The 70013-nt window shown below is 53.7% G+C and overlaps 2 protein-coding genes across 2 annotated transcripts in view; both read right to left on the bottom strand.

Annotated features, from left to right (window-relative positions):
• SLX4 (SLX4 structure-specific endonuclease subunit) overlaps positions 1-18562 on the bottom strand; it is a gene marked incomplete at its 5' end in the record, with an annotated part of 24264 nt that extends 5702 nt beyond the window's left edge. The window contains 9 exons of the mRNA XM_084270814.1: positions 1602-1748; positions 6831-6919; positions 8222-8501; positions 11267-11580; positions 12916-13130; positions 14092-14307; positions 15766-15940; positions 16761-17018; positions 18193-18562. Of these exons, the coding sequence (XP_084126940.1) occupies positions 1602-1748; positions 6831-6919; positions 8222-8501; positions 11267-11580; positions 12916-13130; positions 14092-14307; positions 15766-15940; positions 16761-17018; positions 18193-18562 (2064 nt within the window). The remainder of the gene's footprint in view (positions 1-1601; positions 1749-6830; positions 6920-8221; positions 8502-11266; positions 11581-12915; positions 13131-14091; positions 14308-15765; positions 15941-16760; positions 17019-18192) is intronic.
• A 23350-nt stretch (positions 18563-41912) lies between these two features.
• Positions 41913-67431, bottom strand: TRAP1 (TNF receptor associated protein 1). The gene is made up of 18 exons (XM_084270986.1): positions 67338-67431; positions 62614-62781; positions 61383-61465; positions 60428-60568; positions 52549-52620; positions 51661-51821; positions 50385-50494; positions 50142-50215; positions 47759-47914; positions 47540-47660; positions 47344-47413; positions 45631-45778; positions 45005-45190; positions 44564-44702; positions 44086-44171; positions 43416-43561; positions 42981-43053; positions 41913-42738 (listed from the first exon to the last, which is right to left on the bottom strand). The coding sequence occupies exons 1-18, from the start codon at positions 67411-67413 to the stop codon at positions 42637-42639; spliced, it is 2112 nt and encodes a 703-aa protein (XP_084127112.1). The 5' UTR covers positions 67414-67431; the 3' UTR covers positions 41913-42636.
• Positions 67432-70013: the final 2582 nt, after the last annotated feature.

Raw genomic sequence — 70013 nt, 5'->3', positions numbered from 1 at the left:
ACATTCCCAGTCCTACCAGCTTCCTCCTTCCGTTCCAGACAGCTCAGAGGGCAGCCAAGAGGACCAGTTATCCAGAGCTTCCCACAGAACAGGCCACCTCCTTCCTGAGCCTACAGCTATTACCTTCAACAAAGTGGAACTACTCAGTCACACAGATGAGAGATGCCCTTAGTGGTCTCCAGTTAGTTTTGGAATCAAATTGGTTCCCAGAGCACAGCTTCCAGAGTTATCTACACCTTCCTACAAGGGAGCTTCCTCTGCTCTGTTCTGAATTTACCTACCCTTGGGGCGCTGCCAAGCTCCAACTCTCCTGGTGTCTCAGAGGAAAAAGAGACACCACACAAAATACTGCTCCACTGACCTGCACCACTGTCTGTGTGAGTCCAGCCTGAGCCCAGGTTTTGGTGAAAACACCCCTCCAGGTCAGTAAGGCCTCACTTCATTTCAGCCACATTACACACTGTGCTATCTGAAACTCCCTCCTAAGTCAGGAGATGCCACCTAACAGAAAACACGAGCTCCAAAGTCATCTCTGATTAACTACTGTCTCCTTGTTACCCCAAAACTTGAACAAAGACAAGTGCTCCCCCACCTGTACAGAAAACAAACGTGAACAGCTGCTCTGCAGGTGGGAACTGAGAGGGAAAACAACTCTCTGCAGGAATCCCAAACACAGTGTGGGGCCCATGCCACAACTCTGCCCACCCAAAGGATTCCTGCCCATGAGAACAGTGAATGGCAATGCAGAGTTGCAGGGAAATAATAAGACAACACAGGTGACCCAACAGTTTTTAAAGTCCTTTGATCTGAGGGTTGTGAAGAGCCCTTAAAAAAGAAAATCCCATTAAGACTGCTGAGTGGCAGCAATGAACTTGCTTCCCCTTCCCAAACTTTCACAGACCCTTTAGAAATGGCCTGAGTCCCCTTATGTGGAAACTGCTGCCAACAGGCATGAGGATGAAACTAGTTTCCCTAAAGGCAGCTCTGAAGAAAGCTCCCTTTGTCAGGGAGCTGGCTGCATGCAACCATGGCAGCTCCAGGAAGGAGGAAAGTGTAAATTTTAGGCTCACTGCCTTTCACTGTCCTGACAAAAGGCTGCACAGGAGCAGGCTGGGAACTAGTCAACCCAAAACACTTCTGGGAAGGTAAGAAGGACTTCACTAGCCTTGTAAAAAGCACAGCTCAGTGCAGCCAGCTCCAAAGTGACCAAACCTCTGTGTAGGCTATTTTAAAGTACTTCCCAGAGTCTTTCTACTTGCATGCTCCAGCTCAGTCCCAGCCTGGGTGACAGGTGGGACACACCAGGATGGACAAGGCAGTCTGCTCTTGCACAGGGGCAAAAGTTCAAGGACAGAGAGCACTTGGGAAGCTTCCTCCATTGCTCAGGGGCAGGATGCAAGGAGAGATCCTTGCCTCCCCACACACACACATTGCTTTGCCAGAGTCCTGCTTTCCTAAGCCAAAACCCCACTGCAGGTCCAAAGGCACTTGCTATCAGGCCCAGCAGTGCTCCATGCAGACTGTGTCACCTTCCTGACTGTAGCTGTGGGCAGTCCAGGCTTTCCTGAAGCAGCAGAGTGAAGTGTGTCAGCAGCACTTACCACCTGCACAGCCTGTGGACACCGCGCGTACAGCACGAACATGTGGGCGTAAAGCACCTCCCCAGAGTCCACCTGGAACTGGACATCACTTAAGTGGGGGTTGTTGACCATGGCACTGAAATCTTCAGCCAGCAACCTGAGAGAGGACTAGAGCACAGAAGGAACACAAAGGCAGAAGTTACATTACAGTTGCCAAACAAAACAGTGTGGCCAGTAGGTCTGGGGAGGGGATTGTGCCCCTGGACTGGGCACTGGTGAGGCTGCACCTCCAGTGCTGGGTCCAGTTCTGGGCTCCTCACCATCAGAAGGACATTGAGGTCCTGGAGCGTGTCCAGTGAAGGGCAACCAGGCTGGGGAAGGGGCTGGAGGGCAAATCCTCTGAGGAGCAGCTGAGGGAGCTGGGGGTGTTCAGCCTGGAGAAGAGGAGGCTGAGGGGAGACCTTCTCCCCACCTCCCCTGCCCTGCCAGGAGGGTGCAGAGAGGTGGGCGATGGTCTCTTCAGCCAGGGGACAGGAGATGGGACAAGGGGCAATGGGCTCAAGCTGTGCCAGGGCAGGGTCAGAGCAGATGGGAGGGAAAAGTTCTTCCCTGGCAGAGTTGTCAGGGCCTGGCCCAGGCTGCCCAGGGAGGGGCTGAGTCCCCTTCCCTGGGTGTGTTTAACAGAGGGGAGATGAGGTGCTCAGGGATCTGGTTTAGCTTAGGATGGGAATGGTTGGACTTGATGATCTTAAAGGTCTTTTCCAGCCTTGTGATGCTGTGATTCTGAAAGAAGGGAGTCCTGCAGTGTACCAGGGAGCCAGCACTGCTGTCCTGTGGGCCCCAGTCTGGATGCACTGCCTCTGCCTTCTGAAGATCATTATCCCCTTATGGTCTTCCAGAGGACAAATACACAGACAAGTGTAACACATATTTCTGGCTCTGTTTTCCTCCCCTTGCTCCCAGTCTGGCCAGTCTGAGGAAAGGGCAGTCGTGCTGTGTGGTACAGCACACTGTCACCCTCAGACCTTCACCACACCGTTTCCTTCTGTGGTCTAGCCACTGCCTACAGCTGGCCCCAGCATCTGCCACCCTCCACCAGATTTTTAGGAAACTGTAACTTCCACTTTGACAGACATGAACTCCACTCACTATAATTAGAGTAAGAAGGGAGGGGTGACTCAGCGATGTGTAATGAGTCTTTCTCCTCTTGTTTGGTGTCTGGCAAGGACAGCTGAGAAGAGCACCTCTGCAGTGAGGGACCCATGTAGAACAGAACTAATGCAGGTGTCCAGTGCAAAGGCACTTCTGTGCCACTGAACCCCCTTCTGAAAGCTCCACTCAGTTATAAAAAAGAAACATGTTTCCATTATCCTTCTGTCACAGAATCATTAAGGTTGGAAAAGGCCTCCAAGATCATCTAGTCCAACTGTCCCCCTACCACCTGTATCACCCACTATCCCCTGTCCCTCAGTGCCTCATCCAACCTTCCCTTGCACACCCCGAGGGACGGTGACCCCACCACCTCCCTGGGCAGCCCGTTCCGATGCCCAAACACTCTTTCAGAGAAGAAATGTCTCCTCATTTCTAACCTGAACCTCCCCTGGTGCAACTTGCAGCCGTTCTCTCTCATCCTGTCACTGGGTATCTGTGAGAAGAGGCTGACCCCAGCTCACCACAACCTCCTTTCAGGGAGCTGGAGAGAGCAGTAAGGTCTCTCCTGAGCCTCCTCTTCTCCAGACTGAACAGTCCCAGTTCTGTCAGCCACTCCTCATCAGACTTGTGTTCCAGCCCCTTCCCCAGCCTGGTTGCCCTTCTCTGGACACACTCCAGGGCCTTGATGTCCTTCTTGTAGTGAGGGGCCCAAACCTGAACCCAGTATTCAAGGTGCAGCCTCACCAGAGCTGAGCACAGGGGTGATCACCTCCCTGGTCCTGCTGGCTATGTTCTAGAAACCCTTGTTGGAATTTTGGGGCAGGCTTGTTGACTGAGCTGCCTGTGACTGGGTACTGGTGATGGTAAGGGCAGGCCTGGGCTACGCTGCCAAAGACAGCAATGGTCAGTGCCCTGTTCCTGCTGGGGAGCTGCTCCCAGTCAGAACCCACCCCAGGCCATCTTCTACAGACTCAGATCTCTCTAGGTAAGTGGTGTGACTCTGGAGGTGGCCAGTGCTTCAGAGGGGTGCAAAGAACACCCAGCTCATGGCAGAGAGGTTGTCTGTCTGTGTAGAAACCAGTTTGCAATGAACACACTGACGACTGACCCTGTGCTTTCCAAACCTCCTGCAGAGCTGAGGGGCTGCCAGGCTTTATTCCAGTGCACATCTGCATGAGATGCAGGTCCACCTGGAACAACACAGCTCTTTATTTTATTAGCAGGTTTCTACATCAGCAGTGGACTGTGGAAACCCAACCTTGCTACTGGCTCCAGCATGTGTTTGCTGGCAGCCAACACTAATTAGTCCCAAACCAGCAGCAGGCACTGGAACACCTCTTCCAGGCCTTCATAGGTGGGCTAGAGAAGACTCTGCGTGTTGTGGCAGTGGTGTGGACTGATCTCCCAGGGAAAGACAGGAAGCTCAGTCTGGAAACTAATCTGATGTTTCTCACTTTCTTATTCTTGGCAGGTAGGATACCTACAAGCCAGTCCTGCAGGAAGCCAGCAAACACAGAGTCCTGATGCTACGTTCCAGGCAGCAAGCCCAGAACAGCTTTCCTGCTGCTGCTAAAACTATGAACTGGGAATGGAGAAATGAAATAAGGCAGAAACCTCCTGGCTGCACCACTCTGTGTGCAAAGCAAGAGGACTCCTGTCAGAGAACACACCAGAACACATCCTCCTACTGAGGAGGCCAGCTAGACTGGATGCCACATATGTGACAAGGGTCTGGAGTGTGTGAGGGGGAATCAGAGAATCCCAGGGGTTGGAAGGGACCCCCAGAGCCCATGGGGTCCAACCCCCTGCCAAAGCAGCTCCCCAGCTCATATTGCACAGGGCGGCGTCCAGACGGGCCTGGAATCTCTCCAGAGATGGAGACTCCACACCCCCTGGGCAGCCTGTCCCAGGGCTCCCTCACCCTCCCTGGGGAAAAGTTCTTCCCCATGTTGCTGTGGAACTCCCTGTGCTCCAACTTGCAGCCATTGCCCCTTGTCCTGTCCCCACAGACACTGAAAAGGGGCTGCCCATTTCCCCCTGCATCCCATCCTTCAGATATTGATAAACATTAATCAGGTCCCCCCTTAGTCTTCTTCTCTCCAGTGTGTTACCAGGGCAAAGCAAGTGTTTGCTCCACATGGTTACACTCTCTCTGTGCTCCCAGAAAGCACAAATCTCTCCCACTCTCAATCCAACTCTTCAGCAACACTTTGTTTACTCAGGAAAACTGTCATGGAATCGAATTAAATCTGAAAAAATTATCATTCTGGTTTTGCTGGCAGCAACTCAGTTCCAACAACAGTGTCAGAACAGTCTCTGTATTGCTAAAGGCCTCTGGTTTAATAGACTCAGAAGCTTATAAAACAAGACTTTTTTCCTGCTAAGGTTTTATTTTAACACCCCTAAAGAATATCTAGAGTTTCTGTAACAAGTTCTTATTCCCACCTCCCTTTTAGGAATCTCTGAATTCTATTACCACAATATGAAAGTGATTTCTCAAGGCATCAACATTTATCTGGCACCACAAGCCACCAGCTTTCATGACATAAGTAGCTATTATGACACCAAAGATAAAGTTGGTAAACTTTATCACCAGATAAAGTTGGTGACCCTGGTAAGAAGATGCATTAGGGGGTTTCTATACATACTTCAGCTGAAGGAAACTGAAGGAAACTGCTGTGTGGGGAAAGGACCAGTGTATCCAGGGTAAGATGTGATCTACAGCACTCCACTGGCTTGAGAGAAAAGCCATCTGTGACTTACTGGCCTGTAGTCTTCACCTAGTCACCACTGGGCAGGCTGATTTTCAAGCCAGATCCTTTAACACACCTTCCCACAACTGAGGATTCTCTATACTAAACCTTTTAAAAGTTCACATTAGCAGCAAAAAAGTGCTCATCTTCCATGGACCTCAACACACTCCATCTCTCAAGGCTTTTATGCCAGAGGAGAGAATTCAGTGTGAGTCAGCCAGTCCTTGCAAGAATTCCCTCTCCCACTGCAAGACACAGCACGGATCAAAAGGGGACAGAAGAGGAACAGCCCCATCTCCACCCAACCCTCCTGAAGCAGCTGAGCACATGAAGCTGGCAAAGGCACCAGGCAGCTCTGCACCTCCTGGACTGCAGCCAGTTTCCTCTTGGGTAGCCTGGGCATTAAAGCAGAGTACTGCCCAACGTGGTGCAGCTGCACCCCTAGTTCCTGCCCCAAATCCCTAGTGCTACAGCATCACCCTTTAACCTGGGTTTCTTCATACAAACTGTGTGCCTGGGCAGCCAGGAAGGCCAATGGCATCCTGGCTTGTGTCAGAAACAGCGTGGCCAGTAGGTCTGGGGAGGGGATTGTGCCCCTGGACTGGGCACTGGTGAGGCTGCACCTCCAGTGCTGGGTCCAGTTCTGGGCTCCTCACCATCAGAAGGACATGGAGGTCCTGGAGCGAGTCCAGAGAAGGGCAACCAGGCTGGGGAAGGGGCTGGAGGGCAAATCCTCTGAGGAGCAGCTGAGGGAGCTGGGGGTGTTCAGCCTGGAGAAGAGGAGGCTGAGGGGAGACCTTCTCCCCACCTCCCCTGCCCTGCCAGGAGGGTGCAGAGAGGTGGGCGATGGTCTCTTCAGCCAGGGGACAGGAGATGGGACAAGGGGCAATGGGCTCAAGCTGCCCCAGGGCAGGGTCAGAGCAGATGGGAGGGAAAAGTTCTTCCCTGGCAGAGTCGTCAGGGCCTGGCCCAGGCTGCCCATGGAGGGGCTGAGTCACCTTCCCTGGGTGTGTTTAGCAGAGGGGAGATGAGGTGCTCAGGGATCTGGTTTAGCTTGGGATGGGAATGGTTGGACTTGATGATCTTAAAGGTCTTTTCCAGCCCTGTGATGCTGTGAAAAACCCAGGGGCCTGCTTGTGGGAACCAGTGAAATACCACAACGTGTGCCAGTCTCACCTGTGTCCATGGTGATTCCTGAGTGACTGTGAACCTTAAGCACCTCTCTGTTTCTAAGGAAAGGAACAGGGAATATTCCATACTTCTCTGAATTGCACAAATGTAACAGTTCTTTCTTGAGACAGTGACAAATTTTTAAAAAGTGGGGAAAAAAACCTGTTACACTTACTCTTTTACAGCTGCTTGTCAGAAGGCTCTTCTCTTTGGATGGGGGGACAAAGCCACTATGAGGAATATCACTGGGAGTCAGTTCTTCTCCTTAAAGAAGAAAATGCACATCACAACTCAGGTGTAACTTCAGTGTGAGACAGAGTGACCTAAGAGTGGGCACAGCAGGTGTCTCAGGGAGCTGCTGTGCCCAGCCTGAGGGGAAGGCTCAGCAGTCTCTCAAGCCTTTCCTGGAGCCTGGCTCTGGGTACCCAAGCACCACGCAGCCACCAGCAGCAGAAACCTGCTGCAGGTCTGTGTGTGTCACAGCCATCCCAGAAGAGGAGCTGTGGAACTCTGTGTGCTGCTGTCCTTCCACAGCCTGGCTCTCCTCCAGTGGGGAAGAGCCCTGCCACCCAGACAGGCAGGACGTATCCTGGATCCACAGTTCAGCCCAGACAAAATGCTCTGGGCCCCAGTGCTCAGGGGCAGCCAGCAAGGCCAGTTTCCTGCAGCCTGAGCTCTGTGGCAGTCTGCAGAGTGCACAGAATAGGATGTGGAGCAGCAGAAAGGATTCATGTCTTTGGAAATGGGTTCACTGCATTAGCACCTCTTCACCTGCTCTCATTCACACACAATGTATTTACATGAGAAAATTATTTCCTCCACCCAGGAAGCTTCATCTCCACTGAAATCCCAGGAGGAGATTTACAGGACCAGGAATAACGTGGTGAAGTGAGGAATGTCATACCCAAGTGGAAATGAAGGTGACCTGAGCAAGCATGCTCTTTTTCAGAGGTGGAGCTGGGCAGTGTGTTCTGTTCAACAGCCAGGCCATTCTAAGGGCTGTCACTGCCCCTGACTGTGCAGTCTGCACCACATGCAGCAGTTACATCAGAGGGCTGCCCACACAGGAAGTCTAGATGGTGTATTTTTTCAACCCTGCACAGGAACAGATAAACTTCAGGTTTACATAGCTAGTTTACCAACATGAAATCATCCCTCTTGCACATCTCTCTCCTCCAATTGTCTAGAGACCTGGAAGTTTTGTCTGCATGTAACAGAAAGTCTGTCCAAACAGCAGGGCTGAGGACTTGGTACCAGCTGTTAAACATGTCCAGGCTCCCTCCTGGCAGAAAATACTTTGATATCTATAAGGGAATTTTAAAATAAAATGTAGTATCTGCTGTCCAGCAGCTCTCAAACTCTGGGGTTACGAATCAATTCAGAAACATCAGTTTGACTGCACCTAAAGCTAACTGCAGAAGAATGTCCCCCCACAGTGTCACCCCTTGGATCACCATCAACATCGTGTGGGTGCTGTTATGACTCCCCTAACTCAGCCCAGCTCCAGCCTGGCTCTGTGCAGCTGGAAGGACTGGCCACAGTACTCACAAAGCTGCCAGAACTTACCTGGCTGCTCCGCTGCCTCAACGTGATCAGCATCCAGGTTCCACTGAGTGAGGGTAAGTCCTTCCCTAGCCAGCTCCACTAGGTCCTGCAGGGTCTGAACGTCCTTCTGGCTGTGAGATAAATGTCCATCTCCTTCAGTGCCTGACTTGGATTCATCACAAGTTTCACCTCCAACCTCTGGGCAACTGGGGTCAGGGGAGCTGAGCTCAGGCTGAATTTGCTGGGAGACTTTTGGCTGATCACATCCCACCGCTGGCAGAAGGTTCTCTGGCTCATGATTCTGATCAAAAGAGGGAGGGATAAAGACACCAACAAATCAGGTCTTGTTTTATGTGTCTGCAGAGCTCAGAGCACAGTCTCTGCTCTGCCCTGCTCAGGCCCCACCTGGAGTGTTGTGTCCAGTTCTGGGCTCCCTTGGATCAAACAGACAGTATCTGAAAGATGGGATGCAGGGGGAAATGGGCAGCCCCTTCTCAGTGTCTGTGGGGACAGGACAAGGGGCAATGGCTGCAAGTTGGAGCACAGGGAGTTCCACAGCAACATGTGGAAGAACTTTTCCCCAGGGAGGGTGAGGGAGCCCTGGGACAGGCTGCCCAGGGGGTGTGGAGTCTCCATCTCTGGAGAGATTCCAGCCCCGTCTGGACGCCGCCCTGTGCAATATGAGCTGGGGAGCTGCTTTGGCAGGGGGTTGGACCCCATGGGCTCTGGGGGTCCCTTCCAACCCCTGGGAGTCTGGGATTCTTCACACTTTGGAAACATCTAGTAAAGGGCTACAGAGCATTCCCCAGGCACAAGGGCTTCTGAGGCTAAAGCTCTCTGCAGCTTTGTGAAGGCCTCTACAGAGACAGGACAGCTCTCAGCTGAAGGAAGGAATCTACAACAGAAAATGCAGGAAAGGGGTTTCTCCAGAAGCTGCCTGTCTGTGCAGGCAGCTGCCAAGCACAGAGACTGGACAGTGGAAATACTCCCACTCCAACATGCAGATATTTCATTCTAGCTGGAGCACCTGGCAACAGTTGGAGGTGAAGCTCTCCACGTGCTTCTGTTCTGAGTTCTGAAATGCTTTTGCAGTTACATGTAAACTAAAACTTTCACCTTGGAGCTGAAATTTTCCAGCTTTGGACTTTGTTTCCCAATAAAAATAGCTTTGTTTGTTTACTTCTGAGTAAAAATGGTTCAGCCATTTCTGTGAATGGAAAGAACCAGAGGGAAAACACACTCTCACCACGATTTTAAGAGCCTACCCACTTTTTAAACTGCTTTAGCAGGTTTTTGGCTTAAACAAGAGGTCAAAAATCTTCAGCAAATGGAGTCCATCCCCTCCAGTCCTACCCTGGCAATACACCAGTGAGAGACTCTAAGCTGTGATGAGGGAAGAAGTACTGAATAAAGCACCTAGAGATGCACAGGAGTTCTTGAACAGCAGGACCAAATAAGTATTGAAGGAAACAACGAGCAAAGGAGGTGATATCTTTCTTCTCAAAGAGCAGGTATGTGGCAAGATGACAGAGCTATGTCTATTTCTGCAGGCACTCCATAAAAATGAGGAGCATTGAAAGAGGCAGGACAGCTAGGTGAAAACCAGGAGGAAACAGTGGAACTGCTCATATGCACCAAGAGGCAGAGAGATGCACAGGAAAAGCCTGAAGTGCAAATGCTTCAGTTTCCAACTCTAAGCATCCTGTCTAGAGTTGTCAAACATCAGTCTTGAGTATAAACCTTCCACCCAGTTCCTTGCTGAGTGCAACACTTGGGCAAAACTCATCCCAGAATCTGACAAAAATGCTAAGAAGGAAAAGAGGAGCCTGGCTGCTGTGAACAGGGAGAAGCTAGAGGCAAAATGGCCATAATGGGGTCAGTAATCTCCGTTCCCATCAGTTGTATTTTCTGAAAACTCAAGGAATAAGATGGTAATGTGAGCCTTGGTCTCCTCTCCAAACAGAAGAAATGGAAGGTCAAGAACATGAAACCTAACTGTGCAAGATCCTTGATGAGGGAACAGCATCCACCCTCAGCAAGTACCCAATGGTACAGAGCTGGGAGGAGTGGGTGACACCCAGGACACTGCGCTGCCATCCAGAGAGACCTGGACAGGCTGGAGAGCTGGGCAGGGAGAGACCAGATGAAGTTCAACAAAACCAAGTGGAGAGTCTGGCACCTGGGAAGGAACAACCATTTGTATCAGTACAGGCTGGGGGATGACCTGCTGGAGAAGAGCTCAGTGGAGAAGGACCTGGGGGTCCTGATAGATGACAGGGTGGCCATGAGCCAGCAGTGTGCCCTGGGGGCTGAGAGAGACAATGGGATCCTGGGGTGCATCCGGAGGAGTGTAGCCAGCAGGTCAAAGGAGGGGATCCTCCCCCTCTACTCTGCCCTGGTCAGGCCCCAACTGGAGTGTTGTGTCCAGTTCTGGGCTCCTTGGTTTAAAAAGGACAGGGATCTCCTGGAGAGAGTCCAAAGAAGGGCCATGAAGATGATTAGGGGCCTGGAGCATCTCCCCTGTGAGGACAGGCTGAGTAAGTTGGGACTTTTCAGCCTTGAGAAGAGAAGACTAAGGGGAGACCTAATTAAAGTCTATTATTATCTTAAGCAGGGGATGCAGGGGAAATGGGCAGCGCCTTTTCAGTGTCTGTGGGGACAGGACAAGGGGAAATGGCTGCAAGTTGGAGCACAGGAAGTTCCACACCAACCTGGGGAAGAACTTTTCCCCAGTGAGGGTGAGGGAGCCCTGGGACAGGCTGCCCAGGGGGTGTGGAGTCTCCTTCACTGGAGATATTCAAGACCTGTCTGGATGCCTATCTGAGTGATCTGTCCTAGGGAGCTGTTTTGGCAGGGGGGTTGGACCCGATGATCTCTTGAGGTCCCTTCCAACCCCTACAATTCTATGATTCTATGATCAAGGGCCAACAGGTCCTGAGCAGCGAGCACAGGTATGCAGAGGCAGGGGATCACTTGTTTAACTACCAGATGAGGAAACAGAAGGGTTACAGGGCAAGTCAAGTAGGGTGCACAGGTATCAGAGGGAGGACAAAACAAGCATCACACCTGCACAGGCTGCCAAGGTACAATCGGAGGGGTTAACTCAGCCGTGTAGAATGACTCCGGGTCACAGGGTCCTGTCAGAGCACTGATATTCCACAAAAAGGACCCCCTGGCTTGGGATAACGGCAAGAGCCAGGCTGCTTTCCCAGATTCATCCTCCAAAATCCTACTGGTGGGAAGCCGAGGGGTCGGAGGGAAGTCCAGCTGCTCAGCAAGAAGCATCGCCACCCGCTCCTGGATCCTCCTGCGGACCGTCTGCGGGTCCTGGAGCAGCAGCGGGGGGGGAGCAGCCTGGCCCCTCCTGCGCCGCTTCTTCTCTGTGAAGAGACAAGAGAGAGGGACCCCAATAAACACCCAGCTGAACACCCAGGGGGGAGGGGCTCAACAGGCCAGCTGCTTCAGGTGGTGTAGTTGGGGATGACCAAAAGGCAGCTGGCTACAGCTGAACACAACCTTCCCAGGCAGTCCGAAGCCTCACAACACCCTTATGGAAGAGGGGGACACCAGGCAAGACTGGCTCCTGCTCACACTGCTCTGCTGCCTGCTGAGAGCAGTCACATCTCTACCAGGTCTGATCCTCAGGGAAGCAACTGAAATCCACACAGTCTGCCTACTGCCTAATAAAGCTAAAGGAGGGAAGGTTTAGATTAGATCTTAGGGGGAAATTCTTTCCAGAGAGAGTGGTGAGGGGCTGGAACAGGCTGCCCAGAGAGGTAGTGGATTCCCCGTCCCTGTGGGTGTTCAAGGCCAGGTTGGATGGGGCCCTGGGTAACCTTGTGTAGCTCCAGGCTTGGAGGTTGGTGTCCCTGCCTGTGGCAGGGGGTTGGAGCTCTGTGATCCTTGGGGTCCCTTCCAACCCAGACCATTCTATGATTCTATTCTATGATTCTACCAGGCTCACGGAACAGTGCCCGTGTGGCACGTGAGTAGACCCCACTGCTTTGTACAAAAAGGGGTGAAAAAGTCCCCAGTAAATCCATGCAGGACTCCTTTTCCTGTGCTCAGGTCCCACAGCTCCACTTGGGAACCCTGTGCTTACTGCCTTGGCTTTACTCCAAACACAGATGTAACAGGCAGGATGAGGCCTGAGCAGCATCAGGAAGGGTGAATTCTCCCCTCTGCACAGCACTTGATGGTCTGCCCTGGCAGCTGTCTTCCTCCTTAAACCTTTTTGCACACCAAAATAGCAAAGCACATGCTCAACAGCACGTAGTAGACATGTATGTCCACTACAGAAAGACAACAGAGATAAGAGATAAGGCTGGAAAAGCTGCATTAATCCAGGTTGCAGCTGGATGAATAAGAAAAAAAGTCTACTGCAGGAGAAACAACCACCACCTCTTTGTGCTCTTTCTTTTCACTGCCACAGTTTACAAAAACCAGCTTATCTTAAAAATATTTTACAGATTCAAAACAGTTAAAAAAAGGCATGAGATTCCTAAAGGATTTCATGAGAGCCCATGGACAACCTGCAGCCTTTCCTGACTGTGTGTGGATCCCATGTACTGTTGAAGCTCTGACAGCTTAAATAGAACAGAAACAGGGCTGTCATCCCTCCCACACCCCGCAGGGAAGTGTTAGTGAAGAGCAGGCTGTGTTACTTTACTCCTCCAATAACACAGCCTTTGACACTAACACACTTCAACACATACCTGATCCTGGCTTCCATTTGATTGGCAAAGCAGCCACTGGTTTCACATTTGTAACTGATTTTGCTTGTTCCTGCTTTTCTTGCTCCAACAGAGAGCGTGACATTGCCATAGCAACCAGCAAATCTTCATCCTTACTCTCCATTTTGGCCCTCTTCTGCATTTTCCTTGAGTCCTCTTTGGGGGAGACTTTTCTCTTTGGCCTGCTGAGTTGATTGCTGAAATACAAGAATGCAGCAGGAGCCCCAGTTCATGGGGCTGGATCAGAGACAAGGAGCACTGAACACTCCCGAGCAGCTGCTCTACTTGCTCCATATCCACCATAATGAGAAACTGCTCAGTACCTTCTCCCCCAGCAGAGAGAAAATGGTTTCTTAGGGCCCAGGGAATTTTAGGAAACTCTGATTTTGAATGGTAATCACTAGACCACAGCACTGATGGAAACATTTGCTATCTCTATCCTGAATGCTTTTTGTACCAATGGAGAACAAACAAGTCCAAGCAGGGCAAACCCAAGACTGCCAGAAAATGTTTCCTCACTCAGAATTCTGCTTCCACAGGGAACAGGCAACAGTCCTTCCTCAGCACAAAGGGGCTGGGGAGCCCTTCTACAAATTCCCTCAGGCCCCACTTGCCATGCTCTGAACAGACTCTGCTCAAATCCACGAGAGCAGATGCAGCTCTGCACTGCAAACCATCAGGTCTGCTTCCTCCTTGGCTTGCAGTGTGCAGCACACACACCCAGTACAGCCACAGGCTGAAGAGCTGAGGCACTGGCACGACAAGATGCTCAGGGTAGACTGCACACTTGTACTGTGTAGTTTGCTTAATAAGCTCCAACACACCACTCAGCTTTACCACACAACTGGCTCACAGAGCACAAATATTTCTGACACACCAGTGTAAGATTATTTACTCCCCATTTTGCTCCTGCCTGCTGACTTTTACAGTCATCTAACACCTAACCCCTTCTGAGGGAAAGCCAAGGTGATTTCTCCAACCACTTACTACACTCTCCTCATGTGGCACTGGGTCATGGCTCTGTCTGACCTTCTTTGGACTGGGGGCCCATCTACAGCAAGAGTCTGCCGTGCTTCTACAGTTCATCCCCATGTATATAAGATCAAGGTCTCTCAGGCCAAAGAAAATAACCAGCCTCTTTTACTTCCACCAGCTTACCTGGGACACTGCAGAGCTGCATCACCAAGTGTGGATGCCTGCAACTGCACTGCCTGAAGAAGCAGGTTGGGAGGAACATCCATCTCGGCCGCGCAGCGTTTCAAGTGGCTGACTCGGCTTTGCAGGGTCTGGAACTGCTTCCCACAGATGGGGCACTCAGGGACCAGAGGTTTGCTGGAAGAGGACATCTCTGCTTCTTCCATCTCATCCAGACACCTGCAGGATGATGGCAAGGCTTACCTCTGAAGACTTGAGAAACGGTCCACACTATGATTAATATTAAAGAAAAGGATGCACAAGCACCTCTGATCTGTAACAGGCAGCAACATCCCCTGAAGAAACAAGAATTACCTGCTCCCCACTGGGATGAATATCACATTTCAGAGTTACATGGAGATTGTGGCCTCAGAGGCATATTAAGAACATGTTGCTTAGAAGCAAACAGAGGTAATAACCTTCTCTAACTTCATCTTATGCCCATTACTGTTATCGAGTCCAGGAGTTGGACCTGATGATCCTTATGTGTCCCTTCCCACTCAGTATATCCTATGACTGACACCTCACCCCTCTTCCTGCATTCATTCCAACACTGCAACTAACAGGGTGGGGTAACCACCCTACCAGAGAAATGGTAACTCCTCCTCACCCCAAAGAGGACCATTGTTTGTCCTTCTTACTACTCCTGTAGACACGACCACAGGCAGTGACAGAACCTGTTCTCGTGTCAGATACCTCACTGCACTGGGGCAGCCTTTGTGTCACAGAAAAAGGACCAGATGGAATGAACCCCACACTCAGGAGAGTGTAGGAGAACCCTAACGAATGGGAGCCCCTCAATAACGTGATGTAGGAGTGGACAAACCAAATCCCTCTTGCCCCCTGAAACGACAGCTGCTCAAATGTGATGTTTCTGATGCTTTTTCAACAGAGAAGCACAGGCCTTTCCTTTGCAAAGAGCTACCTGTACAGGATACATCAACAGTACTTGGTATCTGTATTTTTCCACTAAGGAAACTGTTAAATTAAGGGCACTAATTTAAATTTAATTGTACACATTCTGACAAAAGAGAAGGCAGGGAAACCTTCCCTTAGCCTCTCTGCTTCCCTTGTCAAAGCTCTATCGTGCAGCTCAGTCACCTTTCTAAACAGCATCACCTTTCCCTCAGTAAACAGCTCAGATCATGGAATCACAGAACATGTTGATTGGAAGGAACCTTTAGAGATCATCTAGTCCAACCCCCCTGCTGTAAGGAGGGACATCTTCACTACATCACTCAGAGCCCCGTGAAGCCTGACCTCGACACACATGGACATACTAGATGTCCTTAGACAAACCATTTTTAGCAAACAAACATTTCTCTGTTGGCTGAAATCAGCAGATCTCAAAATCTGCAGTAGTGGGTCCTCATTAATTCTGACAGCCAGTTTACAATCACGACTCCTCTGGCACACTGCAGAGGAAAGCAGTGCTGGGCTGGCCTCACTACACACACACACACAGAGACCCTGTGTGTCAGTCAGCTCTGCTCTGAGATAAGAACCACTCGTTAGTTCAAGCCATAAAGGTCAGTCACACTGTGCAGGTTGCCCTGCTTCCACCTTCTGGAATGGCTGAGCAGTCTGTGGGGTTAAAGGGCAGAGGAGTGGAAAGGCTGCATCGTGCTGGCCTCTCACCTGTTAACGTGCTGCTCTCGTCGCGTTGTGTTCATGGCTGAGAGATCCTTCTGGCAGATCTGACAGAAGAACAAGCCTGCGTCCTCCAGGCTTGCCAGGGCTTCCTCTGCAGTCTGCTGCTGAAGAGCCAAAGCCAGAGCACCGTCCTGCTCCATGGAGGGAAGAGGAGAGGCACCTGGGAAAGAAGTGAGAGATGGTGTAAGGCAGAAAACTGAGAGTTGGTATGAAAGGAATGGAGCTGTTGTGCTTGTCATGATGAGTTTATTAGACTAGACATGTAAAAATACATTGAATTCTTTCTCTTGCACCTTTGATCTCCCACAAGGTGATGCAGGAACTGGACTCTTTAAATGGTACAGGACTGTACAAGCAGAGGAGCTGGGGGTGGCAGTTTGCTCACAGTACATCACACACCAGAGGCAAATGAAGGGCAAGTTTTGGCTACAGTTCCTGGGAAGAACATGGGAGCTTACACCCCATGTATTAAAAACCAGACAATTTTCATGTCCATACAGATACAACAGGGCCTTGACTTACACACAACCAAACCAGAGTAGAATTGCTGTGGATTTAATTCATCAGCCCAGAACACACTACTTTTGCTGAGTGCTTTGAGATCTACCAAAACCAGGGACTACCTACGAGTCCTATTTACCACAGAGCTGCCTAACACAGTCCCAAGGGAAGGATGATGAAGTTCACTGATCCTGTTGGAATTCCAAACCGTTTCCAAGAAGACAATTCCACCTCCAGAATCAAGCATAAGGTTAAGTCGGCCTCAGAGAAGAGCCAGGGGAGAAAAGCACAGCTATTCTTTTAACAATAGAGAAAGCAAGTTGTCTCCACAATCTGGAGTGATTTACTCAGTGCTGTGTACCAAGCCACAAGGCTAGCTGGGAAGAAAGCCCAGGAATCCAGACTGCTTCTCATGCAACCACGTGAGCCACCCCACAGCACTCCTCCTGCATGTACACGAGCTGGCAGGAGAAACGTACCCTTCTCTGCTGGGTTCTGCTTCTGGCCTTCATCAGGGAAGTCACTGCTGGCTCCAGATTTTGGCAAGCCATCATCTGTGCTGTGTTTCAGCTGCTCAGGTGCCACTCTCTTGAACTGCTGCATTCTCTCCACGACCAGCTCCGCTACCCGCAGCTTCGACCCTGCTGGGGCCTTTGAGGTGGGTGAAGAGCAGGGTGCTGGTTGTGTGGCAGGATGGAAGGACAGTGTAGCCTGGGAGCTGCCATTCAGGGTGTTTACTAGGGGGGAGAAACACCAGAACTTCACCAGTTGGTTTTAAACCCAGAGGTGAGCCACCCAGACTGCTGCTGGGCCCCAGCCTCAGCCAGGCTCACTCCTGCAACAGCCATTCTCAGAGAGAGAACTGAACAGCTTGTTTAGCTACCACATGGCTTTACAGTGGAGAAACACAGGAACAGCACCTGGCTTCTGTGCTACAGCAGAGTTTAGGTATCTCTATACCCCTTTTAGAGGAAGAGTATTAAGGAAGGCCTTACCTGAAGGTCATTAGTGAGGAAAGGCAGTGAGGCAGCCCTACAGCCTGGCTCCCCAGCACTCCCTCTGCAGAGTGTCAGGGGCTCTTTGCTCTCATCTCCACACCCTACCCATGACTCAAAGCTTCAGGCTGAACCAAGAGTCCCCAGGGAGAGGTGGTAAGAAGCAGGAGGCAGAGGCAATGCCAGACTAACACTGAATCACACCACTGCTCTGCTAAGGGACCCTGTTGACACAGGCTGTGCAGAGATGGCCCAGAGATGGAGAGAGGAGATGGCTGCACTCACCTTTGAGAGCAGTCAGCAACACTCACCTCAGAGCAGTCAGCAGCACACACCTCAGAAAGGGTAATCAGGACAGGAACAAACCCATACTTTTCCTGGCTGATGGTATTGCTCAGTTTAAGGGCTTCCTGCATCCTAGCCATCATGTTTAATAACCACTGAAGGGCAAACCCTTTATGGATTAATCTACACCTTTCTTAACTTGTTTGTATTTTTGGTGTTGACAACACCCAGTGACAATGTATTTCACAATACAGCAATGCACTGGGTAAAAAAGCACCTCAACAGACTCTAAGCTTGCTTCTACACGATTCAAAGGTGGGTTTTCTCTCAGTTCTGCTTTTGCAAACAACAGTGAAACACCCAAACACATCACTTTGTACCAGTGCTTCACTTTGGGAGGACATCTGCTTGGCTGGAGCACAGAACACACTCCTAGGGCAACCCCCTGGGGTAAGCTTCAGGAGGCAAGTGGAGATGGAAACACAAGATGCAAGTCTGTGTTGGCCAGTGCTGCTACACATCCCCCTGGGTGGACTCCTGAGGAGCTCCACAGAGCTACAGTTTTCAGTCCACAGAACTACAGTTTTCAGTCCCAGCCTATCTTCTGTTTGAAAGATTTCAGTTCACTCACCTGTCAGGGTCCTCTGGCTGCCCTCACTGGCCACTGTACTCAGCTGGCTGGCAGGGAGAGGGTTTCTCTTTCCATCCTCTTGTGTGGTCACACCACTACCACAGGCCACAGCACTGCCATCTCCTTTGTGCACCAGTGTTTGTTCCTTTGCACCCAGACCTTGAGACAAGGTTGTTTCCTTCACTGCTGGTAAGCGATGGTGGCTTTGGCTCGAAGCAGCAGCTTTGCCTCTTCTTAATTTGCTCCTTGCTGCCATGCTCTTGGACCTGTTCTGAGCCCTCTTGGCTCCCTCAGCATCCCCAGCTTTTGGCTTCGCTCTACCCAGAAGGTTGGCCCACAACTCTCTGAAATCATTGTCTCGTTCATCCATCAGCCTGCAAGTGCTGGTAACACTGCAGCCTAACACCACAGTGAGGACAGGAGGGCAGGGGAGGATCCCAGGATCAGTTCAGGTTTGCAGCCTCCATGACCTTCAATTTCCACCAGCTCCCTTCCACCACCACCACAGAGTTCTCCACTCTCCAGGCTGCGCTGAGGGTGACACCGTGGGCTGTTCTGGGAGCTCATCCTGGTGCTCTCAACCTCCAGTCATCAGGCAGGGCACATTCTCTCTCCCAGGACCCCACTTCTTCTCACACACAAGGCACAGACCAGTTGGTTCTTCAGCAGCCTCTGGAGTAGACACTAAGCACCTCAGCTCACGCAGAGCGCGCGCAGGATCCTCGTGGGGTGTGAAGGGAGGACACCTCCTACGGCCTCTACACAGAAAACCAGGAGAAGGGGACCATGTAGGATGGTTTTTACAGATGCCCTGGGGAAGAATTTGGAAGGAGGAGAGAATTTATATGAAATAGTAAGAGTAGAAGCAGCACTTATTGACCCAAAGCATCCTCACTGTAACTGTACTACAGACACGCACAAGCTGCCCTAGGAAAGGAGAGGGAGGCTTTCAGAACAGGTATGTGGCACTGGCTGGGCTTTTTGCTGGAGCTCAGGAGCTGAGACTCCTTTTTTATAGGCACTCATACCTGTGTTTAGTTAACACAAACCAGGGAATGCAGCAGGGGGTGAGTGGGGGGGGAAGACATCTGTCAATTGAAGCTGCTGGTCTAGTGTATGGAATTCTGGTTTGTGACCCAGCAGCTGTAAAGAGGAGAGCCTGAGCTCACTTGGAGAGGTAAATAAAGGCAGTTCTGGTATTTCAGAAGCATTTCTGGGACATGCCTGAGAACACCTCTATCCAACATGGTTGTCCTTCCTTTCCTCTTAACTCCAAGGCTGCTCACATTCAGGACTGACTCTCCTGCTGCTACTGAGCTCCTGCTCTGAGTAGTCAGTAAACCACAGGATGCACCATGCTTCACACTCTGCTGACACATACACAAGGCACACAGACTAGACAAGCAGTACTTTTCAGTGAGTTTCAGTCCTTTCAGCTAGAAAACAGCAGCACTGGCTAGGGATTACTTGGAATGGCACTAGGTACAATAACCAGATGGAAATGCCATCAAGCCCCAGGCAACATTAAAACCAGATCTCTATTCTTAGACATTTTGATTGTCCTCTTCTTCCTACTCCTAAGTTCACTATGGCTCTGGCTATGTTACCCCAGGTTTTAAATTGCTCCCAAAACCTGTTTCTTTCCAGCCTAACCCAGAGTGTTTCACTTGGAATGGCAGCAGCTGTGGTTCAGTTTCTCCAGGAAAGCTCTGGGCACAGAAAGGCTCAAAAAGCAGGAAAAACACATGTGAGATTGTTTTCTCAAATGGCTTGGCTGCAGACAGGCAGGGCTGAGGAATGCTGCTTACACACTTCCATGGGTCAGCCTTTCCTATAAGCAATTACAGATGTTAATGGGTTTATTTATTTGAAATGCAGGCTCCCAAACCAGCAGAGGATTTTGCTGTGAATCTTGGAGTCATTTCCTGTCAGAGAGAAACTGAAGCTTTATATAGCCAGTTCATAAATTTCATTTTCCTGGACAGAACCTGGCATAGTTATCACTGCAAATTGACCATTTGCTTCTAAGCAGGAGACAGCATATGGAGGAGAACAGAATCTCACATCCTCCTGGCTTTAAATACCTCTCATGGCCACGTCTGTACTGTGGGATTATTTATGGTGAGTTCCTGATATTAAACTTTGGTTGATGTTCAGTGCCCCAGGCAGAGCATGTGAGACACACAAACAATGCAAATCTAACTAAGAATTTCTCTGTCTTACTCCTCCCTTCCCAGACTTGCACTTACAGACTCCTGCTCTGTTCAACATCTCAGCACTTCTGCTGCTGCTATAGGTGTGTGTAACAGCCAGTTTTGGAGAGTGTGGAGAGCCTGAAAAGTAATGGCTTTGAATATTGTTTCTATCAGTATAGTATCCAATTCATTTTGGAAGGTTTTAGAACTCAACAAATACAAAACTGGCCAAATAAAATAACCAGCAGCACTTACCTATCCACTCAGAGGCCAAATCTACAGCCCTCTGTGCCCTGCAAGTCAGTGTAGGTTGGCAAACTGGTACAAAGCAGTCCCAGTAAAAATGAAAGAGGGAACCTGGAAAATGGAAGGAAAAGGTTAGATTCAGTGTGCAGTGACTGCTCTGCATTTTTTAGCCTAAGTTCCAAGCTGCAGGGGAAGGCAGCAACAGCCCATGCTCCAGGGGTGCACTGAGCTGGGTACTGCAGACCTAGGAGAGTTGGCTGCACTGCTCAGGGTCTGCTCAGCTCAGCAGGGTGTCCAGGCAGTGAGCAGCACCACACACTGCTGCAGGAACAGCCCAGAGCCCTCAGAGGGCAGAGCAGGTCACACACACTGGACAAAGCCCTGAGGAACCTGGTCTAACCCCACAGCTGGCCCTGCTCTGAGACCTCCTGAGGTCTCTGTGACACTCTGGGGCCCTACAAACAGGCTGTCCTTGCCTTTTCCATTTGGGACTAATTTTGTTTCCTGGTACCTTTCTTGAAAGCAGAACTGCAAGAGCTAATCCTTGTGTCCACCAACATCACTATCATAACCCTCCTGCCATGTAACACCCTGGTGGGTTTAGGCTCACAGGCTAAACTGAAAGAATCCAGGAGAAAGTGTCCCTCTTCCCAGAAGCTCCCCAAACACTCTCTTTAGACCACTCAGTATGTTATTAATGTATCGCACCCTCGAGAGTCTGTGCTCTAAAGAGTCTTTTTTCTCCAGGAGAGTCTCTCCTGGCCCCTGAGCATCTCCATCAGCATTCTCTGAACCTCCTCCACTCTCCATTGCCCCTCCTGAGACCTGCTGACCAGCACTGCAGGCAGCAGACTGCTGAGGAAGGAGTTTGCATTCCTTCCTCAGCCAGTCCCTGCAGATCCTGACATCTTCCTTGCTTTGACCTGAAAGCACCTGGTTGAGACCAAAGGTTTGACATGAACAGAGCTGCTCAGGGCTTCTTCAGGGAATGGTATTATTAAGGTGTTCCATATGATTTACCTTTTTTTTTCCATTTCCATGCTCTACTTTACACCCCTCCACACTGAAGTTTGGGAGCTCCCTGCAGCTTGGACCCTGCTGGAACCCCCTCTGATCTGGATGGAGCTGAAAAAGCTGCATCACTGCCCAGTGGGGCGACCAGGCACGTGCTGAGGTCAAAGCAAGCCCTTGGGTTCTCTTTGTTACCTTCCAGAGAGTTTCCTCCCTCACATGTTTTACCATTCATGGTAATTCTTTACCTTTCCCCTTTTCAAAGGATTTCTGAGTAAGCTACATTAATCCACTCTTTATTTCCTAATTTGTTGACCAATTTAAACCACTCCATTAGACTAGTGAGAGATGGTGTAGTGGAGAAACTAGGCTACCATGCTATCAGATGGTTAAAACACAGAGTAACAGACATCTACAAAGAACTTGACCATTGCAGCTGGTTCAGTGGGTACACATGAAAGACTTCCAGGCTTGTAATCATTTAGTTCAATCACAGAATGCTTCTGAAGCAGAAGAACCAAAACAACCCAAGCAGATAAAACAAGGGCTCCCCTCTCACCTTTCAGAGCAGCTTCTCTTTTAACAACTGAAAAGACCCTTCTATCAACAGTCAAACAGTTTGGCACTGCTGCTTCTGAACTCTCAAACACACAGCATCTGGGCCTGCTCACTTGCTGCTCTAAGCTGTCAATCCACTCCAGGAACGCCTCTCCTGCCCTTTCACTGTCCCAGAGTCTGTCATCACTGTGACTAAAAGCACAGAGCAGTGCTTAGGCAGAGCTCAGCAACTGGTACCCAGCAGATACCTTCTCCCCTCCTGGCTCTGGTGCCTCAGCACACATCCTCCTCCATCACTCACCTGACCACATCCTCAAACAAGGCAGGTGCCACACTCCCTTGGGAGCAGTTTCCTGGGCTGCACAGAGGGGGAAGTGGCATTAGCTAACCCTGGAAAGCAAGGCAAAAAGTAACCTGAGCCTTGTTTTCCCCAAAAGTCCCTTGTGGTGACAGTACACCTCACCTCATTCCTCTGACAGACCCTCTGCCCTCATCTCCACCAGTGGCACAGCCCAACAGGCAGCTAACTGGGTGTAGGGAGACACAGCACCCACTCCTCCTCCATGAGGCTGTGCTCTGCCTGCCAGGCAGAGGGGTGCTGCAGGGAGGGGTGGCTCCTCTCTCTGCAGAAGCACCTTATCCCACTGCCTCCACCAGCAAGATCCACATAGGAGTGGTCCTGAGAGTCCTGTAAGGCTGTCCAGAACTGAAGGAAAAGTCAAAGAACAGGATCAAAGTGATTTGGTATCACCTCAGTCTTCAGAAATGAGTTAATTGCCATGGCCTGTATGAAACTAGGGTGCTAATTACAGCATGTCAACACTGGACAGGATCACAGAATCCCAGACTGGTCTGGGTTGGAAGGGACCCCAAGGATCACAGAGCTCCAACCCCCTGCCACAGGCAGGGACACCAACCTCCAGGCCTGGAGCTACACAAGGTTGCCCAGGGCCCCATCCAACCTGGCCTTGGACACCTCCAGGGATGGGGCACCCAGCCCCTCTCTGGGCAGCCTGTTCCAACCCCTCACCACTCTCTCTGGAAAGAACTTCCCCCCAATATCTAATCTAAACCTTCCTTCAGCTCCAATCCATCCCCCTTGTCCTGCCATTGTCTACTCTTGGCAGTGGAAGCTTTATCACCACCCCTCCCCTTCTCCTTTGGTAAAAGCTGTGGCCTGAAGACCTGAAGGTTGGCAGCACAGCTTTCAATCATACCAGTTCACTGCAAAGGGAAAGAATGTACTGCTTGTTCTGGCACAGCAGGAGGCAGTCCCTAGGGATTCTTCCAGACCAAACTGCATAACAAAAAACCTTCCTAAAGGTTCCTGATGGGGAAGAACCTACCTGCTCACAGCACAACTCCTGAAAGAGAGGATTACCCTCCATTCCTTATGAGACTCTCTTCACAACAGCCTGTCCTCTCCAGGTTCCTGCACTGTCCTGTACCTTTATCATGGCTCTGCAGGCACAGCACTAGACCTGTACAGTGCAGAGTCTCTGTGTTTGTGGAAGGACAAATAAATTAACACTGAGCACTTGTTCTGTGAGGAGAGAACACACAGAAGTGCAGGGCAGGAATTCAAAGCCACGTACCAGCCTCCTTGTCCTGACCTCTGCCAGCTTCCCTGTGCCAGAAAAAGGAGAAGAAACCCCATGTGGGAAATAGGAGATGAGAAATTAACCCCAGTCTGTCTAAGGAGGAACTGATAACTGGGACAATTACCATGGGTTCTAACGAGCAACCTTAACAGTGACAACACTCACCTGTCACTACCACTTCTCTCACCTGACATCCCACCAGAGCACCACCTTCACCTTTCATTTCCAGACACCCCTCCCAGCACCTCCTACACCTGGTGAAGCATTTCACAGCCAGTAACAACTCCAGCACGTTCCAGACATGAATTTTAAGTCACTACTTACATGCCAAAATGTTCCTTTACCTTTCAAATGCTGGAGGAACTGACCTTACTCCACAGAGCACTTCATGGGAACAGACACCTCTTTCTTCATGCCTCCTCTGGAAGGATAAAGGGGAAGTTGAACATCAAACTAACGGCTGCTCAGGTGCAAATGTTCATGGCTTGTATGCAAACACAGCAGCACTCAGATCAGAAACACATGCAGCTGCTCTTTCAAAAGTGCTTTTTGATTTGAATGAAAACAACAAAAAATTCATAATTTAAACAGAAAAGGACAATTGAGAATTAAGGGCTGAATCCAAAGGTTGCATTGGAGGCCCCCAAAAGAGAACAATACTTATTAAAATCTAATTTGATTTTCAGAGAAAGAAAAGTAATGAGAGTAATAACAAAACCAAATGTGTCAAACAACATCCTGATAAGGGAATTGGGCAGCACTGAACATAAACAAGGAATTGCATTAAAATGAGAAGGGGGGAGGGGGGGATTTTAATAAGATGAGTTTTCCAGTCAGAAAAGTTAAGGATTTTCAAAAAGATCTGGTCTACATCCAAACCAAAAGCCTACCAAGGCTGCCAGATCATCACCAAACTATCTGTAAAAACTGTTTGCACTGAGAATATGCAGAGCTAAATATTCTTAAGATATTCCCTCCATGGTGTTGATGCAAGTAGCCTGTTCCAACAGCAGCTACTGCAGGTATTTCTGTCAACAGAACCAGCTCATTTGCAAGCAGAAGTCATTGTGATTTTTCAAAAAGGGCAATTAGGGAAGTAAACACCCATCTTTCAGACTGAGATCAGCACCAGGTGGTTGAAGAAATGGTTTATATGGGAATTGATGAACAAAGTTGGATAATAAAATTAATAACAATCAACACAGTTTTATGAAAACCAAGATCTGTGTTCAGCTAATCCTTTTTTAATGGCACCTCTGTGTGTTAACAGCAGTGTAATTCTTCTGCAAACTGTTAAAGTACTGAGTGACAAAATGATTAATTAAATCATACAAAATCAATACATTTAACATCACTAAAATGCAGCTAGATAGGTTTCAAAATGCAACTGCAAAGAGCAGTCAGTGAGCACATATGTTTCCAGAACCATCCCCCAGTGATTAACTCTCTGCCTATCTTGTTTTTCTATTCCTTAAACTCAGGAGATGAGTTAGGAGAGACAGAACCCACCCCAAGCTGCCTGAGGAGGCAGAGAAAGGAACTGTTAAGACACTGCTGAGCACAGAGGCAGAAAGCTGCAGGGCACTGGTGAAGCAGCACAGTCAGGTGGTGGGACAACACTATACTTACAGTGAAAGTGCATCTGGCCAGGGCAGAAACAACTACAAAGGAGTTGGGAGTCTGGAGAGACAATCAGGACAACAGCAGGTGCCTGTAGGAGTCTGTAGCTGTGTGGACAGGTATCCTGGAACAGTAAAAAACACACTTTCTTTGGAGGGGTAGGACTGTTCCAGTGTGCCTACAGCTGGGTTCACTCACTGCCCACACACCTCACAGCCCAGGGTGCTGCTGCCCCTCCAGTGCCAGCACAAAGCCACACACAGCCCATCGATCTCCCCAGCTGACCCAAAGGCCACCTAAGCCCCAGTGTCCCACCCCACTCAGACACACAGGGTTCCCCCACGCCAGCCAGGCCCAGCATCTCCTGCTGCAAAACCAGGGAGGGGTGTTTGTGGTGGGGAAATAAACTGAATTCATGAGTGAAAAAATAAATATGAAGAGGAATAAGAACACCCTGATGTTAAACACTCACACTGCTTCTCTCCAAAATATCACACAGTCCTTCCCTTGCTCTGGCAGCTCGTAGGGCCAATGGGATCCTGGGCTCCATCAGCAGAGGGGTGGCAGCAGGGACAGGGAGGGGATTGTCCCTCTCTGCTCTGTCCCTGTGAGGCCCCAGCTGGAGTCCTGTGTCCAGAGCTGGGGCCCCAATACAAGAGAGATGTGGGACTGTTGGAGAGGGGTCAGAGGAGCCACGGAGACGATCAGAGGGCTGGAGCAGCTCCCCTATGGAGAGGGGCTGAGGGAGCTGGGCTGGGTCAGCCTGGAGAAGAGAAGGCTGTGGGGGGACCTCATTGCAGCCTTCCAGTCCCTGAAGGGAGCTTACAGGCAGGAGGGGATTCGACTTTTTAAAAGAGCAGATAATGGCAGGACAAGGGGGAATGGACTAAAGCTAAAGGAGGGAAGGTTTAGATTAGATATTAGGGGGAAGTTTTTTACAGAAAGAGTGGTGAGGGGCTGGAACAGGCTGTCCAGAGAGGGGGTGGGTGCCCCATCCCTGGGGGTGTTCAAGGCCACGTTGGATGGGGCCCTGGGCAACCTTGTGTAGCTCCAGGCCTGGAGGTTGGTGTCCCTGCCTGTGGCAGGGGGGTTGGAGCTCTGTGACCCCTGGGGTCCCTTCCAACCCAGACCAGTCTATGATTCTAAGATTCTAAAACAGAGGAATGCTTGTTTTGTAAAACCTGACCTGGCTCACCCTGGGCTCTTACAGGGGATCTGATCATCTGCCTGTCACACTAACATTTCATTGCCTTGTAACAATGAGTTACATGCTCACTTCTCAGCTAAAACAAGACACAACACACAGCTCTGGGGCTTGCTGGCTTCTGGTTATTTCCACACTCTCCTGTCTGCTCCCCATACTCCAGCCACCCTTACAGAGAGGCCTGGCTTGCTGCTCTGCAAACACACCTTAACATTTCTTCCTATTTAGCCAGCCAGGGCTAAAGCACCACAAACATCCTCTCCTTTTATTAATCCAGTTCCTTTGCCCGACTCAATCTCCCAATATATTGTTCCCTGTAGACTTGGTGTGAGTGCCCTGGGCAAACTGGTGTCACACCAGTGATCCCACTGCAGCATAACTGTCTATATTCCACAGACAAGCACAGCAACAGCACCAGGTCAGCTCCCAGACAGTGATGGGAACTGCTCTGTGTTCAGCTTTCTCCTTCCTGAGGATCCTGAGTTTCCCCAGCATACAGCACTGTGTCAAACACCCTGTTCAAATCTCTATTTTCTACCATTTGACAGTTTTCTTGGGAAAGCACCTGTCATGAGAACTGACCCAAGGGGAAAAGCAACTGCTGAAACTCAAGGCCTGTTTCCTTCCAGAGGTAAAGCTTCTGATGGAAGGGCTGGTTGTTTCTAACACAGCTACACACTGTGAAGCTATGGAGCGACTGCTGGTTATCCAGAAAACTACTTTAACCCAAACAGTTAAGTCAAAGAAGGGACCAGGAGGGAGAAGAATAGGATCTTAAGTAGACATGGAAGCCAATCACACAAGGGTCATGTTTTTTTTGTAGCTGAAACACTGGTTGCAGCCAGCCTGTGCTTTCAGAGCTGATTCACCAGCCAACAGACTGAGGAGCATCCTCAGTCCATGGGCCTTACTAGAGCCAAACTACTGCTACAAATAATACATGCTGCTGCCCAGCAAAGGCCTAACTCCAGCTTTATTTCAGAGCATCACAGGTAAAAGAAGCACCTGTGTAATGGCAGGACCAGGGGCTGTGTGCTGTGAGGGGCTGTGTGGTGCTGTCAGGGGAGGTGTGGTGCTGTCAGGGGCTGTGTGGTGCTGTGAGGGGCTGTGTGGTGCTGTGAGGGGCTGTGTGCTGCTGTCAGGGGCTGTGTGCTGCTCTCAGGGGCTGTGTGCTGCTCTCAGGGGCTGTGTGCTGCTGTCAGGAGCTGTGTGCTGCTCTCAGGAGCTGTGTGCTGCTGTGAGGGGCTGTGTGCTGCTGTCAGGGGCTGTGTGCTGCTGTCAGGGGCTGTGTGCTGCTGTCAGGGGCTGTGTGGTGCTCTCAGGGGCTGTGTGCTGCTCTCAGGGGCTGTGTGCTGCTGTCAGCCACACCGGCTGTTTGCCCTCGGGGCAGACCCACGCTCCATGCCCCGGGGCCTGGAAAATAAAGGCAAAACGCCGCGTTTCCCCTCTGAGCTGCCTGCCCGGGAAACGCGGCGTCGAGGCCGGAGGCGCTGGAGGCCCCGGTGGGCCGCGCCAGCAGCCAGTCCGCGCAGGCAGCCTGCGGCCCCGCGCCGCAGCTCTGCTCCGGGTGCCTCGGCACCCGGCCCCGCCGCGCCGCTGCCCTGAGCCCGACCCGAGGCGCCCCCGGCCCTGCCCCCGGCGGGACGTGCGGGGTCCCCGCGGGCTCCAGCCCCGCCGGCGCTGCGGGGCCGTCCCGCCGCCGCCACCTCCCCACCAGCAGGTGGCGCCGCGCCGCGCCGATGGCGTCATGACGTCACACCGCCGTCCCGCCGCCGCCAGCCCGGCGGCGCGGCTCGCACGGCCGCTGCTGTAAGAGGCCCGCTCCGCCCGCTCGCCCCGCCGCGCCCGGCCCGCCCCGCCGCTGACCTCTCCGCCGCGGCGCAGGCTGCCGCCGCCTCTCCTCGCGCCCCGCCGGGAGCCTTGATGCCCAACCGCAGCGCATGCGCAGGGCGCCCCCCGGCTCCCTCAGCCCGCAATGGGCGCGGCGCGCATGCGCCGGGCTCCTGTCAACCTCCCGCCGGCGGGTTTGGCGCAGGCGCACACGGCGAGGGCCGCACCCTCCCCGCGCAGGCGCTCTGGCTTCCCGCCACCGGTTGCCATGGCGATGTGCGTGGCCCCCGGCCCCCCCCACCCAGGGGCCTCCTCGGGCGGGCCCGGCGGCCGCGCTGAGGCGGTGCCGCGCGGCCCAGGAACCTCCTCTCCCGAGCGGGCGGTGGCGCTGGGCGGCGCCTCCTGAGGCGAACCCGGCCTGAAGCGAGCGGGCGGGCGGCCACCGGGGGCGGCCGCGCTCCGGGGAAGCGGCGGCGGGGCCGCAGCTGAGCCCGGGCCGGGCCGGGGGCACGTACAGGGCTGCAGCGGTTGGTTAACGAGCGGCCAGCACGGAGACGTACCTTGAACGAGAAGGCGGGCAGCGGAACACCCAGCCGCCTCTGTGCCCGCCTGCACAGAGCTACGGGCTGTCTGTGGGGACCGGAGTACGTGTCCCTGCCTCCGGAGCCGGCACTGCGGTTAAAGCCCGTGGTAACGGGCAGCGTGTGGGGTTACAGCGAAGGCTGTGCCGTGCAGAGGGAGAGGAGGGGAAGTTGGCTCCTTTGAAGGCATTTACGCAGCTCGAGCTGTTACTCAGCCTGTCCATCAAGAAGCATTGCCTTTTCATTGCTAGTTTGCTATGAATCATGGAGTCCCAGAGCCTGCAGAGCTGGAAGGCACCCGTAAGAACCATCAAGCCCAGCTCTGGACTTCCCACGGGCCCAGCCCAGTCAGAGCACAGGACTGAGTGTCCAGAAGCTTCTTGCCCTCAGCCCAGCTCGGGGCTGTGACCCCCTTTCTTGGGGAGCTTGTGCCAGCACCTGACCCCCCTCTCAGCACAGAACCTCTTCCTAACAGCCCACCAAAACGTCCCCTTGTGCAGCTTCATGCTGTTCCCTCGGGTTCTGCCCCTTGTCCCCAAAGAGCAGAGAGCAGCTCCTGCCCCTTCACTTCCCCTCGTCAGGAAGCCACAGACCACAGTGAGGTCTCCCCTCAGCCTCCTCATCTCCAGGCTGAACAAACCAAGGGCCAGATGCCATTTTTTCATAGAATCATCAAGGTTGGAACAGGCCTCCGAGATCATCTAGTCCAACTGTCCCCCTACCACCCGTATTACTCAGTAACCCCTGTCCCTCAGTACCTCACCCAACCCTTGCACACCCTGAGGGACAGTGACTCTGCCACCTCCCTGGGCAGCCCATTCCACTCTCCTCATTTCTAACCTGAACCTCCCCTGGTGCAACTTGCAGCCATTCCCTCTCATCCTATCTCTAGTTATCTGCAAAAAGACGCTGACCCCAGCTCACCACAACTTCCTTTCAGGGAGCTGGAGAGAGCAAGAAGGTCTCCCCTGAGCCTCCTCTTCTCCAGGCTAAACAGCCCCAAGTCCCTCAGCCGCCCTTCCAGACTTGTGTTCCAGCCCCTTCACCTTGTGCCCTTCTTTGGACACGCTCCAGGGCTTTGGTGTCTTTCCTGTAGTGAGGGGCCCAAAGCTGCACACAGTACTCGAGGTGCGGCCTTGCCAGAGCTGGGCACCCTGGTCCTGCTGGCCACACTATTTCTGATACAAGCCAGGATGCCACTGGCCTTCTTGAGCACACTGCAGGCTCATGTTCAGGCCAGGGTCAACCAACACCCCCCAGATCCTTTTCCTCTGTGCCTGCAGCGCTGCCTGGGGTTGTTATGACAAAAGTGCAGGACCCCACACTTCACTATGTGGAACTTCATCCCTGCCTCTGCCCATCAATCCAACCTGTCCAGGTCTCTCTGCAGAGCCTTCCTACCCTCCAGCAGATCAATACTTCACCCCAACTTGGTGTCATGTGCAAGCTTGCTGACGGTGTGCTTAATTCCCTCAGCCAAATAAGCAATAAATATATTCAAAGAGGATGGGCCCCAGTACTGACCCCTGGAGAACACCACTTGTGACCTGTCGCCAGTTGGATTTAACTCCACTCACTCTGTGGCCTGGCCATCCAGACAGTTTTTAACCCAGCAGGTCACCTGGTCGTGGAAGGAGATGAGGTTGGTCAGGCAGGACTTGCCCTTCACAAACCCATGCTGGCTGGGCCTGGTCCCTTGGTTGCCACATACTTGCTCTGTGATTGCCCACAGGATGACTTGCTCCACACTCTTCCCTGGCACTGAGGTCAGGCTAACAGGCCTGTGCTTCCCTGATCTTTATGACCTTTCTTATACATGGGCATTACATCAGCAAGTCTCCAGTCATCTGGTACCTCTCCAGTTGCCTGTGACAGATGATGGAGAGGGGCTTGGCAATCACATCTCCCTCAGCACCCTCGGACTTGTGACAGTTCCTACAAGTGGAACAGTAGGTCTCTAATTGTTTCCACCTCAAATTGTGGGGGGTTTATTCTGCTCCCTGCCCCAATCTTCCAGGTCAGGAAGCTGAAGACCCTGAGAATAACCGGGCTGAGTATTGGAGACAGATGTAAATAAGGCATTGAGAATCCCTACATTCCCTTCAGGCTCAGAGCCCTCACACTGACTGTTAGCTTGGAGCAGTGATCACCAATCATTCCTTCCAAATTGCAGCCAAAGCTCAGCAGGTGTAACATCACCAGAGCTGCGGCGAGGGGCCAGACACCGGCTTTGCCTTTGTGCATGTGTGGTTTGTCTTGAGATGGGGATTGCTTTTTCAATGCTTGGTATGGATGTGGCAAGACCAAACTCATAATGCTTCCTAATGCCAGGAGGTTTGGGCACACACAGCACCCCGTGCCTGATGTTCCTGTTAGTTTGCTTCCCAACCATGGGGGTAAACATTGCACTAACAACACACACAAAGCACCGCTGCTCCTGCTGAGCAAGACAATGGCTCCTTCACAAATAACATTTCTTTTTCTCCCTGTAACCATACCTTGAGCCATGCTTTTACATCACCAACCACTGTCACAGTGTTCCCTCGTTGGAAAACTGAGAGAAGAAAATCAACTGCAGTTTGTACAAGGGAACAAGCTCCTGCAGTATCGTGCTTTCCTACTGCCCACAAAGCAGCTGAGCTTGTAACCCATGCTAAATTCAAACAGTTTGAGCTGGAAACCCTTACATTTTAAGCAAAGAATTGGTGCCCTCAGTTACCTTGGCAGGATTTATGGATTTTCTGCGGTGAAATCACCCCAGGAGCTACAGTATGTTCCTGTTGGTATGAGAACCCAAAACTGATATGAAGAAACCCTTTGGTTTCTGGCTTTCAACACCTTCTAGTTGATTCAGGTTCTTTCTCAAGTTGCTCCAGTTACAGGAATTAGAAGCAGTCTTAAGACAAAGCCTGCAAGAACCTGCAAGTGACCGTTGCCCAAAGGCTGATCAATACTCTGACTGTGAGGTCCTGAGACACCACAGTGCTTCCACCAGAACCACTAAGCCCAGTCACACACTGTTTTGTGGCACGATACTGTCAGCACAAGCTGAACTCAAAAGCACCAAATACCTAAAAGAAGAACTGGGAGGACTCAGAGAGGCGCCTGACAGCCTGAAAAGCCTGTCAGACACCCGCAGCTGAGGAAACCTGCTATAGAATCATAGAATGGTCTGGGTTGGAAGGGACCCCAAGGATCATAGAGCTCCAACCCCCTGACACAGGCAGGGACACCAACCTCCAGGCCTGGAGCTACACAAGGCTGCCCAGGGCCCCATCCAACCTGGCCTTGAACACCCCCAGGGATGGGGCACCCACCCCCTCTCTGGGCAGCCCCTTCCAGCCCCTCACCACTCTTTCTGTAAAAAACTTCCCCCTAATATCTAATCTAACCCTTCCCTCCTTTAGCTTTAGTCCATTCCCCCTTGTCCTGCCATTATCTGCTCTTTTAAAAAGTCGAATCCCCTCCTGCCTATAAGCTCCCTTCAGGGACTGGAAGGCTGCAATGAGGTCCCCCCACAGCCTTCTCTTCTCCAGGCTGACCCAGCCCAGCTCCCTCAGCCTCTCTTTGTAGGTCAGGTGCTCCAGCCCTCTGAGCATCCTTGTGGCTCCTCTGAACCCTCTCCAACAGTCCCACATCTCTCTTGTATTGGGGCCCCAGCTCTGGACACAGGACTCCAGCTGGGGCCTCACGAGGGCAGAGTAGAGAGGGACAATCCCCTCCCTGTCCCTGCTGCCACCCCTCTGCTGATGGAGCCCAGGATACCATTGGCCCTACGAGCTGCCAGAGCCACTGCTGGCTCATGTCAAGCTTCTCATCCACCACAATCCCCAAGTCCTTCTCAGCAGGGCTGCTCTCCAGGAGCTCCTCTCCCAGTCTCTATCTGTGTCTGGGATTCTTCCGTCCCAAGTGCAACACCTGACACTTGGCAGTGCTGAACCTCATTAGATTCCCCCGGGCCCATCTTTCCAGCCTGTCAAGATCCCTCTGGATGGCTCCTTTCCTTCTATCTTTGTGTTAAACAGTTTTGGTTGGAGCTCTATGATCCTTGGGGTCCCTTCCAACCCAGACCATTCTATGATTCTAAACCACCTGTTCCAAGCAATGCTGAACACAGCAGACACCCATCTTCAGCCAGAGCAGCTTCTGCACGGCGGCTGCCAGGCAACGCTGCAGCCTCCAGCTCTTCTACTGCATTTCGTGGAGCCCAATGCGATCTTCTAACCCCAAAGCACTGAGGCACCCAAGAAAATGACCCTTGAGCAACGCCTAACAGCGCACGAGCAGCTGCTTCTCCAGCACTCAGCTCCTGTAAGGCTTTTACTGCACGTGTCACACAGAGCACAGGCACCCTGCACCTCGCTGCGCCTCTCAGCACAGCCTGTCAGGACTCTGTGTCACAATCAGCCGAAGGAACTGTGGCCTTTCCAGCGCAGGCAGGTTCAGAACCGCTGCTGTGACACGCTGTGTGCTGGCTACCAAACTGGTATCTATCTCAGAGGACACTTCAAGGGCTCTAAACCCTAAAGGCAGCAGGGAAGTGGCTGCTGCAGCAGGTTCCGTGTGGGTTTCGTACCCACCATCAGCTCGAAGACGCGGCCATGGGTAGAGAAAGAAGCAGCTCTGCCCACATCAGCCAGCTGGCCACAGGCAGACTGGCAGATTCAGTGTCTGTGGGGACAGGACAAGGGGCAATGGCTGCAAGTTGGAGCACAGGGAGTTCCACAGCAACATGGGGAAGAACTTTTCCCCAGGGAGGGTGAGGGAGCCCTGGGACAGGCTGCCCAGGGGGTGTGGAGTCTCCATCTCTGGAGAGATTCCAGCCCCGTCTGGACGCCGCCCTGTGCAATATGAGCTGGGGAGCTGCTTTGGCAGGGGGTTGGACCCCATGGGCTCTGGGGGTCCCTTCCAACCCCTGTGAGTCCATGACTCTATGATCTTCACACAGACCTCCTGACCTTCTGCCAGCAATTTTAAATAACTCACTTTATATCCCCCCCTCCAGGGAGCTGCCCTGCTAGGAGAGGTGGCTTAGGGCCCCCCCCCCAGTGCTTCAGGCTCCAGTATGACAGTCTTGGCTTCACTGAACATCTGCTGGTGGGTCCTTCCCACGAGTTACAACCACACAGACACAGGCAGCTCCCCGAAACAGCAGCACTTCTGACAGGTGCTGTGTAAAACAGGATATTTCCCATCACACTTTGGTTTTGAGCTGTCGCTGCAGAAAACAATAGTGAAACCTGTGGACACCACTGCCAATACCAACACACCGTCAAGCCAGCCGCGCTGGGATTCGCTCTGCAAGTGAAGAGTGAAGTAGGAAATGAGTGAAATGAAGGAAACAGGTCCATGTGTTTATCTCCATACCTGTGAATACACATGGTATGTATTCTATATAGCTGTGTGTATGCATTGACCTGCAGGATGCTGCAGCTGGCACTTCTCAAGGGCTGTGTGTCGCTCTGCTGTCCCTGTGCAGCCTGACAAGCAGGCTGCTGCTCAGCATTGAGACCTGTAATGCAGGTGGCTCCAGATTCACTTCTTAAAGCTCCCAAGACAAACCCACTGCAGCCAGCTCAGCGGTGCTCAGATCAGCAGCCATGGGGCCACTTCCAATGAGTAGAGTTTAGATTTTGCTTTCATTTATTGTGTTAATCAACCTTTCTCATGGACTTTGGCCATGCTGGGTAATGGAGCTCAGCACAATCCTCTTGAAAGGGCAAAACAAGCAACAGTGCCAAATTTTCCTGGAGAGCAGGCTGGGCTGGGTTATTTTTTCTCTGAAGTGAGGGTTTGGGGATGGTGCATGCCACCATATCCATCTCACCTTGCAAGCCTGCCAGAAAAGTAGCACCTGTTTCCATGCAGTAAGTCACCAGTTAGAGACTGCACACATCAAATCAACATGGTACAAACCAGAACTGGTCTTGTTCTCCTGAGAGGTGAAACCAAACAGAGTTTCCAAGAAGAATCACCATCACTGAGTAAGGGCATTAGGCAAACACACGCTGGGAACCTCTTCATGCATGAAGAGTACAGTGCCTAAATAACAGCAGAAAGAAAATCCACATCCTTTGATTTCTTACAGCACATTGCAGGATAACTTGGAACATTTGCTCTTCTAAATACCTGCTAAACCACTTGAGACAGAACAAGCCCAGTGACTGAGCTAGATCAGTGAATCACAACTCTAGCTGAGTCTCCCTCCGCCTCCTGTCACAGCTCTGACTTCCTGAGTCTCTGAGTTTAATTTGGGACAGTTCCACAAAGGATTTACGTACTGATTTACTTCTGGATCGGGTTTTAACCCCAATTACCCCTCATTTCCTTGGGCTGCAAAAGGAAAAGGCAGCTTTGCTTGGCTTTGCAGCCTGGCTTTGTTAACTCTCACATGATCCCAAACCCCTCACAGCCCCTATCCCGACATCTGGAATGAAATGGGGTGGATATGTTCAATGGGCAACTCGTTCCAACACCTTGTGCTGTACAGATTTTAAAAGAGGAGGAAACTCTGCTTCTTTCACCAATTCTGCATCCTTCCTCCTGCTGGAAACAGATGAACAGCGATGAGGCAATCAGGAGCCCTTACAAATGGAAGTACTTGCACAGAAGGCTTTGGTCCTTGCTCTCTTGCCAACTATTCCATTTTGACCAGGACTTATGGCAGACCTTTTTACCCATTCCCACCTGTTCACACCCCAGAGTGTTTGCAGGAGCACTGCCATGGGATTGGGTTTATGATTTGAGATGAAATTCTTGCTAGAAGGGGCTCCAGGTCTGACACCAAGGAGCATGTCCCTGTCAGGGGCAGGAATGGGAAAGCACCTGTCCAGGCAGCTAAACTCCCCTGTGGGGCTGGGCTGTGCTGCCACCACAGTACTAGTACTACCAAGTCTGAAGAATCACAGAACCACAGGGTTGGAAAAGACCTTTAAGATCATCAAGTGCAACTGTACCTGTCCTTTACTAACCCATATCTCTAAGTACATCATCTACCTGTAAGAGGATGGTGGTTAAGTGTAAAGGGGGAAATAAAGGAGAAAAAAAATTGTTCTGATTGCAGAGGGAGTGGAAATGTCTTTTTCCTGTTTTTCCTGGAAGGAACATTTCCTGCTGCTGACAGAAAAGGAAAACCCATACTCAACCTGCTCTAGAAGCATCCTGAAGTGAGCTGCTCTGGGTTGAGAAGGGTAGCAAAATGCATTTTACTGTGCCATCCTCTTCTTCCTAGGTAACAGGAGAAACAAACAGCTGGAAAGGACTTTGTACAGAGTAATTCCCATAGGCAGCCAAGCTTCCAGGTCTCCTCTGAAGTCACAGGAATTTTTGAACCCAGGAGTTACTGGATCTCACTGGATAAGGCCTGGGCAGAGTTAGAACTGCCCCAGGAAGAATTTCCAAATCAATTGGGAATTGCCCAGGGGTATTGGGCAGAGATGCTCTTGACATTCCTGTTATGCTTGTGCTGCCTGCCCCAAACTCAGCAGGTACTTGTCTCAATGGCTTTGGGCTTGTTTCACTTTGCAGTGGGATTCTGGGGTCCTGGGCTGCATCCCCAGCTCAGGTTCCCTCTGTTTCTTATTTATTGATGCTCCATGCAGACCTTATTTGTACAGTAAGAATAATTCAGACTGACTTCATAAGGGCAGCAGGATGATTAATTAACAATTGTGAGGCACTAAAGAACTGCTAAACAGTATTAATGGCTCCCAAGTTTTCTTCTGTTGGAAATGGTGGTCATTCCTCCCCATGATGTTTTAAACAGTTGCTGCTCAAGGAGCTTAGATTGCAGATTCCTGGCCTGTGGTTTGTCCATAAATCACAGGGCTGGAGCCTGCCCAAGACACTCACCATGGTCTCAGCAGGAAGTCTGGACCAGAGACAACTCCTCTCAATCTGGCCCACTGAACGACTTTATGGGCCAGTCCAGTTCTAAGGTCCTGAGCCAGACACGAGAGGGATCCTGTCCAAGTTTAAAAGCACCAGGTCTCAAGAATGTCCTTTCAAACTGGATTTGCTGCCTGTAAATATTTTTCCATCTTCTGCCCTGGAGGATTTAGGTTTGACTCCATGGCTGATGAGCCCAGGCAGGCAGGAGAGCAGGCCACACTGCTTACCATCAACAGTTTGCCAGCACTAAAAGTTTCACTTGTAGAAGAAAGAATCTAACCCTTGCTCAAAGCCACTTCTGACCAAAAAACTCCCCACCCCATCCCACCACCCCAAAAAAAACCCCACCAAACCTAAAAACCCCAACAAGAAAGAGACAGGCAGCAGTTAATAAGATCCCAGCAAAAATCAAACCTGATAGATCCATTTTCTGCACAGAGCAAGGGTCAGGATTGCTTCCAGCCAGCACAACAGACGAGCCCCACTGGACTGCTCCAGGTGTCTGATCCTGAGTTCCAGCCCATGGGGAAATCTGGAAGAGGATACACAGGATGACACAACTCGCCTGTGCTGGGCACTTCACAGCACCATCCCCACACACTGCACCCCACTGGGGACTCCTGCCTCATCTCAAGACGCTGAGAAAGCCCCAGGGGCAGTACTCTTGCTGCAGGAGGAGCACAAGCATTGTACTGGGCACTGGTGAGGCTGCACCTCGTGTGCTGGGTCCAGTTCTGGGCTCCTCACCATCAGAAGGACATTGAGGTCCTGGAGCGAGTCCAGAGAAGGGCAACCAGGCTGGGGAAGGGGCTGGAGGGCAAATCCTCTGAGGAGCAGCTGAGGGAGCTGGGGGTGTTCAGCCTGGAGAAGAGGAGGCTGAGGGGAGACCTTCTCCCCACCTCCCCTGCCCTGCCAGGAGGGTGCAGAGAGGTGGGTGATGGTCTCTTCAGCCAGGGGACAGGAGATGGGACAAGGGGCAATGGGCTCAAGCTGCCCCAGGGCAGGGTCAGAGCAGATGGGAGGGAAAAGTTCTTCCCTGGCAGAGTTGTCAGGACCTGGCCCAGGCTGCCCAGGGAGGGGCTGAGTCCCCTTCCCTGGGTGTGTTTAACAGAGGGGAGATGAGGTGCTCAGGGGTCTGGTTTAGCTTAGGATGGGAATGGTTGGACTTGATGATCCTAAAGGTCTTTTCCAGCCTTGTGATGCTGTGATTCTGTGAAGTCATGTGAGAACTAGTTAGTGGCAACACTTTTGATGATGAGTCATTTAGTATCTGAGTGGAGCTGGAGCAACATGAGAGCTGGAGGAATACAACAGCAGCTTCACCACCGCAGGCAACGCTGATGCCCTGATGCAAGATCCATCTGAGCCTGCTCTGCTTGCACAGGAAGTGAAAACCCAGGTCCTAACTAGCTTCCTATGCCTCCCTTTCACCATCACCTTTGAAACAACCCATCCTTCACACTGTTCATGTACCAAAGAGCCTCTGTTGCAACCCACATGCAGGCCCCTTGGGAGCCAGTCACCTACAGACCAGCTCTCAGATGACAAGTCTCTGCTCCCACCTGCACTTCAGCTCCTGCTCACAGCCTGATGCCACTCACACCCTTGGCCTTGAGGAGCTGTTCTATCAGCCATGTACAGCACCTTCACACACCAGCACTCTCTGATGGGCCTTGCAAAATGAAAGGGCAAGTGGATGTCTGAGAGGTGAAGAGCTGGAGAAGCTGCTGGTGATGAAGCTGCTGGTGATGAAGCTGCTGGTGATGAAGCTTGGACAGAGCTTCAGAGCAGCATGGTTGAGGCTGTGAGATTTGGGCCAAAGCACCCTCCTGAGCCTGCTGCTACTGCTCTGTGCAGGAGTGCTGGCACCTCTCACCGTGTTGGATGGTGACAAAGGGCAGGCTTGCACTCCAGGAACAGAAATCTTCCTTCATCTTTTAGTCACAGATCTCTCAGGGCAGTAATGTAGCACCTAGTAGAGGGGTTCCTGGAGGCTAGAGACACCTCAGTTCATGTCCCTCTGAGGAAAAGCATGCTCTCACTGCACCAGGAGTTATGAACCAGCACCTGGCTCCTGTTCAAGCACCCCACCAGCAAAGCAGCTTTCTCAGCTCCCCTGCTGCACTGCTGGCATTGGGACCCACCCCCAGGGCTCATTCCTTGAGCGTCCAACAGGCTGCGTGGAGAAGCAGCCACACTGTATTGCTCCTTCCAGCTGCCCCTCTGCACATCCATGGACAGTTTCCCCTGCATATTCACACTGGGTCTGATGGCAAAGGATCTGACATCTGCTTGGAGGACAGGAATGTTGCCCAGTCTCCAAGGTATAGAGCTCAACTCCACTTCTATTCTTCACTTCCAGGAGGGAAACCTTCACACACTCAGCTGTGCCAGCTCAGCTGCTGGTTAACTCTTCCAGCACCTGAGTGTGGACAATTTGAGGGTGTTTCAATATTGCACAATCAAGGAACCCCAGCATAATAAAAAGTTGCCATCTACATCTTACCAGGAGCTGGATCAAGGCCTGTGGCCTCTAGCTGGGCTACACAGCTACCCTAGGGATGTAGATGGTGGCTCCTTGCTCTTCTCCACACCCCCTAAACTGTCACATTTGTTCCCCTTCTGCATCCAAATAAAAATGAAGTTCTGGCAATGTTAATAAAACTTCTAAAACTACCCCATGTAGCAGCCCCTGTTCACCCCTCTTTGCAGTCAGGCTTCCTTGAGCTTATTGAAGCTGACAGTGCTCAGGGAAAGAACTGGGGGTTGTCGTGGCCAGCAGAGCATCCAAACACCCAAATCCAGTTCCAGAACCTTAATCTGGCAATTTAAAGATAAGCTAAACAAATACCATGGCTGCCTCAGAGCAGGAGAAAGGATTCTTGTCAGCCAGTTTGCCTGGTGTAAGGCAGGTGCACAGAAGGAAATCTAGCGTGGTGTTTTCAGTCTTCTGCTGAGCAATTACTCCTTAGACAGGACCCAGAACCACAGAATGACTGGGGTTGGAAGGGACCTTGAAAGCAGCCAGTCCAACCCCCTGCCAGAGCAGGGTCACCTACATTAGGTCACACAGGAATGCACCCAGGAGGGTCTGAATGTCTCCAGAGAAGGAGACTCCCCAACCAACCTGGGCAGCCTGTCCCAGGGCTCCCTCACCCTCACAGTGAAAAGGTTTTTCTTTATATTCATTCACAAGGAACCTCCTCTGCACCAGCTGCACCCGCTGCCCCTTGTCCTGTCACTGCCACCCCTGAGCAGAGCCTGGCTCCAGCCTCCTCATTCTCACCCTTCACATATTTATAGACATGAATAAGGTCACCCCCCTGTCTCCTCCAAGCTGAAGAGGCCCAGCTCCCTCAGCCTCTCCTCACAAAGAAGGGGTTCCACTCCCTCCATCATCTTGGTGTCCCCGTGCTGGACTCTCTCAAGGAGTTCTGTGTCCTTGAGCTGAGGGGCCCAGAACTGGACACGATATTCCAGGTGGGGTCTCACCAGGACAGAGCAGAGGGAGAAGGGCCTCTCCTGACCTACTAACCACCCCCCTTCTAATGCACCCCAGGATGCCACTGGCCCTCTTGGCCACAAGGGCACACTGCTGGCTCATGGCCATCCTGCTGTCCCCCAGGACCCTCTCACCTATGCTGCTCCCCAACAGGCCAGTCCCCAACCTAGACTGGTACCTGGGGCTGTTCTTCCCCACATGCCAGACTCCACACTTGCCCTTGTTAAACCTCATTAAACTTCTCCTGCCCAGCTCTCTGGCTGGTCTAAGTCTCTCTGAATGACAGCACAGCCCTCTGATGTGTCAGCCACCCCTCTGGGTTGTGTCTCAGCAGACTTTCTGACTGTGCACTCTGTTCCCTCAGCCAGGCTGATGATGGATATACTGACTAGTACTGGTCCCAGTAGCAGCCCTGAAGGGACTCTAGTAGACACAGGCTGTTCAAGGAAAATCCAATTTAGTACAAATAGTCTGTTATTAGTGTGAAGGAACAGGATTAATGACATGGTATTTACAGCTGTGTGATCACAGGTGTTCTCAAACTATCAGCTGTAACCATGCTGAGCTGCCTGTGTCCTGTGGGCAGCCCTCTCCATGGAGCAGGCAGTCCTCAGCCCAGCTCATCAGTGGGTAATTCTAAAAGGACTGACTAGGGTAGGTACACACATAACACAAATGATGAAGTGTTAAAGGGAAGAATAAGGTGCCTTATGGTTAAGTAGAGTTCTAAGAATGTAGATGTTTAACACAGAGTATCGAGACCTTGGGAAAGGAGAGGAGACAGTGACCTCTGAGATGGATCAGCAGAATCGAAGATCCAACGCAGAACTAAGACTGAGTCACCACTGATACCCAAAGGGGAGACAACAGAGGCAAACCATGGACCTGCAGCCAACCAGAACAGGGGACTTTGTCTGTCAGGTCATTGTGTTAAGAGTACATAAGATCATAAACAGAACATTTGAGTTGCCACTCACTCAGGTGATGGCTCAACTCTGAGTTGTTGATAAAAACAAGCCCAGAGTAACCCAAAGTCCAGTGAAACTCTTTAGCACAGCCCTCCAGCTAGATTCTGCCCCACTGACCACAACTCTGACTTCTTTCCTTCAACCAGTTCACAAGCCACCTCACTACCCCATCCTTCTTCAGACCACACCTCCTCAGTTGAGCCATGAAGATGCTGTGGGAGACCCTATCACATGCTTTACTGAGCTCAAGGTGAAGCACACCCACTGCCCTGCCATCATCTATCCACCTGGATATGTCCTCAGAAAAGGCTTCAAAGGACTAAACTCCCAAAGACAAGGCTAAATTTGTAGCTACAGGTTTGCCTGTTTTCCCTCCACACTCTCTGCTACTCCCTAATCTCTTCTCAGCACCATCCAGTGCCCAATGCCCTGAAGAACCAAGCAGCATCTGAAGAGAGAACCACTCACCAGCTGGAAGACACAAAGACCAACAAATAAGAGCAAGACAGAAGAGTGGAGGGGTCTGCAAAAGGAGTTTATTTATCATAAATACAGATCAGCTAGGCATGCAGGGTATGCCTCAGAAGAGGCAAAACCCCTGGAGACTCTCCAGAAAGCCACAGGCTGGGAAGCTCATTCCCAGTTACTTCCATGTCTCCACCCCAAGACCAGGATGAACTCAAGTATCCAGCAGCTCAGTGCCCTTTTCTGCCATGGGATGGTACTGACATGTTCCACCAACAGCATCTGCACCTGCTAACAGCAGCAATGCCAGCAAGGTCCTCCTGCCTCATCAGAGCTGGAGGCTTCTTAACAAGTTAATGAATCCTGCCAGTGCTTGTTCAGAGCACAGGGATGCAGTGGATGGGGGTGCAGTCACAGGCCTAGCTGGGGAGCTTGCTGTCAACACCTGTTTTGGGAAAGGCCACTTCTAGAAACAGTATGAAATGGGGCTCTTCAGGTGGGAGTCAGAAATTTGGGCACACTGTTTCAGCAGCAACCCCTGGGTTTTGTTCCCACTAAGAACAGGGCACTCTGAACAGGCTGGTGACACACAATCTACTAAATACAAGTGGCTCCTCAGTGCAGCCAGGGCTGGAAGTGCCCTGTGCTCTCCCTCTGCCACACGAGCCCCTGGCTGCACGGTGCCTGTGAGCAGACACAGTGACAGCTGACAGAGTGACTGTGCCTGGGGGAAGAGCTGTGAGCACAGAGTTCATCCTTCAGTCTGGGGGAGCTCAGTGTTTCTCCAGGATCCTGGTGAGCAGTTCGTTCAGCCGGCTCACCATGGGGCGGGGGTCCTCGTTCAGCCCTGCAGCTATCATGGCATTCTCATAGATCTGAAAAAGAGAGAGAGAAGAGAGCACTGAGCAGCAAAGCAAGCTGGGAGAGAAGTGAACATCACCCTGCAGGGCGTGCACGTCATATCTCAGCACTAGGTGTGTCTTCTGTGCCATCTGGAAGAACACACAGACCACAAGTACCAGGGGGTCCCACAGAAGGATGTGGTTCCTGCCATGCATGGTCTGCAGGTTGGCTCTGGGGAGGATGCTGGGGCTTCTGGAGAATGCCTGGCTCTCACCTGATCAAGTAACAGCTGGGCCAGATCAGGTTGACTGTCCTTTAGCTCATTAAGCTTCTTAATTAGAGCATGCCTGTAAGAGTGAGAGAGATCAACGTTGAGACTTGGTATTTTTGGACACGAGGAGAACTTTATTTCCAGAACAAGCAGCTAAGCCCAACGTGGGACAGAAGGTTCTACCTAAAGGTCAAAAGAGCTTCAATTTCCTTGCTCCTGTTCTGGGGCTTCTCTCCTACCCCATCCCTACAACCCCCATGGCCCTCAAGAGGGCTGGATGTAGGGTGTGAGGTGGTTCATGTTGACTGTGCCATGCAGCCTTGCAAACTAAGGCACATGCTGCACCTAACTGGGGTTGCTCTGCTGACTGGGAGCCTCTCAGCTGCTTCCATCCCAGCAAGCACGGGATGCCTCAGGGCTGGTAGGGACCCCCCTTACCCCGTGTTGATCTCCAGGGTGGGCTGCAGGAGCTGGGCACGCTCCTCTTGGGTCTTGGCCAACTGTTGCATGCGAAGGAAGTGGCGGGCAGCCCCCATCTCCAGCACAGTGATCATGGCAGGGTGGGTGTCCAGCCGGGTCGTCATCTGCAGTGGGACAAATGATCAGTGCTGGGATGGAAAATGCATGGGGGGTAGGAGTGGGGGATCTTCAGGGACTTGGGCTCTCCTCAGCACGGGTCCCTGCCAAGCCCTGCATGAGGTGCTGAAACCAGCAGGACACTGTGGGGCCAACACAGCCCCACTGGTCCACAGGCAGCAGCTCGCTGCTGGAGCCAAAGCACTCCTTGCAGATAAGCCTTTCTGGGCCACAGGCAAGACCTTCTCCAGCCTGTTGTTCTGCTAACCTGAGCATGAGCTAGTAAAATGGGCTTTGCTCATTACACATCAAGATGTGATTCTTCCTCTGCCACGCTGCCCATCCAAATGACAAATGCCAGCATTCACACCACTTACAGCAAGGAGGCACGGAGTAGAAAGATTTCCCTCAGGGTCCAAAGAAAAATCTGCAGCAGCACATCCCCAATCACCCACCATCTTCTTTCCCTGGATGATGGTCTGAACTCTCCACTGATCCCCTGTACTCAGTTACCCAGGCACAGAACACCCACCTTCACACCGGTGACTCGAGAGCCTAAGGCATTTCTCATCCAGGCCATCAGATCCTCAGCATCCTTCTCTGCCAGACGTTCTGCAGCTGGCAAGGGAAAGAGGGCACATCTGAGCAGGCATCTGACACGTGCCAGCTTTACTCCTGAGCTCAGACCCTCCCACACTTTTCACATGGGCTCTTGAGGAAACGGGAAGGCAGCGTCACTCAGCACACACCCCCAGACTGTGCCATACCCAGACCAGGCAGGCTTGTGCCCTGCCAGGTCCTGCCTGCTGCTCTCAGGGCACCAGACTTTTAACCTGGTGTTAAAAGTCAAATGATGGAAACTCTCCCCAAAGGAAAGGGATCTGCAAGCACTGCGAGCTGCCTCAGAGCATGAGAATGGCAGGATGGAAAGGAGCACTCAGGAGCTCAAGAGCACAGGAGGTGGTACCCTCACCAGCTGGCACAGAGCAGCCAGGTGAGGCTCACGGTACCTGGGCGGCTCTCCTCAAACTTCTCTTCCTTAAAGTGATCAACAACAATGTCTGTCTCCACAGAGATCAGCTTCTTTTTATCAAACTCCCGAAGGTGCAAGAGAGTCAGCTCATCAAACTGCTCATAGCAGAAGAGGACCTGTGCCAAAAAAGGGATGGTAACATGTTGTTTGGGACTCAACAGCACTTCCTCCTTCCCAAGGCAATTCTGCAGCAAGAGCAGCACAAAGGAAACTAGCAGGTTCAACCCCATGGTGCCACTGCTCAGGGCCCCAAACGAAAGCAAACCTCTGGAGGGCTTTGTTCCCATGGATGGCAGGTCTGTGGCTGAACAAGTCCTGCTGCCCCAGGGAAGTGAGACCCAGCGCTCACTCTAGCCCTGAAAAAGCCACCTTGCAGCAGCTGAGGGTGTTCCCCTGGAACTGAACACTGCTCACCCACCTCTGTGTCCTTTTTCTTCACGGCCTCAAAGTAGGGGGAGTGCTGGGCCAGGTGCCGGTTGGGTGCACACAGGTAGTAGATGTTCCTGCTCCCCGCCTTCATGCGCGAGGCGTAGTCAGGCAGGCTGGTCAGCTGGCCCGCGGGCAGGGCAGACGACTCGTACCGTAGTAACTTCGCTATGTCCTCCTGGAAGAAATGTGCTCCTCAGACTACAGCCACCACCTCACTACTCCCAGCCCCAAAACATCCCCTTGGTAGCATGCAGGGCTGTTTGCAGCGCTGCAGAAAGGCTCCGGGGGACTCAGAGTCCCTCCTTTCCTGCTCCAGATATTAAGGACGTAAGAAGTGTGACCTGGACAGGATGTATGTCAGACTCTCCTGGAAATGGGAATCCAGGCAGAGGACAACAGGAGGGGTAAAGGCGTGCTTCAGGGAGGGCTGACAACATACAGTGCAGGTACCAGGACTCTGCAGTGTCTCAAATTACGCAGGAAGCAGCACCCCATCAGAAAGAGGGAAAGAACTTGTAGGTCTTGTCAGACCCAGGGACCAAATTACTGGCACTTAAGGTTCACCAAGAAGTAGCAGTCCCCTTCAGCCCACTGTTAGGAGCCAGTACTCTTTACCTTGACATCCTGCTCTGCTATCGTGACAATCCCCTCTCTCATGAACATCCCATACTCCTCAAAGAATTTGGCATATTTCTCAGGGTCCTTCTTGCTCTGGTCAATGAAGAACTTGATCAACCTCTTCTGCAAAACATCTCGAAGCTTCCTGCAGCAGGAACAAGTCTTTTTAAAGACAGCTGCTAGACCAAGACAAGAGATTTGGGATGAACATCTCTCTCCCCATGCAGTGTTTTAGTGGTGTGTTTGCAAACATGAGGAAAAAGAAGAAACCCCAGAAACCTCCTCTCCCTCACAGTTCTCCATCTGTTCTGTATCTGAGCCAGGAGCAGGTCTTGAGCAGGGGAGACAGTTAGGGCTGTGGTACAGATGTACTGCTGAAGGGCAAGTCTGCAGTAACTCTGTGATGCTGCAGCCCATAACCAACTGTGCATGGGGCATCTGCCTCTCCCTCAGCTACCACCCTTCAACACGGGCAGGAAGCAGCTACAGCAGGGTTACACTTGGAGGAGCCTTTTCTGAAGGCCTGAAAATCCACTGTGAAGCAAACAGGGTGGCTGCAGCGAAGGGAGAGAGGCATTCCACCTGCTGTAGAGCACAGAGCCAGCCATCACACCCAACGAGGTACCAGCCCCAACGCTAAGGAGTAAGAGCCTACTCTTACACTCCCTTCAAGTTCCAACACTGGCAGATGTTTGTGAGGGGACTTGAAGGTCAGAAAGTCAAGAAAAACCAAAGCCAGGTTTGCATTTGGTGCTGAGGCCCAGCGCTGAGGCCTGGCGGAGCTGAGGCCTGGTGGAGCTCCGCCGGGCCTCAGCAGCAAATGCAAACCTGGGGCTGGCTCTTAGCCTTGGACAAACCTGTGTGTGAGCACAGCAGAGCTCTGAAGCCAGTCTGGAGACAACTGTGCTGTTAGAAGACCTACACGTAAAACAGGGTGACACTGCAGCATGGGCCCAGCTTCTTAGTCCTGACACCTGGCTTACTGTTTGGTTTTGTTCTCCAAACCACTCAATGGTGCAGAACAGACACATTAAATAGCAAATCTGCTGCTGCTGCTGCAAAGCAGAGATACCCAAAGGCAGCTCAGGGCACCAGGGGCACGCGGCAGCAGATTGTATGACACAGGACACTGCTCCACGTCTCCAGATCACAGAATCACAGGGGTTGGAAGGGACCCCCAGAGCCCATCAGGTCCAAACCCTTGCCAAAGCAGCTCCCCAGCCCCAGACGGGGCTGGAATCTCTCCAGAGATGGAGACTCCACACCCCCTGGGCAGCCTGTCCCAGGGCTCCCTCACCCTCCCTGGGGAAAAGTTCTTCCCCATGTTGCTGTGGAACTCCCTGTGCTCCAACTTGCAGCCATTGCCCCTTGTCCTGTCCCCACAGACACTGAAAAGGGGCTGCCCATTTCCCCCTGCATCCCATCCTTCAGATATTGATATATTCTTTTCTCCAGGTTGAACAGCCCCAGCTCACTCAGCCTTTCCTCACAGGGGAGATGCTCCTGCCCCTGGAGCAGCTGGCTCCAGGCCCCTGTGACCAGCATGGCTGAGAAACAACTCACTGGATACACTACAGAAACTCTCGAGGATGGAAATGCTGCAGGTTGCATGCCAGGTCCCCCCAGGTCCCTCTATCCTCCAGTGTCCCCTCCTTGACCAGCAAGCAGCCAAAGAGCCTCAGCAGCCCACGGGCTCTGCCTTTTGATTACCTGATAAGGGCACTCTCCTGCAGCAGCTCCCTGCTGAGGTTCAGGGGTATATCCTCACTGTCCACAACACCTGGAAAACAGAGTGACCCTTGAGCAGCGAGTGAGACACAGGTGCTGGGCTCAGGAAGGTGGCCCTTGGCCTCATCCCCTGTGGAAGCACTGGCCCAAGCCCACAGTCCCTGGTCCCTGCACACACCTCTAAGAAAGCGCAGCCATTTGGGCAGGATGTCGGCAGCTTTGGTCTGGATGAGAATTTTGCGGCTGTAGAGAGCAACGCTGGAGCCCAGTTCCCTGCTGATGTCAAACATGGAGGGTTTCTGCAGGAACAAGAGGCAGAGGGGCCGTGGCAGCACCGTGCAGGGTGCCCAGCAGCACAGCACGCTGCGGTCTTGGCTCTCTTCCCTAGGGAACCTACTTGCTCAGGCACGTAGAAGACGCTGCGGATGTTGAGGGGAGCGTCGGTCTTGTAGTGCAGCACGTAGCGGGGCTTGTCGTGAGCCTGGGCGATGAAGCGGTAGAACTCCTCGTGCTGCCACTCGCCGATGTCCTTGGGCTCCAGCATCCAGAGCGCCTGTGGAGGAGCAGGGAGATGAGGCCCTGTCAGCTCTCAATGCCTTAGGGCTTCTTCTTTTAGAGTTACACTTTCCTTCCAGGGTGCTAGAGCAAGGACACAGGAGCTTCCAAACAGATGGACTCCTCAGCAGAGCCTGAGGGTAGCGGGATGTATTATCACAGGCTAACAGGTCAGCCCCTCAGCGATCTCAGCCCCCCTCCCACAGAGGCTGTCATGCCCAGCAGCTCATGTATGGCTGTTTAGCCCAAAACCAGAAGGGTTTTGATGGCTAACATCCATCATCTCACCCCTGCTACTGGCCGGTACTTTTTCACACAGCCACAGGGTAACCAAAGCCATGAGCTCCAGACCAGGTCCACGAGCTCCAGACCAGGTCCATGAGCTCCAGACCAGGTCCACGAGCTCCAGACCAGGTCCACGAGCTCCAGATCAGGTCCACGAGCTCCAGACCAGGTCCACGAGCTCCAGACCAGGTCCACGAGCTCCAGACCAGGTCCACGAGCTCCAGACCAGGTCCACGAGCTCCAGACCAGGTCCCTTCCCGTGGCCACACTGCCCACCTGCTGCTGCTGAACTCCCCAGTGCATTCTGGAGCATTCCACCCACGCTCACACTGCATTTAAGACTTCCAGACCTCAGCAGAAGACTCGCATCTAGCAAAGACGTGGTAGGTTCTGCCCATCTAATGAGCATGGGGACTCAGCTACAAACTTCTCATCTCCAGCTGGGTGAAGCCCACTACACACCTTCCCACTCAAGCCCTGACAAATGACAGGAGAAATCACTGGCAGAGCACCCAGGCTGCTTGTCCAAGGAATGGCCATACTTCTTAAAGCCTCCTCTGCCTCCAAGACTCGCTCCACAAGCTGCTTCACAGCATTACCAGCACACTCAAGTGTTCTGGGCGGGGTTGCAGGTAGGATTATGGACTCAACTGGTTTCTAAGGCTCTCTACACCCTCCCTTAGGTACAGTGCTGCTTTCCCAGGGGGTTACTCATAGCTACAGTTATCAGTCAGACCAGAGAAGCCTCTACCTCTGCACTGTCAGCTACGTGGCAACCAGTCAAGAGCTTATCTAGGAAAATCCACACCAGGGAACTACCCATGTGCTAGTTTAGAGTGAACTGGTGTTAATGTGAGGACAGACACAAACCCAAGATCCTGGATAAAGAAAAGGCCTGAACTGGGAGCATAATGAGAAGAAAGCTCTGGCTGTACCCCAAGGGAAAGCTGACTTTCTGGTAAGAAGATAAAATACATGGGTCTGTCTCAGGGCACTTCACCCTTTGCTCTAGCACTGCTCTTCTCTAGGGAGTCCCTTCCACTGACTGCCAGGCAGAAAGAGCACACAGCTGTCTAAACCCATTTCTGGATTTGTAATTTAAGGAAAACAGCTAGAAAGCCTTTGGAACAGAAACACTACGATGGAGGCATCCAAATTAGTATCAGTGACTAATAACACCAATTACAGAACCTGAGATAAATTAACATGAGAAAATATTTAAGTGCAGCCTCAAAGTCTGTGCATTCAGTGCCACACACCAGGAAACAACAACCCCCACCCCCCCAGGCTCTCTTTAGGTTAGGAAGTTTGAACCAACCAGAAAAGGAGAAGTTGGAGGAAAATTAATCACAGAGTTTTGTTTTAAAGAACATTTAATTTCTCCTAGATGGTTCCTGCAATTGCTCCAAGACCTTCTGACCAAAAGGGCTCTGGCTGCTATATAATTTTAAGCAGTCAGAAAAGGCCAGTATTGAGCAGCACTCAGCTGAGAGCTGGGAAGAACATCAGGCTGCAAGCTGAGCCCCAAGGAAGCCCAGCCAGTCACTGGCACCAGCCACCCAGTGCTGAAGGACAGAGAGAGCTGCAGCAAGAGGTGTCAGCACATCAGTGACATGAGCAATCCCCCTGTCACCTGGCTTAAAGTTAAAGTATTATACAGCACTGAGAATCATTCTAATGAAGGGAAAATGCAGAAGTTACCTGTGGATACAGACTGCCTTGTTAATCTGCAAGGATTCTCTCTGATAAACACCAACAAGCAGTTCCAGGAATGGCTTCTGCTGGATTGCCTCCTTTTGCTGCAATTAACTGCTCACTACAGGGTCTGTGATATCTGTGCAATCCCCCTCCCTAATTTCTAGGGACACCAGTGGCTTTGTTCTGCTTCCCATCTCCAGTGGAGGATCACAAAGCGACCTGCCTGCAGCCCTCCTGCTCACCTGTAACGTGTTAATTCTCCTCCCGTTGAGGTACAGTGGGAAGCTGATGAAGTTGCTGTATTTTGTCACCACCTCTGGAAGGGAAAGAAAACACAGAAGAGTCAGGTTCATGAAATTTCTTAAAAGGAGGGGAAAGGTGTTGCAGGAGAGGAAAAGGGCTGTGAATTCACCTCCCGCTGGAGGGGCAGCGACAGACTCCACGCTGCCCCACAGCAGGTCACAGCACTTCCCTCCCACACTCACCCTTGACTCGGTCTTCGCTTGCAAACTCCTTGCAGTCTTCTTTGAGATGTATGATAATCTTAGTCCCAGTTCTGACACCAGATGCTTCTGCAATCTCAAACATTCCTGACCTGGGATTAGACACAGACCCTGTGTCAGCCCAGGTCTCAGGTACATCCGTGGTGGGACATGGAAATACCTTATTAAGCTCAGAGCACAGTGCTTGGGCACCAAGAGGAACAGCAAAACATCTCAAATGCCTGAGTGCTCTCCTGAGAGGCTCCCCAGCCAAAACCTGTGGCTGTGGTCCCTTGAGACCCAAGCCCCAGGACACCCCGCTCTGCAGGGACCAGAAGCAACCACCCTTCACACAAAGCTCAGGCTGTGAGAGCCTGCAGCTCCTCTCCTGCACTTCCTACAGCTCCTACACTCCCTACAGAGCCTGCAACACCCCAGCTCTGCCCATCTCCCTGGATGCCTCTGACTTGTTTGCGGGCGCTCGCGCGGAGCCCGGCTGGCGCACACAGGAACTGGTTGGGCTGAAAGCAGCCGTGCTCTGCTGGCAGCAGCTCGTCCTGGATGACCATTCCTGCCCTACTGCTGAGTGAATGCCACGTGGGGATCAACCCCTGGTGACCCAGGGGACAGGCAGCAGCAGCAATGACAGCCAAGCAAGCTTGCACAGCCTACAGCAGCACAGATCGCAGTGCAAGGCAGCCTGCTGCCCAAGACAGTCTGATGTCTCAGCTTCAAGCTGTGTTTTTGGAGAATTTAAATAAGTAAGTACTTTATTCCTAGGAGATTTTAGGGGGATGCAGGGCTTTTCACCCCAGGAGCTCCAATTTCAACATGGTCCAGCAGCCATCACAAACTGGCAACCTCAAGGAGAAAGAGCAAAGGGTGAGCACAGAGATCCCTTGGCAGGAGACATGTGCCTATAGAGCCACAGCACTGTGTGCATCCTCAAGCAAAAACCAAGGGCAGGACTAGTCCAAAGAGATGGCATTTGTCTCTCTAGCCCTGGGTGCTGCTAAGATGAATGGCAGCAGGCAAGGAACAGGAGAGGCAGGCAGGCTCTCTTCATCCACAACACACCTGCTCTGACAAGCCAGGTTTGTCCTGGAGGTCTGCAGCCCAGTGCATCTGGCCACACTTGGTTAGGGTGTACAACCTGAGCAGGATCCAGGCCTGGGCACGACAAGCCAGCCAAGCCCTGACTTGCTCTGCACAGCTTTCAGTCCAGGCCTGGTCTGCACACAGCCCCCTGCCACCCTTCCATCCCATCCTGCAGCCTTACCCATCCGAAGACCAGTGGTAGCCTGGGCTCCCTGGCTCTGCAGACTGTGAGAACACCTCCACTTTATCAGCCACCATGAAAGCTGAGTAGAAGCCTACCCCAAACTGGCCGATGATTTTACTGCTGGCTTCAGCTTGGCTCTGCAGAGCATCTAGAAAAGCCTGGGGATGGAAACCAGTGTGCAGTGACTCAGGTACCATTGCAAGGCTGCCACCCATCTTCCAGGTGGGTTCCTCCAAGCACCAAAGCAGCCCTGCACCAGGTACCACAGGCCTGGCAGTGCAGGACCCCCATCCCACACCTCTGTGTCAGCACTTTGAGGAGGTTGCCCAAGGAAAAGGGCTTCTCCCACAAAGACTGCACCTCTGAGAAGGGGAGCATCGCTTAGGGCAACACTTGTGGCCACCAGCAGCCAATGAAAACAAGTGAGGGCTCAATCAGGGGCACAAAACCTTCAAATGGTGACTCCAGGGATGAAAAATAAACCAGAACTAAATCCAGGACATGTATCTAACAGCTTGGCAGCATGGTGACAGAGCTGCTGCCCTCCCGGGCACAGGGGGAGCACTGAGGGGACACATGCCCCTCTGTAACGATGGTCTGGGGAGGAAGGGGGTTGCTGTTGGGAATGAGGGCAGCCAGGTGCCACAGCATTACACACAGGGCCCACAAGTGCTGCTTGGGCACCATGGGCCTCCCACAGCAGAGACCATGAAGAGCTGGAAGGCTCCACAGGCAGGTTTCACCTTCCAAGAAGGGTGTCACTTCATGGCTGGGCTGGGGGCCAAGGGGTGAAATGGAATGAGAAATTACTGGGAGGACAAAAGTGATTGTTACTGGGGAGGACTTTTCCAAGGGGGCAGGAAGGGAGATCTCAGCCCACGTTACCTTAGAGCCTGATCGAGCAATGGTACCGAGGTTGGAAACCAGCTCCTCCCGGGTCATCCCAACACCTGTGTCCTGCAAGGAAACAGCAGCTGGAGCTGAAGTATCAGCAGAGAAGCCTTGCTCTAGCAACCAGCCCCCAGGCCTGCCTCTGCCTGCCACTCTGCCCCAGCCAGCCAGGCAGTAAGCACAACAGCAGACGTCCCTCTGTGCCCCCACCTGCACATGGTCAGGACGGTGGATGCAGAAGGCACAGAGCCCCAGGGGACAGACAGCAACAGCTGCCCGATGGGCAGGAACCACCCGAGCCCTTCACTGAGAGAAAGCAAAGCCATGTCAGGACAGGCTGGTTCCTATACCCCTCCAAAAGCACAGAGGACAAGAGTGCTGGAAAGAGATCTCATCCCAGCCCAGCCTGGCTGTGCCAGGCACCATGCACAGAGATGGTTCCCATTCCCAAACAGACCCGCAGCAGCGCCGCGAGAAGCAGCTGGAGAACCGATGCCCTCACACCAGGGACCAGTGGCAGAGCAGTCAGTCCTTTAACTCCCAGGTACTGCAGACCCTATAAGCACCACGTTCACTGATCTCCATGTATTTGTCTTTCCCTTGCTCCTCTCCCCCTCACATCATGCTTTGCAAGACTCTAGAACATCAGTGTCCAGGTCCCTGAGCGCTGGGTGCTGTGGTGCCTGTGGGAATGGACCAACCCCAGCACTCCTCACAGTGCTCTGTCCAGGCTTTGAAGGCACATGGCTTGGTGTCATCCCCAGTTTAATCCAGATCTGCACTGCTGTGTGCAGGTAAACACCCCCCTGCTGCTAGCACACACCTCTCAGCCAGCAGACCCCACAGCAGTACCATCTGGAAAAGGCTGCAGCAAGCCATGGAGTAAGCTGAAACCTCATTTGTTGCCACAAAGCATTTGCACTACCCCAAGCCAACATGGGTAACAGCAAAGCCCAGCTCGAAACGGCCACCCTCTCACACAGGACCCCAACAAAAGTCCTTCCCATGCTTGGCTCCCATGTATTTCCAGACTTGCTCCACACACACCTTGCACAGAAGTGAAGTGCAGGCTAACACCACCCAGCCACCACTTCTGAAAACCACGGGCTGGCCCAGCAGCTTCTTTGTCACCAGAAGCCACCTGAGAACCTGCCCTCTCAGTTTCCCTGAGCTGCTCCATGAAGCAGCGGTGGCAGCGTGAAAATCCCAGACTCAGAGGGGTTGGAAGGGACCCCCAGAGCCCATGGGGTCCAACCCCCTGCCAAAGCAGCTCCCCAGCTCATATTGCACAGGGCGGCGTCCAGACGGGGCTGGAATCTCTCCAGAGATGGAGACTCCACACCCCCTGGGCAGCCTGTCCCAGGGCTCCCTCACCCTCCCTGGGGAAAAGTTCTTCCCCATGTTGCTGTGGAACTCCCTGTGCTCCAACTTGCAGCCATTGCCCCTTGTCCTGTCCCCACAGACACTGAAAAGGGGCTGCCCATTTCCCCCTGCATCCCATCCTTCAGATATTGATAAACATTAATCAGGTCCCCCCTTAGTCTTCTTCTCTCCAGGCTGAACAGCCCCAGCTCACTCAGCCTTTCCTCACAGGGGAGATGCTCCAGGCCCTTCATCATCTCCGTAGCCTCCTCTGGACTCTCTCCAGGAGATCCCTGTCTGTTTCATCCCAGGGAAGCAGAGAAATCAGCCAAGTGAAGGGCAATTCTCACCCATGGGAGCTCAGCTCTGCCCAAGCACCCACAAGTGCAGCTGTCCTGTCACACACAATGGGTGCTGTTAATGGGGAGGGTGGAATTAGGCAGGTAGGAGCCAGCAAAGCGAGCTGGAGTGGAACTGGCTGCTGCTGGCTGGCTGGGAGGTGGGATGCCGGAGCGACCGCCGGCACAGCGCACCTCTGGCACCCACACAGGGCACCGTGCTGGCTCATCCACTCACCAAGCAAGGCAACAGCAGTAGGTGTTTTTTAATCCCGTGTTTAACTTCACTGAAGGATCAATCTGTGCTCAGCTTGTGAGGGCAGCGAGCGAGGGGCCGTGTGGGTCAGTCACTTCTCTGCGTAGCCGCCGCCGATGGCCCAGCAGCACCTTCCCCGGGTTCGCTGTGGAAGGGCCAGGCAGGCATCGTGCCTGGCAGGAGGGATGATGCCCACTGAACCTCAGCAGCGGGAGATGAAAAGCCAGGAAAAACAGGGTATGGCAAAAGCTCAGGAATCTGCCATGGTCCCTTCCCCCAGGGAAGAAAAAGCCAGAAAGAAAAGTTTTCAGCATCTGGTTCAGGTTTTTGTTCATGCCAGACTCTGAACAGAGCTCTTAACTCCTCTGATCCACTCCTATTTATAGCACAGCATGTCATTCCCAAATTCCAGTATGTTAAAAAAAAATAAATGAACCCTACCCCATACATTTATTTGGCTATTGAATTCCAAATCCCCTGCCAAACCTTCTGCAAAATGCTTAATGGCAATTCCTGGACACCACTTCCACGGGGGTGACTGGCAACAAAAAGAGCAGGGCTCAGGTTTGGGCTGCTCCCCCAGCAGCAGGACAAGGGAAAACAGCCCTTGTGAGAGGCCAGAGCAGGGTCCTGGCACAGCAGACACTCCTGGCTGCAGGGAAACACCTGGGTGGGTGAGGATGAAAACGCTGTGGAGATTCAAAGGGCTCTTGCAGGGTGAGCGTTTCCTGCAGCTGGCCTGGCACTGCGCTGCTCCGCTGCCTCACCAGATGGTGCTGCTCTGGGGAACGGGAGGGAAGCAGCAGCAAGAGGGGAGCTGAGCTCCTGCAGAGCAGGCCCTCCTCAGCCACGGGAAGCAAGAGAACCAGCCACGGGCAGACACAAGTGTTGGCCACACCAGCTCCCTGGAATCCAAGGATTCCCCTGCACAGGGGGCTCTGCACCACACAGGCTGCTGCTTGGCCCCAGGCATCTTCACCAGGAGCCACCATGCCATGGCACAACCCTCTGCAGACAGTTTGTACCCCAGATTGGCTGCCATGGCCCAACCATCAGCACCACGACCTTTCTCACCCTGCAGACAGCTTCCAGCACTCCCTTCAGCCTGCAAGCAGTTCCACCAGGCTGAGAACAGCCACTGCACTTACACGTAAGAGCAGGAAGCAAATCGCACGTGGGCGGCTTCACAGATCACAAGACGTGAGGGTTGTGCTGAGAGGGTGATGAAGGGCCAAATGCTACCCCACAGCTTGGAGACACCAACCACTGGACACCCTGAGGACACTCCACAGGTTCACTCTGCTGCAGCTCAGCACAACAACAATCGACTCGCCTGGTTGAATTTCCCCTGAGACTTCTTAGGGTGCAGAGTTCACCACCTGGATCCCCCCCTGCTCCTCTGCAGGACACACAGCACACTACAGACCTTCACCCCATCTTCTGAGGGTCTGTGAGGAGCACTGCAGCCATGCCTGCTGAACTACAGGTCTAAACCAGCATCTCCCTGAAGAGACAGCAGCTGAACATCAATTTTCAGCACGGTTTCTGTGTGTGGAGCCCTCCCAGGGGCCAGGCCTGCTGGGCAACTGCTTGGGACCTTTGTGCTTTCCCTGCACTTTGTTCTAACCTCTGTGGTGTGGGTGCTGGACTTCTGCAAACAGAAACTGTTCTGTGTAAGGAGGGCTGGGTACCTGCTGGGCTCCCACCGTGGAACAGTCTGTGGTTGCTGCACAGCCCTGTGAACCTCTGTCTTTCCTGACAGAGAGCTGAGCAAAGACCTTGGGCCCCACTGAGTGTCCGGTCGAGTCAGCCAGTGCCCAGATGTCTTGGTAAAGCAAACACAAACTGTGTGTAATTACAGCAGCAAATCCAGTTTAAAGCAACAAATGGCTCAATTTAGCTGGTAAGGAAGAATGTAGGGGATGTAAGATCTTTGCTCATTACCTGAGTCCACCTGAAGGTGCTGCAGAGCCCTGTTACACCAAACATTCCACTAACTAAGCAGTAGCTGCTGCCTGTGCCACACAGGCAGCCAGAGGTGTGTGTCTGATGGATTGGTCATGTTGCTTTGCTGCAAAATGAGCACTGAAACACTCCTTTCAGCCCAAAATCTCCACAGGGTATCAGAAGAACACTGCCTACATGAGTAAGGACACGCTGCTTTCACCAGCTGAGAAAATCCCCCAATGTCCAACTAGCCAGTGTTCCCTGTTACTGAGCTACCTTGCTTCAGGAGACTCAAAACCCACAAGGGCAGGACAGCAGCTGCCCTAGAGCAGCGTTCTGGGCTAGAACTACCACCTGCAGCAGCAGCCCAGAGAAGAAAAGGCACAGTAAGACCAATAGATACAGACACAGGGTGATCCCAGCCCAGGACATGGAAGCTGTCCTGAGCAGGGTGCCTGAGCTTGTCTTTCCAGTACCCCACGTTAACAGTACTTTGAACAGCACTGAGCACTGCCACAGGCTCAGCCTCACCTACCCAGGTGGGCTGCCTGGTGTTCAGAGAAGTACTTCCTTTGGTCTGCTCTGAACCTCCCTGTTTAACTGTGACCTGTTTGTACTCTGGCATGCAGGGAAAGGAAAGATTTCACACACTCCCTTCCCCAGGCTGCAGGTTATTTGAGATACACTCATATTTCTGGACAATGCAAAAACTGGAAGCTCTAACCCACCCCTACAACCAGCAGCCCATCCCTGCAAGCTTAATTCCACGTAAGGCTTGTCCAGACACAGCTTTACTCCTCCACCTCCACCTGCATTATTGCCCATGTTCCACTCCCCTGGTCCCCCCAAGCCTCAGTGGGAGCTGGAAGCTGTGATGCCACACACAGCTAAGGACATAACCTCCTCCCTGCCACAGCCTGGCCACGCAGGGGGCTGCCAGGACACCACCCTGCACAGAGGGGGCTGCCAGCTCCCCAGCCACACCAAGCTCTGCTGGACACAAGGGTGCATCTGCATTGAACAGCTCCCTGTCAGAGGCTCTGGGCAGCCCAGTGGTCGTTGCAGTCAGCAGAGACCTGCCCAGTGACACAGGGAGCCGCTGCAGGGAGAAGTGGTGTGTGCAGTCATTCTAACTGCTCCCAAACACAGCAAACTTGCTACTTCACTGTTTTGGATGCTGGTACCAGTGAGAAGAGAGCACAGCAAGGAGAGCTGAGCAGCCCAAGCCCTGGCAGCAAGGATGCTGCTCACCCGTGTTCACTCCCGCTCCCTCCTTTGGTGACAGCAGCTATCAGCCCTGCAAATATTTCCAACCACCTCACCTAAGCTGCTGGCACTGTTCTAAGTCCTCAGCACTGGCAACGAGCAGGGCTCCATCCCACCAGCTCACACAAGCACAGGGGTACCACCAGACCCTCGCAGCAGGACAGCAGAGTACCAGCCACACCAACTGTGCTGCAGCCGACCAGCCGGCCATGGACCTGCACAACAGCCTTGTGCAGGTGCTGAAGGAGAGGTCTGCCTTCATGGGGCTTTGGGATCTGTAAGGGGTTCTCTGCTCCTGCCTCAAAGGGTCTGAAACCACATCTGCAAAGCCTCAGCATGCAGAACTGCAGAGCTCTGCAGATCTGTCCTCTCTGAAAACATCCCCCCCCTAACATTTTCAAGTGGATTTTCCAAAGAGATCTGACCTTGCAGGCAGTGGCTGCTACCAGCTGGAGCTGTCCTAGAAACAGAATGAGACAGTTTTCAAAGGGCTGGAGGAAGCTGGGGAATCTGCTAGAACAGTGGGACCTGGGTGAGGGAGCTGAGGTGGTACAATTGGGTGGACCAGACAGCAAACCTTTCCTTCAACACAAACACCACTCAGCAGTGCTTAGGTGGGACACCCCTGAATGAGGGCATCAGTTCTCACTCTTGCTATGCTTACAGCTGAAATCAGGTCCTGGCAGGGAAGAATTGCAGCCACTACACTGAGATGAACATGGTCCTTTACTGTAGTGAGGTATCCACTCCCCTTAGGAATGGAGGGCGTCACACATCACAGACCTGCCTCTTCTCAACCGGTGAGACACGTGAGATGGATGCTACAGGGCTTGGAAAGGGAGAGATCCAGATGATCCAGGGGCCAAGAGCAGCATGAAGATCTGAGGACAAGGACCTAGAAGTCAGTGAGACAACAGGACCCTTCCAGAAAACAGCTGAGGTGACTGTTGCTACAGATCACACACAAGGGACCCGCTGCTTCTGGCCTGAGAGAGTCCAGGAAACAACTCAGTGCCTGAGGGGCAGGTCCATCTCTGCCTCAATCCTCACAGGGGGTTTTGTCCCTTTTTTTTTTGGTTCCTTCACATTCCCCAAAGGCAGGGAAATGTTCTGAGCAAGGCTTGCTGAAAGGCACTGCTACAGGCAGTGGGTTTCTTCGTGAGGTTATAAATAAACCCTCTGCTGGGGGTAAGGAGCTTTGGGCACTACTGAGACAAGCCTATTAACAGAGATTGGAGTGGCTGCCCTCTCCCCTCTGCAGAGCACAGTGCTGCTGCACTCAAAAGCTCCCTAGTTCAGATTCATTTAGTGGCATTAGAGATGCACAGGCAGCCAGGGAGGGGTTATAAAGAGACAAATCCCTAACATATCTAATTGGGCATGACATCAAAGGCACCCTGTCTGCAAGGTGGGACAGGTCTCTGGGCCAAACTGCTCAAGGAGGGCACAGCTTCCAGAGAGACGGGGCACGAGCTGGAAGGGTGTCTTGAGGGGTTCAGAAACTATGTCATATGCTGTCATCTCAAAAGGGAAAGACAGGGCTCACCCCCCCCCACTTGGGGCTAATCAAGAGCTCGTTAAAGAACCGGTGTCAGACAGCAGCCAGGAAAAGGCAGTAGCCACAGGAGCAGCAGAGCCGGTCTGAGAACCTTTGGGTTGACGATCACGTTGCCCACTGACAATCACTGACTTCCCCATGGCAACTGCAGCTGCTTGTTCTGCAGAGAAACACGACTGGAAGGTGACTGAGCTGCCTCCAACAGCAATTGTTTCTGTGCCACGTGCAGAGCTGCCTGCTTGATGTGCACCCCATCAGCGCTGGACGTGCTGCAGCCAGCCTTCACCCGCAGCCTGCCTCATGCTCTGCCCTCCTGAGACAGCTCATGGCTACACTCCTGCAGCTGACACTGATCCACGAGGAAGGATAGCAGTTTGCCACCTCTGCATTAAGAACTTTGCCAAGAAAACACCAAAACTGACCCCCTCAGCCTCCCACCCTGAGCAGCAGCCACGACCAGAAGCCGTACACAGAGAGAAGGACCAGCCCCACCTGCCCTCATCGCACCGAGACCTGCGAGTCAGCAACCTTACACTGACTGCCCCCCTCCTGCTGAACATTCTGTCAAATGCCAGGGCTGCAGAAAGGAGCACAGACAAGTGCAACCTAGAATCCCACACAAATGTTGGGGCAGAGCCTCAGCATCAGCTGCACTGGCCTGTTCCACAGGAGGAGGAGACAATCAGCAATGGGAAGTTCTTCTCGCCACCCCAGCATCTCCCAGCAACTGAGGCAAGAGGGAAGGTCTGCCAGTGACCATGTACAGAGGTGCCAGGATTCCTTCCCAAAAGGTCAGGATGAAAGCAGACACACCACCTTTCCACTAGTGGGAAACACACACACAACCTGAGAAGTGCCCAGAAAAGGAACTGGGAGAAAAGCTCCTGGTTGGTTCTAACAGGGAGGGAAGGAGCAGCAAATTTTCCTGTGGGGACAAGTGAGGAGCAGCTAAATTGGAGGTTTCTTATCAAATCCTGAGGTTACAACCTCATAAGCCAGAGTCCAGCTGAGGACAGAACACTTCTGTAGGCAGGCTTGGGAATCCAAGGGACTGTGCTGCTACCCAGCTTCCCCCCATCTTCCCCAGACAAAGGCCAGGGATAAGAGCAGCAGAGAGCAATGCTCTCCTGGTACCAGAGGAGGTACCTGGATTGTGATGGTTCCTTTCCTGCTGTCTGTCTGCAGATGGATCTCCATCTCTGGCAAGGCCTTCCCTTCTGCCACCAGCCGGTGCCGCAGCTTCTCCAGCGCGTCGCTGCCGTTGGAGATCAGCTCCCGGATAAACACCTGTGGACAAGACACAACCTGACCCTGCAGCCTGGAACCCCACAGACCTGGGGAGTCCCCACCTCCTCACAAACCAATCCCCAGCTCGCTAGAGAAAGTCCTTGTGTCTCCTCATCACCTGCCAGGAGAGCAGCTTGTCTGAGCCCAACGCGCGCGCTCCGAGGCGCAGAGTCACCAGGCCATGTGTACACATTGTTCTGGAAACGTGTTTTCCAGGTGTCTTGGGGTAACTTCACCCAAGGAAACATGGCTTGCTAACAGCACAGGACTTGCTGGGAAACTGAGCTGGTATCCAGAGAATCTCCTGAGTTGGGACCCATCAGGACCATCAAGTCCAGCTCCTGGCTCCCCCCAGGCCCAGCCCAGCACAGGACCGAGTGCATCATCCAGATGCTTCTTGCCCTCAGCCCAGCTTGGGGCTGTGACCCCCTCCCTGGGGAGCCTGTGCCAGTGCTTGACCCCCTCTCAGTACAGAACCCCTTCCTGACACCCAGCCTGAACCTCCCCTGTCACAGCTTCATGCTGTTCCCTCAGGTTCTGTCCCTGGTCCCCAAAAAGAGGGGATCAGCACCTGCCCCTTTGCCCACCCCTGTCAGAAAGCCACAGACCACGATGAGGTCTCTCCTCAGCTTCCTCTTCTCCAGGCTGAACAAACCCAAGGACTTCCCCTCCAGACCTTTCCCCATCCTCATGGCCCTCCTCTGGACACTGGCCAGCAGCTGGCATTCTCCAGCTCAAGCATTCTGGAGTTACCCCTTGGCAGACAGAGAGCTTTGCCAACAGAAAGTCACCCAGCAAGCAGCAGGTGCCTCACCTCCTTCTCTGAGTACAAGGATCGGGCAACAATGTCCAGCAGTTTCTTCGTTTCAGCCTGAAACTCATGTTTAGAGGCTGCCCCTAGAATAAAATCACAAACACACCTTTAAGGCACTTTACCAGGGTCTTGGGAAGAAAGGCCAAACCACAGCCTTGCTGTGTGCTTCAAAAGCCTGAAGCAGGATGGGACCCAGGCAGCTGTGACCTCGAAGATGCTGCTGGTGGTGTTGTTTACACACCATCCTGAGGCAGCACACTTTGCCAAGCACTCACCTGGCCTCTGCAACTCAACTCCTGGCACACAGACCTCAAGCAAGGGAAAGCTTGTAGTACCTGCACGTTGCTCTCCATGCCTGGACCACTGCTGGTACAGGAGCAGTGAAAGGTGACTCCCCTTGCCCCTAACACGTGGCTCCAAGCAACCCCCACTGCTCTCCTGTACTGAGCCTGTGGTTTATAGCCTGCCTGCCTTCCATACTCTTCCTTGGCTCAGCTTTCAAGGGACCCATCTACACATGCTCTGCTCCACGAGCTCCTCCAGCCAGGCAGCTGTTCCCCGTGCCCAAAGGATACTCACAGCCTCCAGCGGGCCCAGGCAGATCTCATGGGGCTCTGTGGAGCAGGCAGGGCAGGACAGACCTACAGCCACCCACACTGCCATGCCTTGCTGGTGACAGGGACAGGGGTGAAGCCAGGGTGTGGACAGCAACCCCAACCCCACTGCAGGCTTCAGATCCTGCCAGTCTCAAAAGCAGCTGCCAAAGAAACTGCAGGAGCCTGGAGCTGAGATGCTATTTCTGTGCTTGAATAACTCACATGACTTTCCTTGAAGGCACCTCTGCCTGGACATGGGCAAAGCAATTCCTCCTGTCTAACAGCAGGATTAGACCTCCAGGATCCACAGCAAGGACCTGGGCAGGCACAGTTTGCTTCTGGGACAAAAAGTCTCTTTTTAAGTAAATTCTAGTGTCTGTGGAGCTGTGACCAGTTGCCTGGCTGAGTCTACAGATGCAGCTTCTTCTCACAGTCTCACTGGCCTCTTTTCTCAGTGAAGGTCACCCCAATTTACAGGTTCCACTGCTGGGGAGGTGACAGTGCAATTCAGATTCAGCTGGGATGAGATGCCCAAGACCTCCAGCAGCAGGAACACTAGCAGAGGGCTCAGACACCCTGAGGGTGAGGGCACAGCTGCCCGTGCCCCAGGAGTGACCCCACAAGCTGGTCCCTACCTTCCACGTTCTCGGTGTCGCTGATGAGGGTGTGCAGGGGCTCCTCCTCCTTGCTCTCAGCTGTCGGTGTGCTGTAGGTCCGGATGGTGGCACTGCTGGTGGCAGGAACGCTGTGCCAGAGGCTCCAAGGCCGGGCTCTCTGCCTGTGGAGACATGCTGCTCCTTTTGCTAGGGGACACAGGTATTTCAGTATCAACCACAAGGATCAGCAGCAAGAGGAGTGCTCAGTAAAGGTCCCAATTAAGCAGTTCCCTGGGCAGTCACGCTGCCCAAGCAAGGCTGAAGTCCCTTTCCAACCAACACCCACCATTCCCTCCTGGCATCGCTTGCCCTGCCTAAGAAGGGCAAGTTGCTACTTCAGACCATCTCCTCTGAACTAAAACTCCAGCCAGAAGACAAGTAGTAGCTTTCACAATGAATTAACCAGGGAGGAAGGGGCAGTTTGTGCCTTTTCTTGCTGTTACCTGGCCAAGCTGAAGAGAACAGGGAAGCCCTGAACTCCCACGTTCCTGCCAGCACAACCACGAAAGCCCAGCCCAGGCACAGCAACCTGAAGATGCCTCTGCTGCACAGACACTTCTCTGGATGCTGTACCACACAACACCTACCATCAGGCAGCCCTCCAGACACCAGGACTCAGTTCCTCCTGCTCTCTTTCCAGACACCAGCTCCACTCCTCCACGTAAGAACGAGCCTGGCCAGCCTGCTCCAGCCCCACCAGCCTTACAGCAGTCAGGATCTGCCCCTCAGCTGCCCAAGCACAGGGGTTACAAGTGCCAGCAAAGCCAGTGACAAGCAGCACAGGCAGCAGGGAAGCCACCAGCAGGGAACAGGAGAGACGAGCCAGGGAACAGCCCTGTGCAGGACCAGGACCCCCCATTCTCCTCCTTCCACTGTGCCCAGCAAACTGTCTTTTCTCTGCTGGGGGGTAACCCAAAGCCAAACCTGGCCACAAAACAGCCACTTACAGCACTGGGGAGCTCTGCCCAAAGCCAGCTGCTTGCTGCCCTTTCTGAAGCACAGTCAGCACGGCCTGTGCAGAGCCCACAGGTTGTGGATACAGTTGGAGCTGATGAGCTTAAAGGTCTTTCCCCACCTCAGGGGTGTTGTGATCCAGTTCTGGGGACTGGCAGCAGCTTGGCCTTCCCCAGCCCCACAGCAGCTGCTTTTTGCCCCCAGCACTGGCAGCCCATGGAGAGAGAGAGATGGAGAGAGAGACCTGTGCTGGGGCAGGTCTGCTGGGAGTGGGGGCTTGTGACCCTGTGGGGCACCAGGCTGGAGCAGTCTGGGCCTGGGGGACTGAGACATTCTGTGATGTGTGAGTGTCCCCATAGCAGTGCCCCACGCTGGGGCAGCTGGGGGAGAGCTGGAGCCCCTCAGGAAAGGCCTCAGGGTGGAGAAGTTCCTGGAGGACTGTCTGCTGTGGGTGGGACCCCAGGGTGCAGCAGGGAAGGGTGGGAGGAATGCCCCTCCCCAGCTAAGGGGGAGAACATCTCATGAGGAACTGACCCAGCCCCCCTTCCCCCAGTCCCTGTCCCTCCCTGTGCCACAGTGGGGGGCAGAAGGGAGCGAAATCCTGGCTGAAGTGCAGTCTGCTGAGCAGGGAGGGGTGGGGGGAGCTGCTCTGAGATCTGCTCCCACTTCTCATCCCCTGACTCTGGTGTCACTGGGGGTGCAGGGCAGGGCCATCAACCAGAGAGTTTCTGTCCTTTGGTCTGTGCTGAGTCTGTTCTGCCCATGACACTGACTGTGGGCTGATCTCTCCCTGTTCTTATCTCCACTCCTCAGCCTCTCAGTATCTATTTTCTCCCCTGCCCAGCTGGGAAGGGCAGTGACAGAGTGGCTTTGGTGGCACCTGGCCTCCAGCCAGGGTCAAGGAAAGGAGCCAAACCCCACACCCAGGCTGCAAGAGGCATGTTTCCAAGGCATGCTTTCATAAAGGGATGGGTACAAAGCCCCCAGAGACTGAACTGAGGGCTGCTGGCATGGCCAGTCCCTGCAGTGCACCTCAGACCTCCCTGGAAACAGCTGCTCTAGCAGACCACAGCCCTCCAGCCCAGCTGGCATGCTGGGAGAGCCCAGCTCCCTCCTGAGCCTCCCTCCTTGTCACAGTCCCCGACTGAACCATGTCCCAGCTCCTCCACTGACACCCCTCACCATCCTCCAGCTCATCTGGGGAGGTCTCAGCCTCCTGCCCACCACAGCACAGTCACCCAGAACAGGTCTTGCTGGGCTCCCACTCACCCCAGATCAGGTACCTGTGGACCCCTGAGCCTGACCACTGCTCCTGGGCCATCCCTCATCCCCAGGAGCTGCCCGAGGAGGCTGTCAGCCCCCACTCTTCCTCCTCTGTGAACCAAGATGCACTTTGCCAGCCAGAAGCTTCAATGACCCCCCAGTCATCCTGCCCACAAAGAGAAGAGCCCACAAACAGCTCTGACACCTCCTACAGCCAGAACTGCTCTGTGCCACAGCTCCACAGCACCCTCACAGGGTGTGCTCAGCACCCCCCCTCTGACTGCATGGGGGGGCTCAGGCAGGACCCTGCACTCCTTATCCCCCCTCTGACTGCCAGGGGGGGCTCAGGCAGGACCCTGCACTCCTTATCCCCCCTCTGACTGCCAGGGGGGGCTCAGGCAGGACCCTGCACTCTCCATCCCCCCTCTGACTGCATGGGGGCCTCAGGCAGGACCCTGCACTCCTTATCCCCCCTCTGACTGCCAGGGGGGGCTCAGGCAGGACCCTGCACTCCTTATCCCCCCTCTGACTGCCAGGGGGGCTCAGGCAGGACCCTGTGAAGGGAGCAGCCCTGGGGCCAGGAGCAGAGCAGCAGGGCACTCGCCAGGTGGCTGTTGGGCCTGAGGCAGCCCAGGGTTCACCCACTTTACACAGGTATTTAATGTGTGCTCCATATTCCATGCTGGTTTTAGGCTGGGTGCTGTAGGACACTCTGAAACACCCACACTTGTACCTACACACACATTTCCTGAGCAGCAGAGATAGAAGAGGGAATGTTGCTCTGTCCCTGGCCCCAGGAGCCAGGGCAGCAGCTCAGTGCTCATCCCAAGGCCACTTCCATCCCCACTCACCAGGCAGCCAGGCCCCAGAGCCAACAAAGGCCACACACACTATCTGACTCCAGAAACCACAGCTGCCTGTGACTGATGATGGACATTTTTGTCTCCTTGCCTTTATAAAGCTCGATAATAAATCCCTGCCAATCAAGTTCCAAGCTGTGCAATGTTTGGTCTGATCACCCTTAATTAAGGGCCCATCCTGTGCCAGGCAGAGACCAGGCTCAGTAAGGCCAGGCTGCAGCTTCTGCAGACCCAGCCCTTGGCTGCCCCGCAGGGAAAGTCAGAGATTCTGAGGATAAATACTCAATTAACTCTAATCCACTGAGTTACAGGGTAAAGTGACACCCAGGATGAGCCCAGGAAGCAAACTCTAAAGACCAAGGTGCAAACAAAGGGATGGCTTTCACCCTGCTGGAGCAAATCAGGTCTCTGATATCGAGCTAATCAAACACTGAGCTCTACCCCAAACCTCCCAACCTGCACCCCTGCCCCACCTGCAGCACAAAAGGTGGTGGGTGCCCACGTTGCTCTGCAGCTCCCAGTTCACTGGGAACCCCAAGAGCTCCTGTACACCCCACCAGAGAGCAGCATCGCTGATGGGGAACTCAGCACAGGGAAGAGGAAGACCCTTGGGCTCAGGGGCTCCTTCCATCCAGGCTCTGGGGTGTCTCTGGGATTCCCAAACCCAACCAGCCCCTGGGACACAGGCTCAGCCCAGACAAACACAGACCACAGAGCAGGACACGGCTCAGGACTCAGAGGGTAACTCAGGCCAGCAGAAGTGACCACAGCAGCCCAGCCACCGAGCCCCTGCCAGCACGAGGATGCTCCTGTGGAGAAGAGCACGGGCAGGAAGATGCTGCCAGCTCAGCTCTCCTGACCAGAAAGGTTTCTCTAGCTGGGAGCCAAATCCCGTAGGGAACAAGGGAGAAGAGTCCCTGGCTGAGCCACTGACAGCAACACCCCCCGAAGAGCCCTGAGCCCACACAGCCAGGAGAAGGCGCTGCCCGCGGCTGAGGGGAGGGCCGGGGATCCCCTCCCGCGTCCAAGAGCGGACACCGCCTCCCGCTGCGCCTAATTTCCACCCCTCAGTCCCTCTCCCCCTCGACCCCCGCGGGGGTTGCGGAACGCACCCCTGGCGCGGCACGGCCGGCGCAAGGGAGGCGCGGGGCCTGTCCCGGACGCGGATGCTGACAACCCCCGGGCTGCTCGGAAGCGGCGGCCGGCGGCACAACGCGACTGCCGCTCCGGCCCCGCTTGTCACGCCACCTCCGCGCCACCACCCGCAGGGAACGCGCAGCCCGCGGCGAGGAGCGGGTGACAGAGGAGGGAGCGCCGAGCCCGGCGGCCGGGAGAGGCCCCGGCAGCGCCCCTCACCCGGCCTCGGTTACCGGCCCCGGGCCCGGCCGGGCGGCGCCTCCGCGTTCCCCCAGCCCGGGCAACAGCGGCCGCCGGGCCGGGCTGCCCGCTGCCGGGGCGGCCGGGGCGGGGCGGGCCCGGAGGCCGCTGCAGCCCCGGGGCAGGCGGAGCAGCGGCGCGGCTGAGCCCGGCCGCCCCGGCAGGGCCCGGCCCCGGGCCCGTCCCTTCCCCGCACCCAGCCGCCCGGGGACGGCGGGGGGACGGCGCGGCGGGGCCGCCCCAGCTCACCTGCGGGCGAACGCAGCCCGAACCCGGCCCCGGCCGCCAGCAGAGCCGCCGCCGCCCGCCGCGCCGCCGCCGCCATGCCTCGCGCGCCCGCCGCACCGCCGGCGCCTGCCGATGGCGTCAGCGGCCGGGCCGCGCCAGCCCCGGGCGGCCGCCGGGTGACGCGCAATGACGTCACGCCCGCCCGGCTCCCCGCGCGGGCGCCGCCGCGGAACGCGGCCCCGCGGCCCCTGTTCCCGCCGCCAGCTCCGGCTCGGCCCGGCCGGGGCCCCTGGTGCCGCGGCAGAGGGTGGCGGCGCCGGGCCCGCGCGTCGGGCCGCGCTGCCCCCGCTCTGACAGGCGGCCGGGGCCCAGCTCCTCCCGTCCCCCGTGGCAGGGCCCGCCCGGGGTTTGCCGCGGGGAGCCCCCTGCCCTCGGCGCAGCTCGGTGGGCGCAGCACGGGGCTCCGGGGCCGCGCCTCGGCCGGGCGCCGCCCAGCCCGTCATTCCCCCGAGCCCCTGAAACCCCCCGCGGCTGCGGGGAGCGGAGATCGGGACCCAAAAGGGGCCGCAGAAAGGCTCCGGCTGGGGCGGGAGCGAGGGGGGAAACGCGCCCGGTTGGGAAGGTGCGTGAGAGCCGAGCCCGGCCCCGCCAGCCCCGCGGCTCAAAACAACCAGGGAGCGGATCTGGTCTCAGCGAGCACCGACCGCCGCCAGCCCCGGAGAGGGAAGCGCGGCCGCCGCACGGAGCCGCCTCTGTAAGCCCGGGCTGCGGGCCGCTTGCTGGCAGCGCTGCGCCTGCGGCTCCCTCGCAGCCTGCGGGCTGGCGGGGCCGCTCCGGCCGCGCGTAGGGACCGCGGGCAGCGGGGCTGGGCCGTGCCGCGGGTTACAGACCGGCTGCAGCAGACCCAGTGCGAGCCTTGGCGCTGCTCTGGCACCCCCGCGCCGGGCTGTGCCCCCCCAACCCCGGCACCGACCCAGCCCCTCCGAGTCCTGCTGCTGCAGCCAAAGTGCCGCCTGAGCCCGTTTCAAACGCTTCCCTCTTCCCACTGTGATCATCGCTACACCCAGCTGACCCCATGGCCCCGCTCTGCAGCAACACCCCCCCAGAGCTCTGGTACCAGCTGTGAAACACCCAAATCCTCCTGCCCTGGGTGTGTTTTGACTGTCTGGCTGCAACGCGTGGCTCCGGCCAGAAGGCTTGGGGACGGCAGGGCTCTGGTAGGGATCTTCCCTTCACTTACCCAGCAGTTGGCTTCAGTCGCTCCCCTGGCAGCACCCTGGGCCGGCAGCACTGACCCGGCTCCTCGTTTGAACTTCCCGGCCGTGGGGGGTGGGTGCAGGGGGGACAGATGGTCCCTGTGTGCTCTGCTGTGCTGCCCCAGCTCTGCAGCAGCTGCCATGGGAAACCACGGCACTGGGTTTGGCAGAGGCACTGGGTGCACAGCCGGCTGGCTCGTCTCGCAGGCCACGAACTGCTTTCACTTGCTGCTGTTGCTGAAGGAACTCCACGCTGCTGCAGGTGCCGACACAGAGCGCTGCTGGGCCTCAGCACAGCCAGCCAGGGGGTTGCCATCCTTGGCTCCCCAGGCCTGAGGGCTCCTCTTCCTCCGCCCTCTGCTGCAGCCAGACCCTCCACCCCTCCACTCTGATGCGGCCAGGCAGGAGCAGAGCAGGGAGCGCTTCCAGAGGTGCTGAGGGCAGGCCTGGGGCCCGAGGGGCAGCAGTGAGCAGCCCAGCACCTGGCCAGTGGCTGAGCAGAAGAAACACACTGGCAGCTGCTGCAGTAGCTGTGTGGGTGAGGTCAGCAGAGCCAGCAGCAGGTAGCAGCACACAGTGGACAGCCACAGAGCAGAGAAGCAACTTGTTCAGCTTTGAGCACCTTGGTCCCCTCCAGAACTCAGAAGGGGCACAAGGCCCTCACATCCCCTGCCTGGCACCGCTCCCTCGTGCCGCTTTGCCTTAGAAACCCCTGTGTCTCCAGGACACTGCACCTTATGCCACTGCCTCCCCCATCAAACCACAGGTGAGCACCAGAGGAGCCCAATGCCCATCCAGCCCTCAGGTAATGCCAGATTTCCTCTGGGCAGAAGGGGCTAGAGCAAAGCCCCCCACCCCCCTCCAGCTGTAGGGCTTGTCCCCCACAGCCTTGAGCTGTGCACTTCCCTCCTCTCCATGGTAAATACCAGGTTTTACCTAGAACCACTCTGAGCTGGGATTACCTTATCTAGATCCATCCCCTGCTCTGTGCTCTTGCCAGACTTCAGGTTGTACTTAAAAACATCCCGGTATTTGCTTCCCATCGGGGTCACTGGGTTTGGGGTTCTTTATTTCCACTCTTCCCCAGGAGCAGGAACCCAAAGGAGCCACAGCCCAAGCACCGGCCACCTCTGCTCCACCCAGGCCTCTCCTTACCCACGTCCAGAAGCGGTGCCAACAGCTCTGACACGGGCGCTGCTTTACAGGTATGAGAAGACTGAGCGCGGTTACCTTACCCTGAGGCTGCGCTGATCCCAGCGGGCAGCAGCCAAGTGGAACCATCCTTCAATCCAAGCAGTTTTACCAGCTTTTATTAGAAACACCAGCACATTTCAAGTTTCCTCTTTTTGATCACAAATATAGTATTTTTCCTCTTTTTTAAGTACACAGCATGAGACACAGCATCAGGGCTTGCCAGCTTTGTTTTTTTCTTTCTTTCTTT

The sequence above is a fragment of the Gallinula chloropus genome (assembly GCF_964237585.1).
Source record: "Gallinula chloropus genome assembly, chromosome: 15".
NCBI classification, from domain to species: domain Eukaryota; kingdom Metazoa; phylum Chordata; class Aves; order Gruiformes; family Rallidae; genus Gallinula; species Gallinula chloropus.
Note: the sequence above shows the minus strand (reverse complement) of the source record. Positions and strands in the feature narration are given on the sequence as shown.

What these genes read in the sequence shown, in the direction of transcription:
- TRAP1 (XM_084270986.1), bottom strand. Translation starts at nt 67,413, where the DNA reads ATGGCGGCGGCGGCGCGGCGGGCGGCGGCGGCTCTGCTGGCGGCCGGG. An exon ending in TACCACTGGTCTTCGGATGG is followed by an intron (nt 50,495 to 51,660) that starts GTAAGGCTGCAG and finishes GTCTAATCCCAG; the next exon opens with GTCAGGAATGTTTGAGATTG. An exon ending in ATGGCTGCGCTTTCTTAGAG is followed by an intron (nt 47,414 to 47,539) that starts GTGTGTGCAGGG and finishes TCTGTTTTCCAG; the next exon opens with GTGTTGTGGACAGTGAGGAT.